This window comes from Terrapene carolina, unplaced genomic scaffold (genome assembly GCF_002925995.2).
Source record: "Terrapene carolina triunguis isolate 2854851 unplaced genomic scaffold, T_m_triunguis-2.0 Scaffold42, whole genome shotgun sequence".
NCBI lineage: Eukaryota > Metazoa > Chordata > Testudines > Emydidae > Terrapene > Terrapene triunguis.
In genome coordinates, this window is record NW_020664393.1 from 62,820,171 (window position 1) to 62,881,349 (window position 61,179).

At 40.8% G+C, this 61,179-nt stretch overlaps 1 protein-coding gene across 1 annotated transcript; it reads right to left on the reverse strand.

Moving 5' to 3' along the window:
- Window positions 1-53,014: 53,014 nt before the first annotated feature.
- On the reverse strand, window positions 53,015-60,670 carry RAD51AP2 (RAD51 associated protein 2). The gene is made up of 4 exons (XM_029911862.1): window positions 58,615-60,670; window positions 56,653-58,092; window positions 54,303-54,404; window positions 53,015-53,133 (listed from the first exon to the last, which is right to left on the reverse strand). Exons 1-4 carry the CDS (start codon window positions 60,668-60,670, stop codon window positions 53,015-53,017), a joined length of 3,717 nt encoding a protein of 1,238 aa, XP_029767722.1.
- Between the last annotated feature and the right edge of the window lie 509 nt (window positions 60,671-61,179).

Here is a 61,179-nt window from a genome sequence, read left to right on the forward strand (position 1 = left end):
CGCCTCGGACACTTTTCCCTGCAAACTAGACAGTCAATCCAGTATCATTGGCCCCCATGCTGGTCACCATTCTGACAAATTCATTTGTTTTTTTCTCCACCATTGCTAACAGCCAAATAACTGCACAAATAGTGTGAACTAAAGTTTCAGGTGAGTCATTCCGTACCTGAAAATAGGTTGAACGTTGACTCTGCCATAGGTTGTATAAAACCACTATGTTAACAGCAGCCAGTCTCAAAAGAAAGTTTGTGGCAAATGTCTGATCTTCCTGATTGAGATAAATGCTGAATCCTTTGACATTTGAAAATGTCCAAAAGCAAATTGTCCACAAGTTTGGCTACACAACAGTGGGACTCTCCGTTTTAAGGCCAAAAAATCCCAAATGCAGATGTCAAAGGAGTAGAATATAAAACAGTTTTCCATTGTCTCCTCTACTTCAGAGTAGGCTTCCCGGGGGCCGCCTATATCTACTATGTGCTTCCCTTGTAGGTTAACTCTGACATACAATTTACCATGAAACACCCACCACCGTATATCCCTGTACTTGAAGAGAAGTCTATTATTTCAAACAGACAATGCCCCACAGAGACAATCTTCTGGACAATTCAGTGCTGCTAAATGGTGTTCTCAAAAAATATTTCTAAAGCACCACTGATATTGCACTCTCCTAAACTGTGAGTCACCATCATGGAATGCCTTTGCCTACATTTGTCAATAGAAAATGCATCTTAAAGCAATTTGTATCTAAGAGGGAACCTGCTGGGCTGTTGCAGGAAAAATACCTTTTTAGGGGCTGCATCCCCTTTTTCCCACCAGTTGCCCTATTTCTTCCCCTGTGACATTTCCCAGTAATAGTGGAAAATAAGTGGCCATCCCCTGGCCCCTGCTACATGAATGCTATGAAAATTAAAAAATAAAAACTGCCCCATCAAGAAAGCTTCAGAGAATACTATCCCCAAACCCCCTTCTTTAACCGGAAGGTAGACTATACTTCCCTTCACTAGGTTACATTTATTGCCCCAGACCATCTGAAAAAAATACCCCTGTCCATCTGACCAACAATTTTCCTGAAGGAAGATATGCATATGTCACATAAATGCAAAGAGATAACAGGAATGTTTTAATTAACATCACCCTTTCTGCCAAAGTCAGGGTCCATCTCCTGAACCCCAGCACCTTAGTTGGGGTTTGGGCTTCTAAGTACATTTATGGATCGGCACCAAAGTTCCTTTATTCCCATAGCTTTTCTAGAAGAATGAGAAAGTTTGCTGAAAGGTGAACCTTCTGATGTACAAAAAAGACCTGAACCAAAAGACTTCAATGGGCTTTAGATCTGGCCCAAGTGCAAATATAGAATTGAGAAATGGGCATGGTAGTGGCCAGTTACTCAGAAGTAAAGCCTTTTTGTTCAGGAAAGGAAAAGGGCATTTAAGGCATCCTCTAGACATAAATATTTCTGTCTGGGGAAAAAAAACAGAAAAGCAGTCTAATTGGAAAAAGGATTTCCAGTGTATATAGCATGACATATTGCCTTCCAATGGCCATATACAATTCATTAATAACCTACAGGCTGCAAGTATGGAATTGTCAATTCGGATATCAAGACAGTGAATACATTTTAAAAACACTCTGTTAAGATAGGTGTCAGGGATCCCAGCTGAGCCCAGACAGAGTTTATTGCCCTCAGCTGATTCAGCTAATGAACCTGGACCCCTGATTGGCTGAAGACTCCAGCAGGTGTATTCTTAAACCCCGCAGCAGCAATGGGTATTGGGCTACTCAAGAGTGTTCCATGCTTGTAGCTGTGTTTCTGGTCCTGTTCCTGTCACACAGCTCTTTCCTTGCTCTGGCCACTACCCCTGCTCCAGCTGATACTGTGGCAGTGACTTGGCTCCTGGCTTCCACTCCTAGCTCCTGCTCTGGTTGATATTCTGGCTGTGACCCTTGGCTCCTGACTCCTGGCTTGCTCCCTGGACTTGGTATCTGGCTTCTGAGCATGGCTCTGACCCTTGGATCCTGTTCTCTGGGTCTTGACTCCAGATCACTCCCTGGCCCTGGTAACTCATCTCCTGGTTTGGGTTCTGTCCACTAGGCCTGGTCACCCTGCTCCAACCTCTAGGCCAGTCTCCCAACCTGACCATTAAGGCAAGACAGCCCACTGCCTGGTCCTTAACAAGGAACCTTCATCAAGACTATATACACCTCTACCCCGATATAACGTGACCTGATATAACACAAATGGATATAACGCGGTAAAGAAGCGCTCCAGGGGATCAAAGCAAGTTTGATATAATGCAGTTTCACCTATAACGCGTTAAGATTTTTTGGCGCCCGAGGACAGCGTTATATCGGGGTAGAGATGTATTGCTTCCTATGCATTTCACAATAATGGCAGATTACATTTGAAGAATACTCTTGGGAGCAGGGCTCAAACAGAAAATCTCTAATAAGGGGAATTCTCCTTCCCTTCAGTCACACCTATGTGTGCATTAAACTAATCACTTTTTTCATATCCTCTGCTTGGCCTCTGGAGGTGGAGGAGATAAAACTTCAGTGGATGCTTGCTGTGGGCCCATAGGAGGGTAGGTGGCAACTGTAGTATTCTTCCTCTTTCTCTAGGACCTGCAGAAACTCCTCCATGGAGGTTCCAGAGGAGCTGTATACACAAGTAGGGAAGGGGTTAGGATAGGGGCTATCTAAATATCACCCTTCCCCACTAATCATACCATTACTACTTTCCTAAAATAATGCTGTTGGAAGCTTCTTCCTTCCCTGACATGGGATTCCCCTGTAGGATGGAGTTACATGGCACTGGCTGTCAGGGAAGTCCCTGGCAATGCAACTGCAGCAAAGCATTGCTGGCACTGGGCTGGGACAGTGATCAAGGGGGCAGAGAACCAGTGCAGAAGCAAAGTCTCAACTAGCCATGGCCTTCACTGATCTCTTGAACGATGCTCAGACAATATGGTGATGAGGCCATATAAGTAGTTTTCAGGAGATCTGATGATTGGGGCTGGGGGCGTGGCAATGAGGGTATGCAAATGATATCCCCAAAGGGCACGATTCCAGGGATTCTCTGTACAGGAGACATTGTGGGATTTCCAGTCCCAAATACTGGTAACTGATGAATGTGACCTTTCATTTATAAAAAGAGAAATTATCCCCTCCCATCCCAAGTCCTGTTTCAGACCACTAGTGAGCGATTTCATGAACATTAGGATACATAGTTTTGCTTATTTTTGTATTTTCTTTAGCTAATTTTTTTTCAACAGAAGCATAGCCTATGACACTAATATTCTTGGGATAACAGAAAACAAGTATTGGAGACACAGCAATAGGCGGTTATGAAAGGGGTATTACCGAGAATCCGGAAAGAAAGGCTGCCAGGTTTTGTTTGGCAGCCACAGTATATATTAGAAAGCACTTGTATAGAATTGGGTAGCAATTTAAGTTCTGCCAAGTGTGTCATTGATCGCTTAAGAATTGTCTTCTGAAAGAGGTAAGCAATGTAATTTTTAAACTTTCTATAAAATGGAAAAGGTTTAAAAGAGTACACTGACAGCTCACCTGGTGAGGGCCACAAAGAATGGCCTACATCAAATGTGTTTTTCCATTTCATCATTAGATTAACAGGAGAAGAGAGCGGGATCAGGAAAACAATCCAAAACAAAATCCTATGTGCTCCTGACCCCATAGTGATGTTTCTGTGGCCAAACTGTTGTCTATGCAGCATTCATTGCAGGATTAGGAACTAAGCTTACACGCTCCTCTGGGTCTCCTAATATGTCTTGTCTTATCTTTGTGTCTTTCTCAGAGTCTGATTCAATTCCTACTTAAATCAATGGGAGTCATTTCTTTTTACTTCAGAGGGCGTTGGATTGGTGCCCTCTATCATAAGCTATTTGGGGCAAGGGCTGTCTTTATATTTGTCTCATATGCCATTCAGCATAATATTGATCTTTAATAGTAATTGCTCAGTAACTCAGTTAATTTAAACTTGATGCAACAACTGGTAAGATAGTCATAGAGTTTAAGGCCAACCACTAGGTCATGTAGTCTAACCTCCTATATTTCACTGGACACCAGCACCCTCACACTCAACCCAACAACTGAAATCACACCAGAGCATTACAGCCCATAGAAGACTAAACTCTTATGTGACCCAGGTAGAGAATAAGAAGTACTGAAGTTCACCAATGCCTGAGGCCCCTGGAATGGCAGGGAATTGATCAGATGAGATCTACCCAGATAATCCCTGCATGCCATGCTGCAGAAGAAGACAAAAATCCCCAATCTGACCTGCAGGAAAATTCCTTCCCAGCCCCACATATGGCACTTAGACCCTGAGCATGTGAGTAAGAACCAGCCAGCTAAGCACAAGATGATACTTTGCAGTTTTCTTTATACGCATCAATGTCTGTTAATAAAAAAACACTATTGGGTTTAAAATGTTGTTGTAAATAGTACTGCGTACTACTCGGAATGTCGGGCTGATGTGCCTCATCATACAAATCTCTTTTTATTATTCTTGCTACTGAATACTAAAATTGTTTCTATGTGGACATTAAAAGGTAAAAAAATACTCAATATACTTTTCTAGAATTTACTGTTCTCACAAATTACCTGATGGCAAAATACAAAATACTGCACACTATCAAAGATAGCCTGTTCTATAATGTTTCCCCATACAAGTATTCCCCAGTGAAATGAAGCTGTGCAGAGTTACCATAGCACAAGATGATGGACACTTGCATGAATCAGCAATAATGTAATGCATGCATGCATATGATCTCTCTGATTAGTGAAAAAAAATAGGATTTGTTCAATGCATAGACTCAAGGAGATGGGATTTGCACCCTCTTGCACCTGTAGGAGCAGTTGCACAAGCAGGGGTATTTATCTTTGACAGAGGGCAGACAGTGTTACTGCTTCATACTCCTGGGAGTCAAAACTAGTGGAGGCTGTCCTGGAGATACGATCAAAAAATTCAGACAATGTCCTTCTTTCTGAATGGCACCCTCTAGCACCAGACGCCTTCCACAGAAGGACTGCTCCCCATGTTGTGTTCTTTGGTGGCTTGTCTCCAGAGTAGATTTTATTCTACAATAGCAGGAATTTATTTTAGGAGAATAAACAAGGATTGTGATGCAGTGGAGCTTGTGTACTGCAACCCCAGCATTCAGGACTAAGAAAATTGCAAAGCACACTCTAGCAGGAATGATTAGTGATCTAGTCACTAATCTGCCTTTTGTGGAAACTCTTATTCTATCTGATATTGTATGGGACTGAATTCAAGATAAAAGTTTATGTATTGTCATTAAAGGGGATGTGCAAAACCATAGGGTTTTAATTGCTGCACCTTAGGGAATCTACATGAATGTATGTGAAGGAACAAATTTCATGACTAGAGAATTAATCATTCTTTCCACTCGGCATTCAAGCATGATCTAGTATGCCCCAACTTTAAATCCCATGCCCGTGTCTGCCATCTTCCTTCTCCTTGACTCCTTCAAGATTTCCTTCAGTCTAGATTCTGGTATCTTTCCTTCACCAAAACGTAACTTACCAACGTCCGAAAGCCTCTTCCTGATTAAGTCAATATCCTCTCTCTGCCTCCCCCTAAACTTCCCCTTTTCGTGGCTTCAGTAACTGTGATTTCTGAATATTCTCCTCTTGGCTTTCCAACTGCTCCTTCTGTTTCACTTCCAGTGGTTCTTCCTCTTTCCCTTTCCATCTGTAGCATTCTTCTTCCTTTCTCAACACCATAATATTTTTTTCCTTAATCACTACTCAGACCATGTCCCTCTCTTGATCAAATCCATCCAGCTAGTGCCCCTTTACTATCTGAATCAAAGTTAAGATTCTTGTCCTTACCTTCCAGGCACTGCACAACATTGTTCTCTGCTACATTTACACTCTCATTATACCTCCTCCTCTCTGCAGATGATGCCAATCTCTCTGCTCCTTTTATATCAGCGTTCCCCTGTTGTTTTCCTACTTTCTTCCATACTATGCCCTGTGCCTAAACCTCTCTAAGACAGTGTGTCAAGCTCCCACCTCTCTTCATTCAAAACCTGTCAAAAAGGTCTTTTGCAAGGCTCACAGACACTAATTCATGTTAATATAATCCCATTACCTGACCCATTCATAAAATTATATGAAAAAGTAAATTAAACCCCATTCTAACATAGCACCACCCTCTGGACCATCTCTGATCTTATCAGCATTTTATATTATAGGCTCCTTGAGTCATGGATCATTTCTGTTTTAGTGCACCTAGCATACTACTGCTGCTCAACACATACAAATAATTAGTATTTGATAATATATCATAGAATCATAGAATATTAGGGTTGGAAGAAACCCCAAGAGGTCATCTAGTCCAATCCCCTACTCAAAGCAGGACCAACACCAACAAAATCATCCCAGCCAGGGTTTTGTCAAGCCGGGCCTTAAAAACCTCTAAGGACGGAAATTCCACCACCTCCCTAAGTAACCCATTCCAGTGCTTCACCACCTTCCTAGTGAAATATTGTTTCCTAATATCCAACCTAGACCTCCCCCACTGCAACTTGAGACCATTGCTTCTTGTTCTTTCATCTGCCACCACTGCGAACAGCCTAGCTCCATCCTCTTTGGAACCCCACTTCAGTTATCTAAAGGCTGCTATCAAATCCCCCCTCGCTCTTCTCTTCTGCAGACTAAATAATCCCAGTTCCCTCAGCCTCTCCTCGTAAGTCATGTGCCCCAACCCCCTAATAATTTTCATTGCCCTCTGCTGGACTCTCTCCAATTTGTCCACATCCCTTCGGTAGTGTGGGGACCAAAACTGGTTACAATACTCCAGGTGTGGCCTCACCAGTGCCAAATAGAGGGGAATAATCCCTTCCCTCAATCTGTTGGCAATGCTCCTACTAATACAGCACAATATGCCATTGCCCTTCTTGGCAACAAGGACACACTGCTGACTCATATCCAGCTTCTCATCCACTGTAATCTCCAGGGCCTTTTCTGCAGAACTGCTGCCTAGCCAGTCGGTCCCCAGCCTGTAGCAGTGCATGGGATTCTTCTGTCCTAAGTGCAGGACTCTGCACTTGTCCTTGTTGAACCTCATCAGATTTCTTTTGGCCCAATCCTCCAATTTGTCTAGGTTACTCTGGACCCTATCCCTACCCGCCAGCATATCTACCTCTCCCCAGTTTAGTGTCATCTGCAATATATGTGCACTGGGAGACTGATCGGTGTTGTGGCTGGCTAATTTCTTGGTATTCACATAGTGGTTAAATCTGTGAGATTTGACTTCACCTATTTTAGCCCTATGGAACTGGGTGAGCAATACCCTCTCGAGTCACTTACAGTGCCTCAATAGGAACTATGCTGACAAGTGCGAGAGAGGCACAACTAAAAGAAATACAAATCAACTAATTGTTAGGACAAATAATGGGAGTAATCTGGTAAAATGTAATGACTGCTGAACTATTTACATAAAAGCTGACGCTGGCATATACCTCTGAAGCTTTACATTAAAAGTCATGTGACCAGTATGGAAGATTGCTGATTCCAAAGACAAACAGTTTTTTATTTCCTGGATCTCTCAGTGGTATAATATTCCTTGCATAATTTATTCTCAGAATAAACTATATTGTTTTTAATTAAAACATTGCAAGATTTTCAATGCAATCTCTATTTAGCAACCAAATCAGCAAAATTATCTCATTCAATACATGAGATGAATTTAGACAACAAAGGCTCCTTTTTGCCATCTGCTACATGCACACAGCTCTCTCAGACTGCATGTGAGTAGTAAATTAGGGTGGGATTTGACCTTTTAGAGCATAAAATAATTAGGAACAAAGAAAAGCCCATCCAGTCCATTCGTAGTTTTTCTTTCTCCATTTCACAGCACCTTTTATCCTCTTTCCACAGCAACAATTATAAATCCAAATTCTGCTTTCCATTGCACAAGTGTACTTGAATTAATTCTGATTTACACCAGTTCAGTGGAGAGCAGAACTTACCTCATACATAGATGTCTCTTGAACTCAGATCAATCTTTGTTTCACTTACTTTCCCCACTAATTTATACCACATGATTAATATCCGTCATCAGACTTCACAAGAGACCTAAAATTAAATTAAACTATCACAATATGTATTACAAAAATGTATTGAAAGGCTCAAATGAATAAAAGGTCCAAGTTCTACTACACTTTGTTTATGTTTGTCTTTCAAGTATCCAAGGAAATTATTTCCCTCAAATATTGCTTACAAAGTAGTAAAGTTTTATGCTTATGATCAATACTGACACATTTCACCTAGGGAGGCTGTGGAATCCCTATCACTGGAGCTTTCTAAGAACAAGTTAGATAAACTCCTGTCAAGGATGATCTAGATATAATTAATCCTGCCTCAGCATGGGGGTATGAACTAGATGACCTCATCATGTCCCTTCCAGCTCTACTTTTCTATGATTCAATTATTTATTAGAAGAAACGTATTTTAAATAGCTTCCCCACATCTCTGATTTGATTATAATTTATTTAGAATTTTAAAGTATTTGGTTATCATGGCCTGATTGTCATATGCAAATTATGTCTGGTTGGAATGTTTAGCATTGGTATAAGGAATAGGTTTTGAGGGGTTTTAAATAAGTTTTGATGCACAAAACACTATCTGTTGTAGGGAGGGAGGGAGGGAGGGAGATCAGAATATTGAATTTAGGCTTAATAACATTCAATGGCTAAAGTTTTAGGCTTAATAAAGTTCAGTGGAAATGTAGTTTTTCTACCATGAAGAAAGGAGTACACTTGAGAACTGTTAATCCTTCACAGTCCACTTTAATGTAATCTCAGAATGAATATGTATATTGATATTTTCCATACCAGACAGTTAAAACAGAACCCAAGTGGCAAGATAACATTCCCTATCATTATAAAATTAAGTTCAACTATTTTAAGTACTCATAGGAAGTTGACTGACTCAGCTAAGAAAAGCTTGCTACCTGGAATACATTTTACTCTAATGCATAGATTTTCATACTTCATTACTACAAGTCTTCCCTCACAAAAGGAAAAACTTCAGCTCTCTCCTGATATCAGCAAGTAGGGAAGCCAATGCTAGTTTCAGTTTTCCCTTCCTAAAAGTCCAAAGGAGTTCCAACTGTTACTCCCCTTATATCACAAGGAGCAGATAGCTTCTTGGATCATGGGCCACTGCTACCCTTAGTGGGTTCTCAGATATGAAGTATTATCCTTCCTGTCCTCTTAATGGCCCCCATCCTAAGCCCTTCAGCTGGTTTTAATGGACTTTAGACCAATCCTTTATCTCCTATTAAGAGTTCTATCCGCCCTTCTTCTTGACGTGAGAGCTTTGCTTTCCAGCAGAGCTAGGAACTTCCTTCAGCACCTTCCCACCCCTATCTCACCTGAATGGAGTATGTCTCAGCTCCTCCGCTATCAAGTCCACTTCTTCAATGGCTGGATTTAGTGCTCTGCTCTCCACTCTGCCAATATGCTTCAAAGAATGTGGAGTGCCAATTGCAAGTGCTGGAGAAGTGGCAATTGAGAATGTGACAGGGTTCCTCGGTGCAATTTGGATTCTGGGACCGCTGAGCCCTGTGCCCCACCAACCTAGAGTATCCCTCTCATAGTGTGATTGTAGCGGGGTGGTTACCCGCTCCAGCCCTGACAGGATAGAAGCCAGCCCTGGGAGAGGGCTAGGGGCTAGGAGAAAAAGCCCAAGCTGATTGGGGAAGGAGCTACACCTGGGCCATGCCCCAATCAGGGCAGCTGGGCCTTCTAAGAAGGCCAGGGCAGCCAGAAGCTGAACAGAGTCTCTCCTCTAGCTGTGGAGGGAGACAGGCCTGGCTGCAGGGAGCTAGAGAAGGTACCTGGAGTGGAGCAGGGCTGGGGGAAGGCCAAGGAAGCTGGGGGAAGGCCAAGGGAGCTGGGGAGCTCTGGCCTGGAAACCCCCAGACTGCGGCCTAGTAGAAGGCCAAACAGGTACTGGGGTTGCAGGGGGCAGCCCAAGGCTAGGCAGAGGCAGCAGGTTAAAACCCAACCTTGCCTGTGATGAGTGGCTTATACTGCAGTCTGCCCCGTGGAGCAGGGGCTAGTTGATGACTGACAGTAGCCTACGACTGAGGTGAGGTGGGGATAGGGGGTGGGTGTTCCCTGGGGAGGGGAGACCCCGAGAGTGAGGGGTTACTGCCAGGGGGCAGCACCCCAGATAACAGGGCACCAGAGTCCAGGGAGGGACGCGGGGACCTATCGGCAGTGGGACACCGGCCTGCAGAGGGCGCTCCAAGGCTGGAAATGAGATAATTCCCAAGACACCAGCAGGAGGCGCCGCAGGGGTGAGTCCCACATCGCTACAGTGATGTTGTTGCTGAGCCACAAACCTCTGGCAGGTGCTGTAATTACACAGAAATCCACAGACAGAGACACACCCAACTGAGTTACATGAATGCTTTCCCAAGCCACTCACGAACCAACAGTAGAGAGGCTCCAGCCAATTCCCCATGGCTCCCAAGTCTTGCACCCCAGAAATGTACCATCTTCCATTGGTCAAAAGCCTGACCAGTTCATTACCCAGTCCACCCCTCCCTCAATATGGAGAGGACATGCACTAACCTCACAACATACTTCAATAACAACATATAGCAAAACTTCATAACTTCCCATACAATCCAACAGGATATTAATGTTCAACAGATCAAGACTTTCAAAATGATACCATACAAGGCATACTTTGTACAAAATATATCATCATTATGTTACAGTGGTGAATATGGGGGTTCCTTCCAGGGTGCTGCTTTGAGGTACAGTATGGAGTGCTACAGACGGTTCCACCATCCCCACTTACCAATATGCTTCAGCTTTGCCATGGAGAGACTCCTTGTAGGTGAAGCAGATATTTAATCTAAACATCCAATAACAAAGGCACCATTTGATGCTAGCTGTAGTAGTGCTTTTGTGATGCAGATATTTGTGTGCTCACTAGGTGACCTTGATGGAAAAGGATTTAGCTCCATGTGTATTCATTGCTGAACTTGCTTTTATGAGTTTTTTAACTGTTTGGCAAATTACACTTGGTTGGAGTCTGAAACATGCTGATTGCTTTTTAATGAAACAGTGAGGTGTGTAGCTTTCATGGTCTCTAAATAAGAAGTGGCCCTTACAGATCATTGACAGGGTAGCCGCAGCAAATCCTTCCCAGACCAGGTGGCCTGTAACTAAAAGAAAGGTGCACCAGTCTTTCTGATTATACTGTTTTTCATATTCAGCTGGTGAGAAGAACTTTCAGAAAGTCTAAAATAATGCTTGGCACTGACATTATTTATCTAGATCTCTAATACCGTCAAAGTACTTCAGAAACTAATTAACCCCCTCCAACAGCTCTGTGAGGTAGATTATTTTCCCCATAGTATGTAGGTTAATTCATCATTCCCATTTATAGATGGGGAAATTGCACACAGCCTGATTCTCCCCTCAAAGCAGCAGAAACCCCATCAAGGTGAATGGAGTAACACTAGCGTAAAATTTGTATAAGAGGAGGATCAAGTCCAATGACATTAGTAACATCCCTGGCAGCCAGTCAATCTATCAATTATAAAATAATTTAATATTGTTATTTGAAAGATATTTCTGGGTCTTTTGCTGATGATGTCCATATTATAAATGCCTTATTTACAGCAATATAAAGGTCTATTGCCAGACATAGTAAATGCATCAATACAATAATTTTACCAAAATAGTTATACAAAATAGTTAGTGAACAAGACTCTTTTCTGATTTTTGAAACCTGTATGCAAGCAGGATATAGCGTGGTTTGAGATCGTCAACTTTAGTACAATGTTGCTGGTTTCACACATGATATCACCTTTCAGAAATTTAGCTCTTGGCAACAGCAGGCACCAAAATGCCCACATTAATGAGAATTTTAATTACAAAATCAATTTGCAGTGAGAAATACTTCTCAACCTATGAAATTACAGAAACCATCACTTAATAAAACGAGGACAGTTTTTTTAAAGTCTTATTTCATGTATGGGCAAAAGAGCTCTTTTAAAAAAAAAACTGTATCTATGGAATGCAAGGATCTGATTCTCCTCACGCTTACTTTCATTCAGTTCTATTGATTTTAATTGAGTTTCTCCTTATTTACACAGGTGAGAGATCAGAATCAGGTCCCATATGCCTTGTGAGTCCCCACTATCCACTCTTAATAACTGCCACTTTATTTTATGCAGTTACAAAACCCACTCTTCACCAGTGACTAGAACACAGGATGTTTCATAATGCAAGCAGATACCTGAATGGAATGGGTGTGGTCCTAACCTCCTGATATTACCACATTCTCTGTTGTTGTGAGTCATCTAGCAGGGAGAGTAAGGGAGTAGAGGGAAGAAAGAGGAGAAATGAAAGTTGAATTTATGACTGTGGCAATGCATTGAGTCTCAGTAAATTTAGATTCGGGCCCTGGCTCTTGGAGACTTTTAGCAAGTCACTTAGCCCCAGATCCTCAAAGGTATATAGACAGCTAACTCCCATTGGTTTCAATGGGAGTTAGGCACCTAAATATCTTTGAGTGTTTGGGCCTTAGCTGCTGATTCATCAAAGCACTTAAGCATGTGCTTACCTAAAGAGGACTACTCGTGTGGTTTGGAACCACTCACATGCACCAAGCTAAGCATGTCCTTAAGTGTTTTTGCTGAATCAGGACCTTAATCTTCTTGTGCCTCCTTCATCTGTAAAATGGGGATAATCTTTCCTATATCAAAAGGATGTTGCGAGGCTAAATTCATGAATGTATGTGAGATGTTCAGCTACTAGAATGACAACTGCTATGGAAAAGCAGATAAATAACATAAATGACTGTCTGTCTTGTTTCTAAGAACATAAGTAACAAGAAAGTAAAAGAAGCAGTGAGAAGCAAAAAGGTATCCTTCAAAAAGTGGAAGTTAATCCTATTGAGGAAAATAGAAAGGAGCATAAACACTGGCAAATGAAATGTAAAAATACAATTAGGAAGACCAAAAAAGAATTTGAAGAACAGCTAGCTAAAGACTCAAAAAGCAATAGCAAAAAAAAAAATTAAGTACATCAGAAGCAGGAAGCCTGCTAAACAACCACTGGGCCACTGAATGATCGAGATGCTAAAGGAGCACTCAGCGATGAGGCCATTGCGGAGAAACGAAATTAATTCTTTGCATCGGTCTTCATGGTTGAGGGGTGAGGGAGATTCCTAAACCTGAGCCATTCTTTTTAGGTGACAAATCTGAGGGACTGTCCCAGATTAGAGGAGGTTTTGGGACAAATTCATAAATTAAACAGTAATAAGTCACCAGGACCAGATGGTATTCACCCAAGAGTTCTGAAGGAACTCAAATGTGAAATTGCAGGACCACTAACTTTAATATGTAACTTATCATTTAAATCAGCTTCTGTAACCAATGACTGGAGGATAGATAATATGACTCCAATTTTTAAAATGGGCTCCAGAGGTGATCCCGGCAATTACTGGCCGTTAAGTCTGACTTCAGTACCGGCAAACTGGTTGAAACTATAGTAAAGAACAAAATTTTCAGACACATAGATGAACATAATTTGTTGGGGAATAGTCAACATGGTTTTTGTAAAGGGAAATCATGCCTCAACAATCTACTACAATTATTTGATGGGGTCAACAAGCATGTGGACAAGGGGGATCCAGTGGATATAGTGTATTGAGATTTTCAGAAAGCCTTTGACAAGATCCCTCACCAAAAGCTCTTAAGCAAAGTAAGCAATCTTGGGATAACAGGGAAGGTTCTCTCATGGATTGGTAACTGGTTAAAAGATAGGAAACAAAGGGTAGGAATAAATGATCAGTTTTCAGAATGGAGAGAGGTAAATAGTGGTGTCCCCCAGGGGTCTGTATTGGTCCCAGTCCTATTCAACATATTCATAAATGATCTGGAAAAAGGGGTAAACAGTGAGGTAGCAAAATTTGCAGATGATACAAAACTACTCAAGGTAGTTAAGACCCAGGTAGACTGCGAAGATCTACAATAGGATCTCTCAAAACTGGGTGACCAGGAAACAAAATGGCAGATGAAATTCAATGTTGATAAATGCAAAGTAATGCACATTGGAAAACATTGGAAAACATAATCCCAACTATACATATAAAATGTTGGGGTCTAAATTAGCTGTTACCACTCAAGAAAGAGATCTCGGAGTCTTTGTGGATAGTTCTCTGAAAACATCCACTCAATGTGCAGTGGTAGTCAAAAAAGCGAACAATGTTGGGAATCAAAGAAAGGGATAGATAATAAGACAGATAATATCATATTGCCGTTATATAAATCCATGGTACACCCACATCTTGAATATTGCATGCAGATGTTGTCGCCCCATCTCAAAAAAGATATATTGGACTTGGAAAAGGTTCAGAAAAGGGCAACAAAAATTATTAGGGGTATGGAACAGCTGCCATATGAGGAGAGATTAATAAGACTGGGACTTTTCAGCTTGGGAAAGAGATGACTAAGGGGGGATATGATAGAAGTCTATAAAATCATGACTGGTGTGGAGAAAGTAAACAAGGAAGTGTTATTTACTCCTTCTCATAACACAAGAACTAGGGGCCACCAAAAGACATTAATAGGCAGCAGGTTTAAAACAAACAAAAGGAAGTATTTTTTCACACAACGCACAGTCAACCTGTGGAACTCCTTGCCAGAGGATGTTGTGAAGGCCGATACTATAACAGGGTTCAAAAAGAACTAGATACATTCATGGAGGATAGGTCCATCAATGGCTATTAGCGAGGATGGGCAGGGATGATATCCCTAGCCTCTGTTTGCCAGAAGCTGGGAATGGGCAACAGAGGATGGATCACTTGATGATTTCCTGTTCTGTTCATTCCCTCTGGGGGACCTGGCATTGGCCACTATCAGAAGACAGGATACTGGGCTAGATGGACCTTTGGTATGACCCAGTATGGCCATTCTTATTTTCTCTGCCAGTGACTTGACCAGTACTGGAAGGATGAACAGACTTGGGTATCCCAAACTTACTGGATGCAAGTACAGTGTTCTGGATGATAAGAGTGAATGTAGATGCTGTGGTGACTGGTTTTGCCATAGGTTGTGGGAAGGTCAGGTCTCCCGTAGAACTCCCAGTTCATGTGCAGGAATATAAAGATTTTCCTGGGACAGTGGGGATCTGTCAGTGATAGTGGAAGACTAAATGGGGAATGGTGGTCAGAAGAAAGGGCCTGATTTTAAGTCTAGTTTTACTTCCAGACTTTTCAATATTTAAGTCTTTTGAACTACAATGTTTGAGTCCATTGTCAGAGCTCTAAGACTCCCAAGCTACTCGACCACCCCCCTACAGCACTTCCCACAGCTCCCATTGGCTGGGAATGGTGAACCACGACCACTGGAAGCTGCGGGCGGCTGTGAAAATGAAAACAAATTGTCTGGCGGCCCGTCCGTGGATTACCCTGACGGGCCGCAGGTTGCCCACTACTGCTCTAGACCAAGCTCTTTTGAGAGATGATGTTCAAAAACACATCAGAATGATTTTTCTAAAGTTAAATCCTCTGATTTTATTCCAAATGTCATACCTTTTGAACACCTTATGTACTTACCCCTCAACATTCCACAAAGCTTTTCTTCTTCCAGAAGATCACACACATGAGATATCAGTTGTATCAGTTGAATTTTGGCCAGATTTATAATGGCAAGGATAAAAACAGGCTTCTAACAGAAATTAATCATAACGGTAAGAACAGAGAGAGTACCATTATAATACCTTCTAGGCAACAGAGTATGTCTAAATCACCAAGACGTAATAAATTGATGAAACTGAATAGACTGGTGCTGAATTTCACTAAGCTCTAGCAGGTGTCCCTTGACACTGAAATGTTTAAAGATAGATTAAAAAACCAGATATGAGTTTAGTACAAGTTCCTTTTCTTTCATTTCTTTGAGATAACTATAATGTAGGACAGACTCAAGAACATAATTGTAGAGTGTGATTTTACTTCTGAATAGCCACACTAAACATTTATTGAAGATGAAAAAAATAGTAACAAGAAGTCATACATACCTGAAGTAGAAGAATATCCTATTGGTGCCTAACACCTGTTAAAGAACAGTTCTTATGTCACAATTGTTTCTGTAATGATGACAAGGCTAGTAATAGCTTATAGCTATTGGCTGTTTTAGTGCTGTCTGTGCAAGTTAAAATTTGCTTAGGCTCTGGGGATAGCTTTAGCTTGTGCGATTACTTTCTGAAAAATATCTGCATTCAAACATCAACGTAAATTACTCTTTTGTGCCAGTTTTTTCACTTTCTTCTATTTTTTTGACTCTGCTTAAACTTGTATCCCCAGTTCATTTGAATTGCAGACAGCCAGTGGAGTATAATGATTTTAACTGAAGGGGTTTTGTTGTTTTTTTTTACTATCCTGTATAAATTATAGAAATATCATCCATATGTATAGTATTTGGCATAACACTTCTTAGTATATGGAATTCAAGAAACGCACACTTATTGTGAACACTAATTTAAGATAATTAGTTTTTCCCCTCATTTTTCTCTCAACCAAATTTATAGCATGTGCTTCAGTTTTCAGTACCATTCTCACCTAGCTTCATGTTAAGCAGGTTCTTAATATATTATAATTCAATAATAGGCTGTGTCTAGTGATGAGAGACTGCATTTTTAATATTTGTGTTGCTATTCAGAATTTTAATATCATCAGCACTTTTGATCAATTGGGTTAGCTTTAGTGATTTCCTTAGTGAATTCTGTGAGATGGCTCATGCCAGCTTATTGTAACCTATTTGTAACTGCTACAGTGGAATATTTTACATGTTCAAAAGGTAATGATACCCAACGATTTTAAAAGGCTAATTAAATTCCTTTACATCGTGGAAATGCTGTATTTTATAGGCTATGTAAAAATTCGATATTTGTTTTACGTTCATTTAACTTGCATCAAAGTAACATACTTTGGCGCTTCATCTGTGCAATAAAATAGAAGTAGATCTTGGAAGGCTTTAGAGTGGTTTGCTTCTGTGTTAGAGAGGATAAGAACAGTTTCATTTGTTCATAAAGCCTGGCATGAGAGACTATTTATCCTTAAACGTATTTGGGTCCTGGGAAAGGTATTGAATCATCTGATCTATTCATATATGAGGCTGAATCTGATCTATCCAGTCTAATGTAATCTTTCTTTTAGATTTAGTAATGTAGATATATAGATTTATTTTAATTTGCATTTCCAGCAGTCCAGACAAAATACATTATTTTCTCTCTCATTTGCCCAGATCTGCAGTAATTGCAAAATCTCTGCTACCCTTACTCAAATAGAATAGTATCTTACTCATGCAAGTAGGGTATGCATATGGACTTCAGACAGATTATTCACATTGACACAGGGGAAAGGGATAGATACCTAGTTCTTAAAATCATTATTTTATTATGTGTATTGCAGTACCACTCAAACTGTTCAATCAGGATTGGAGCCCAATTGTACAAACACCTTATTAATACCTTGCTCTTATATAGAATTTTTCACCTGTAGACCTCAAAGCACAGTACAAAGGAAGGCAGTATCATTATCCTCATTTTACAGATGGGAAAACTGAGGCCCACAGAGATGAAGTGACTTGCATAAGGTCACTCTCAGGCCAGTGGAAAAGCCAGGAACAGAACCTTGATTTCCTGAGTCTTACTCCAGCACACCATCTGTTAGGTCACAGCTCTGGTCTACACTGGGGGGAGGAGGGATTGACCTAAGATACGCAACTTCAGCTACAAGAATAGCATAGCTGAAGTTGACATATTTAGGTCTACTTACTGTGGCGTGCGCACGGAGCTGAGTCGACTGCTGCCGCTCCCCCGTCGACTCCGCTTGTGCCTCTCGTGGCAATGGAGTACCGGAGTCGACGGGGGAGGGCTCAGGGATCGATTTTATCACGTCTACACTAGACGCAATAAATCGATCCCCGACAGATAGATCACTACCCGCCGATCCGGTGAGTAGTGTAGACGTACCCACACTGTTAGAAGGGATGGGCTCTTAGGAAAAGCAGAGGTTATCTGACATTTCCCTGTCCTTTAAATCAGGGAGGGTCCTGTAGCCAGGCTAGCTCCGACTAAAGATAAACAATACAAATTATGCTGTGCTGGTTCACTCTGATTGCTAATAAATAGAAAGCTTAAGTGTCTTGAGTTTATTCCATTTTAGTTTACATGGAACTAGGGGATGCAGCTGTGCCACATTTTGCTGTGGTTCTGTGAGATTTCCAGGTTGGGCCACGTTAATTCTTGGATGGAAGACTATTGAACTAGCCAATACCCAGGTATGGGGTTTGAGGGCATTCTGCTGTTGGAGGTGCTACCTTTTTGATGAGATGTAAAGCTAGGGTTCAGGGAACTTGTAGTCATTAATGATGAAATAGTACATTTTGAAAAGCAAGGATTTTGCTGAAGTGTCCTAGCTAAATACTAATTTGGCACTTGGTAAATTCTGCCTAGCTTAACTCCTGGCTCATAAACTCCTTGATATATTATTCATTTGCTTTTCTAAATGGCTGTATAGTGTTTCTCTGTTTCACCCCACAAATGTCTGCCTTTCAGTGATGCTGAACTGATACATATATAGTTTGTATATCAGTGTAAGTCTGTAAAATTGTTTGGGATCTTATGGGATGATAGGTGATCTAATAATGAGTCAACTAACCAGGCCTCTTTCAAGATAGTTTGCAAATATATTAGCTATAACATGTGCAGAAAATTCCCAAGTACTGTGTCCAATCAACCACTCCCAATTAATATTTGTCTGACTAGATTGAAGTGAATTAATATTAATGAAATTCCAGCAGAAAGGTAATTTAATGACAAACTGAACACAATATTTTGGTAGCTGCCTCCTGGCTCCCAAATAAACTAGTGCTAAATTTTAGACTAGAAACATAAATGTAAATGCAAGAAACTAACATGGGACCTCAATTTGACACATACCTATTTTTAACAGCAAGGCAATGCAGTCCAGTATGTAGAACACATAACTGGAACCTAGGTAACTCAGAGCTCAAATCACAGCTCTACCATTGACTTGAGCTCAGCTGTGGGCAAGTCACAGGCTAAAATTTTTAAAAATGGGTGCCTAAATTAGGCACTAAGTTCCAGATTTGTAAAGATATTTAGGCAGTTAAGGGAATGTGGGTGGGAGTGTGAATATTCAGAGGCATCTAGAAGAACTAGTAAGTAACCTTCATTTCTCCTTTGAGTGGCTCTGCATATTCCCACCTACGGAATAGACTGATAAGCAGTATTGAAAATAACGTGGTGGCAGGGACAGAGTCCTAACTGAACAGAGACTGCAGTTTCACTCTACCAAATCCAGCATCCGCCCTAGAGGCCAAGTCCAAAGCATAATACTTAGTGAAAGTGTGAACAAAACTTTAGGTAGAGCTCTGAAAATCTCCACAGTTGGGACTTAAGGCAAGCAGAAGAGGTTACAATGGCTCAAGTAGAATGTGAACATGTTGTCCCAGGTTTAGGAGACTCTGCCAAGGAATAACACTCAATAATACATTGTTTGTTGTATCTAGAAATTTTCTGGGAAGAAACCAGATATCCCATGTGATTTTTAGCATACAAAACAATATGGATGATTTATGAAAAATTGTAGTTTTGGCTAAATAATAAGCAAGGATCCTCCTGGCATCCAAAGTCTGCAAAGCTGACTCACCCTTATTAGAAAGTGGTTTGGGGGGAAAATGGGAAATTAATGGACTAATTGATATGAAAATCAGAAACTACCTTAGGCAAAAATCTGGGGTCAGGCTGAAGAACCACCTTATCTTTATAAAAAACAGTGAACGGTGGATCAGCCATAAGAGCATTTGGCTCACTCAGCTTTCTGGCAGCTGTTATAGCAACAATAAAAGCTATTTTAATAGACAAAGAATGTAAAGAACACTCAGAAAAAGATTCAAGGATGGCTTCATCAGCATGGCAAGAACCAAACTGGGATCCCAAGGAGGGACAAGATCTCTCAAAGGAGGAAACACATTAGATAAACGCTTCATAAACTTCTTAATGGTATTAGGTGATCTACCATCAACTAGAGTATGATAAGCAGAAATGGCTGCCAAATGAACCCTCACTGATGAATTAGATAAGCCTTCAGACGTTAAAACCATCTGTCATGGGGTAGGTACACCCCAGCATGTGGTGTCAGGTCACGTAGGGTTAAATGGAAGGGCGGAGGTGATTCTGCAGCTGGGTAGGTCCTACGCCAATGACCCTTACTGTAACATGGGGTAGTATTACTTAGTTCATAGAGTCAGTGAGCAGCCCTTCCCATCAGGGCAGCATGACCCAATGGCCAGAGCCAGTGAAGTAGCCCACCTCTGTGAGATTGCCTGGCCAGTTGGCCCATTGCAGGAGTGGGATGCCACTCAGGAGGATGTGGTGCCCGGGTAAGGGGACTTGGGCCCTCCCTGCTGTTTCGAGCCCCAGCCCAGGGCCCTAGTGGTGGGGGTGCTCACCACCGAGTCAGCGGGGATTCTCCCAAAACACACTGACTGGTCCCCCGGTTCACTCACCGGCAAAGAGTTTGAGTCCCCTGGGCTGCTTCTTACCCTTTCCCCCTCATCAAAACTCCCTGGGTCCCCTGGGTCTCTGGGGTCCTCAAATATCCAGGCTCCCACCGGTGCCATCCTTTCTCTGGGCTCATCAGGCAGCCTGGAGTCTCCAGTCAGGAACTCTGTGAGCCATAGTCGTGGTTTGAAGCAAATCCCTCCAGGGCACTTGCAGCTTATGTCATTCCCTATCTGCAGCCTCTCCAGATTGAGCTGCGCTGCTACCTTTTATATGCTGCCTCCAGGCTGAGCGTGCCCAGCAGGGTCGGAGGGGTGGGACTTCTTCAGCCTGCAAAGCAAAGTTAACCCTTTTGGGGCTGGGGCGGGGTAGGTACACCCCGTCACACCATCAAATATTCTAAAACACAGGGTATGGATGTTGAAGCAGGAGAACCACCTTCCCAGTCACAAATCTGGTCCATTTTGACTTATAACACTGTCTGGTTGACTTCTTACTGGCATTAAGCAGCAGATTGCAAAGAGCCAACAAATAAGTCTATTCAAGATTAGACAGAGTCAAAGTACGATCACCCAAGCTGTCAGAGGGAAGGACTATGGTTCTGCATGAGGAATCCTCCTTTCCTTCTGAGATAACAAATCTGGTGATGGAGGAAGATGCATGAAACTCTGCTGGATAGCTGGAGATCGGTACACCATTGCTGGCATGGCCAAGCTCGATTGATGAGAATCATCCTCACCATGTCCTGATGTATCTTCCTTACCACTTTCTGGGACAATGGAAACAGAGTGAAAACATACAGCAGGCCCTGTCACCAGTGCAGTAGAAAAGCAGCTGACAGAGATTGGCTGTCCCTACTGGCCTTGGAGCAGAAGAGAAATCCAAGTTCAAGTCCCTTTCTCTCTCTCCTCCCCTCCCCCCATCAGGCTGAAGGGGAATTGAATCCTCCTACATCCGGAGTGAGTATCTACCCCCTGGGCTATAGTTTCTAAGGGAGACAGCTGTTGTTGCCTCCTCTCTATGCAGGTTCAGGTATGCTCTGAAAATGCATATTGGATTGGGACCCACCTGGGATTATTTTGTCTGAAGACCCCACTGGGGTTTAGGGAAAGGGTACATAGTCATATGGGGTGTCTAGACTTAGGCAGCTGTGTGCATGCTCACTGTCAGAGACTCAGGTGCCTGGTGATTTGTGAGTGACAACTGAGCAGGAGTTTTGAGGATCCTGGTGCCTAAATGTTTGACTTAGGTACCTAAGCCTTTTGTGGATCTGGCCCAAGTCCTTTGAAGATGTAATGTGCTGTGTAAGTAGGCATTATTAACGTTCTATTATTTAAACATTTGTATTCAAGAAAAACTTAGATTTTCCTGTAAAAACCCATCCTGTAAAAACCCATCAGTCATAAAAACAGTGCCAGTAAAGAACTGCCCATAAAAAAACAAGGGAAAGCAGATGATGAAGTCCTAGACAAATATGTGTTATTCTGATTACAATTAGGGCCTGATCCAAAGCTCATTCAAGTCCATGGGAGTTTTTTCCATTGACTTCAATGGGCTTTAGATCAGACCCTTAATGAGAAGCTAAGTGCTTGTATCAGCCAAAATCATGGATGAATAGGAAAATCAGTTGGTTAAGCAAATTAATCAAGAAGCAACATTTAAAGAATTTGTCTGCGTGATTATGGAGATTTTGACAATGTCAAGGAATTTGGTAAATGAACATTTTAATGAGTTGTGTTCCTGTGTTGACACAGCAGTTCTGATTGTCATCTAAAGCTTTCTCTAAATAAAACAATAGTTTTATTTCCTGCCACACATATTAAGTATTGCAAAAAAAAAAAGTACTTGTGCTGGAAATGTGTTGAAATTGCTCATTGTACAGAATTAGTGAAAATACTGGAGCCAGTGACTGTAAGATTACAGAGAAGATAGTGAACTCTCTTGTTTACATCAGTGTTAATTAATCTCATAAGGTGACACACTTTTTCAGGACACTTCTTTGTTTACTCCTGTATCTTCATCTCTCTGTCATATGAGCTTCTGGGTGTCCAGCCACTACTATTTCACCTAAAATGGACAATGCCAATGTGTTTTTTCTTTGTTTTTAAATTAACCAATCTAAAAATAATCTCTTTCTGATAGAGTACCCATAAACAGAATGCTCTGAATTCTTAATTTTTAAAAAATATTAATTTCAAATATTTATAAAAGTTTTTCTGCTCCCCTATTTGTTTATAAGGGTCTTTTCAGTTAGTCAGATTTCCCCTTGGAAATATGGCAGGGGGACCAGTTAAATTGATATACATTAAGTGCTGTCAAATGCACAGCGAAAACAAAATACATAGTGGTTTAGTTATAGTAATCTCAGGTCTTATTTGTAGCAATAAGGAAGATTTTTAAGAGTGATTAATGCATTCAATACTTGCACTACCTTATGTTCTTCCTTGGATATAAAGTTCAAGTGTATACTCTTCATCTTCAAGGAAATGTCACGCCAGTCTATTTACTTGTCTGTTTCTCACCTCAACCTTTTTCTTTAGTTAAGTTTAAAGCAAGTCTCCATCCTAACAGCAATTATAGCACTTTAGGTACATTAATAAAATGAAATTGGATGTGTGATTGTTCTAATGTCTGTTTCTACTTTTTATCTAAAACACAGCTTAGTGTGTAAATCAGGTGACCTGACCATTTCCACTTTTACCATAGAATTAAGTGACAATGGCATTGAAGAGTCTTACCACTCAAACAGTCCCTCTTAAATCATTGGGATTATCTGTGGTGTAAAGTACAATTCAACATGAATAAGGGTATTGGAATCTGGCCCATTGTGATTACCTTTGCTCAAGACCATGTTATCTGATATAGCTATTGTATTTGTACTACAACTTGTATTACTGTAGTACCTAGGAGTCCTAGTGGTGGTCCTGGATCCCAACGTGTTTGGTGCTGAACAAACACAAAATGAAAAGAACACTCCCTGTCCCAAAGAACTGACAATCTAAGTTTAAGACAAGAGACAAGAGATTAATACAGACTGATGGTGGAGTACAAGGAAACCATAAGACAATCTTATTCAACATGACAACCAGTGGTCTCAATACATTAGCTGCCTAATTGTGGTCAGTTATTTTTGTAGGGCTCATAGCAAAGGACAGTTTTAAGGGGAGGGGGGATTTGAAGGAGAACAAAAATGTATTTTTGTAGCAGTTTATGGGGCACCCCTTCCATGTGTGAGTAGCAGCATATATTTGCTTGGTTGTTTAATGATAATGGACACATTATTAACTCTAAATTATTCCAAAAATATTTGTATGTAGTGCCATAGGTGTGCATTGTGCTTTACACAGAGTATAAATTCTGACAAATGCTTTACTATGTAACATGAATATGACAGACAGGATATAGGATGCTTGGATGCTATGGTGGATGCCAGTATAAGAACCTGAATGGATGAATGACTAGATGGGGGAAATTTAGCAATGAAGAAGGAAAAATGTAATGCATAAATACATTTATGGCACAGTACACATCATGTTAGTTCCTGTTGGGAAGTTTCCCCCTAAATGTATGTTTAATTATGTTAATGTTAGTGTTTATGTTTGAATTAAAGTGTTTGCTGTAATGATTAGTATAAAATGAGTTAATTATGGAACAGAAATCAATGAAGTCCATGAGTCAAGATGGTGTCGTGCCATAACAACAACTCGGACTCCATGTCGTTGCTCCTTCTTGTCAGAACTATCGCACTTTTCAACCTAGTGGTAGGAAATGAGCAACGGACTCTTAGGGGACAGTTAGAACCAGTTCAGACCATGAGGTTCACGCCACTGAGCCTATAAAAAGGGCTGTGCACCTGAGCATTCTTGCTGTCCATCAGAGCGGTAGCCAGGTATCACGTTGATTTGCATGGATGTCGAGGATCTCCTCAGTGACTCCGGACCCACACCATTGGCCAAGAAGACATAACTCACGAACTATAACACCTACCTATTATAGGGTGACCAGACAGCAAATGTGAAAAATCGGGATGGGGGTAATAAGAGCCTATATAAGAAAAAGACCTAAAAATCAGGACTGTCCCTATAAAATTAGGACATCTGGTCACCCTATACCTATATCCTGATTCCAGAGACGTCTTTATCTTCAATCCTGGTTCCAGTAGATCTTCACTGATGATCCTATGCTCCTCCTTCCTGTAGCCCAAGTCAGGCTGCAAAGCTTGGTTTGAGGTCCAGGATTTGGATCCCTCGCTCTCAAGCTACAACGAGATACACCACCATCAGCTGTTTTGTCTTACCTGAAGTTATCTCCTCTGACTCAGTACAGTATTGGGGTAGTTTGTGTTTTCCTTTTGTTTAGTCTAAATATAGCCAAGGTTAAGGGTTGTACGTGTCTCCGGGCTTCACGTCCAATTGGGGGCAGCCACACTTGCATTTGTATTGGGTTGTTTATTCTAGTTAACATTCCCCTATCCCTGCTATTGTCAATTTCCTTAATAAATCGTTGTTAACTGTTTTTGAAGCATACACATCTCTCTGTCTCTTTTCTATCAGACACAAGAGGGAGGTGGGTGGACTGACAAACTGCTTCCACAGGTGATCAGATACTATGCCAGCCCGAGTTCCTGACCCTGTTAGCTAGGCTGAACATTAACATTCCTAGCTTACCAATGTGTGTTCATTTTTATTTAATTATAACTTTTTAGAAATCCATGTATTTATCTGCATTGCAGTGCACACAGCAGTGAGCTGTAGTACTTTGCAAGGTGTGCATTTTTTGCCTCCTGACTGTGAGAGGGTGCAGGTTCAGTACTAGAATCCTGGTAAACAGGTGAGCTTTAGCTTCCTTACCTTCTTCCCCTGCACAAACCCTTTAAGTAAAGGATGCTACTAAATCTAAATGCAGAGAACACCTGTGCGAAGACAGGGCTCAATATCCAAATTGGGAGAGAAGGGCCAACACCCTGATGGGGAGGATTTTTGTTATGTTTGTTTCACCTATGGTAAATTATTTTGATTTAAGATGAATAAAGACTTGCTCCTGCTGTAAAATCCTTGGTGATTACTGCTTTATTCTGCTGATTCACTACACCAGTTTATAATGACTTTAGACTCATAGACTTTAAGGTCAGAAGGGACCATTATGATCATCTAGTCTGACCTCCCGCATGATGCAGGCCACAAAAGGTGACCCACCCACTCCTGGAATAATTCTCTCCCTTGACTCAGCTGTTGAAGTCCCCAAATCATGATTTAAAGACTTCAAGTCGCAGAGAATCCTCCAACAAGCGACCCCTGCCCCATGCTGCGGAGGAAGGCGAAAAACCTCCAGGGCCTCTGCCAATCTACCCTGGAGGAAAATTCCTTCCCGACCCCAAATATGGCGATCAGCAGAACCCCGAGCATGCGGGCAAGATTCGGGGAAGAAATTATCCTCAATCATTAATGCTTAGGAACATAAGGTAGAGCTGGTCAAAAATTTTCATCCAAGTCATTTTTCAATGGGAAATAACTTCTCAATTAAATGGAAACTTTTGCCAAAAAAAAAAAAGTCAAAAAATTCAGATTTTCAGTTTGATATAAGTGACAGGTTAGACCCCCTTTTTTGGAATGCCACCTGATGTACTGGGATTTCACTGAGCCTGCCTGCTCCAATAGCCTGGGCTCCCTCTCCCTGTTTTGCTGAATTAGGCTCTCTGGCCTCTGTTAGCACACACACACAGGTAGGGATGCACCAGCTGTAGAATCACAGAGTCTGCAAAGAGCTCTCTATGAGAAGACTCAGCTAGGAAATTATCCAGCACTCAAGCACAGCTCCCCCCTGGAAAGTACACCCAAAATAATATTGTCTTGCACTGTAGAGAAATCTATACAATGTAAGTTCATAAATTCGCCCCCTCCCTCAATGTGGAGGAAGATATGTACAACTTTTTCCCCTCCACCCCATTAGAAATTGCACAAACTGGGTTTAATAATGAACAAAAACAAGTTTATAAAAGGCTGATTTTAAGTGATTATAAGGGATAGCAAACAGAACAAAGCAGATTACCAAGCAAATAAAACAAAACATGCAAACTAAGCTTAAGATCTTAAAAAGAGACTGGTTTCAAGAAATAATTTCTCACCCTAAATGTTGTTTTAGGCAAGTTGCTGAGTTTCTGTAGCTTAGAGTTCCAGTTATTTCTTCTTACAGACTGGATTCACCCCTGCCTTTCCCCTCAGGTTAGTTCCTTTTTTTCTTCAGGTACTTTCAGCAGTCTTTCTTCTTGCATAGGAAATGGAGAAGAGTTCTGTTTTCCTTACTCCCCAACCTTAAGTAGAATTTACATAAGGTGGGAAGCCTTTGTTTCCAGTGGAAAAGTACCAGAAGTGTCCAAGGTGGCACTTTTTACCAGCTGACATTATCACCTGACCTTGCAGTATCAAAACAACCATGAAACCAGATTTATTTGCAATGTCCACAGGAAGGAACTCCCAGGAGTTGGGGAATCCACATCTTCAAAGACTCATTGTCTTTTTCCTAATGGCCCATTATGGCTGATTGCTTATTGTCTGGTGGCCATCTCCAAGAGTAACGACAGTTGTACTTGTTACATAGTCAATATTCCTAACTCCAGATACAGAAATGATACATGTACACAAATCGAATAATCACATTCAGTAAAGTAAAACCTTTCCAATGATACCTTACAAGATCGATCTTGTATAACATACATTTCAGTTATGCCATATCCATATCATAAGCATATTTCCATAAAGAATATGGAGTGTCATGCCACAGTAAGTCCAAAGAATTTTGAAGAAAAATTAATGAAAATGAAGAAAAAAATATTTTCAGCAAAACTTTTTATGGGAAAAATACATTTCCTGAAAAGCTTCAACATAGGACTTGACTCTGTGCTCACATCAGCTGTAAAATGATGCTTCACTAGTATAAGTGAGAAGAGAATCAGGCCCTTAATCTACACTGCTGCAAAAGGATGAAATGAAGGACAACAACAAAGCATATAGAAAACTGAAGACAGAAATTACATCCATCTGTGACTCAGAAATGCTTTATTCTACCAGGCAAGCATGACAGGTCAGATGCAACCACATTCCACTGTGATAAGCTACCAATTAATTTCATTTGCTAAAAAGTGCTGATGATCCAAATGCTGTTATTTTGTTGTTATTAACATGTGGCTTCATATGGATGATTTCAGTGAAGTTACAAATCCATGGACTGGTGAACTACAGAACATTTTTGTACCTTAGCTGCCCTTTAATGCCATGCAAAGAAGAAATCAGATGCAGCAACTAAAATCCCTGTCTTCTGGCCACCCACCTGCAATCATAGTCTTCTGATTGAAAAACCCTAAGAAAACTCTTATATATTTCTTTTTGCTCAGACAGTATTTTTTTGGTGGAAGTGCATATTTTTCAGAATGTTGTGCAATCATACTGAGTGCTATCCTCAGGCAAGAATTAATATTTACTGTTCTCTAGCAGCATCTTCTTTGCTTGATTGTAGTTAAACAATGCCTTCCCCCTTTTTCAAATTGGCTATGTGATTCTTAGAGAGAGGACTTCTTTTATATAACTCATATAGTTTCATTATTCATAGCAACAACCCTGCTGCTGATATGGTGAATCAGATAATGAGCAAGCAGTTAAGAAGGCTTAGGCAACACCATTTAGAATGCTACTGAAAGTGCATTTTGGCATATTTTTCTGGGATGATGTCAGGTATAAACATCAGTGAACAGCAGGGTTCTAAAGAATGTGCTCAAGCTTCAACCTGGAAAAAGTTGATATTCACTTATTAGGGTTGATATTCACTTACAAGGTGCTGAACACTGTCACAGCAATAGAATTACCTGATGTGGCCTACTTCAAGGAGACATTAGCAGATTTAAGGCCTATGAACTGTTACCCTGAAACTTTGGGGGGAAACCTAAAAATCATTTCAACAGAGTCAGCAAAGGAGCCATCCCAATGTATGCTGGAATTTGTTTAACTTTATTCTCAGAAATGAGCTTGAAGTCCATATGTTTCCAAACATTGTGAGTTTACTCAGGATTTCCTTGTTTTCAGCTGAAAAGTTGTTTAGGTTAAAAGAGCTATTGAAAAATTCTGATAGGACTGTGCAACTGGATATATGAGGCACCATAGGCCTCCACAGGTTTCCCTTCATGTTGCTATGTGGAGGCCAACCCCAAGGAATCCTAGACCATATTAAGGAAATCAGGGAGACTCAGTCCACCAAAACCCAGTTATTCTTCAATACATGCACCGCATGAAGAAGCAATTAGATGCTATGGGGATATTTGCCTATAAGAACTTTTCCCAAGCCCAGAAGGCTCTAACTAGGAGATGCAACAAAGAAAAGAGAGAGAGGAAAGGGGACAGTTACTCTCCTGCACTTTTTCTGGAAGCTTCAAGAAATCCCAGGCTCTTAAAAAGCCCTTGCCAAGAAAGCTGACACCAGTAGCTAGGAAGAATTGAAGAGGAACTGAAGCTTCTGCCCCTTTCACCTGGATTGGAATCTGCCAACTATCCCAGAACTGGGGGAAGTGATGCAGAGGGTTACTTCACCATTAATAACTGTTGTTAACACCAGCCATAGAGCTGCTGATAACCAAAACGGGTTTAGTCAAACTCATCATTGCCAGAGAGAAATGGACCAGGTAATGACATCGCTTCCATTCCCACCCAACCAGTGATGCTAACTTTAGTAATCCTCACAGGACCAGTACAAATTCAGCATAGTATTCACTGAAGTAACTGTGGGCACACAGAGAAAAGGCAGTCAGCTGATGTGGAGAGAAAAGATGACATCCAGATTGCTACATATGGTTGAAAGAGAAAATAACACATCCCTGTGGACAAAAATGAAAATGTCAAGCAGGAAGTACATGAAGAAATTTAAGGATAAGAGAAAAGAATTTGAAGAATTTTTTTCCCCATGGTAAATAACTGAATTTAATGAGAGACTTGTAGTTGGGCTAAGGGCATTATGGTCACAGATTTCTAACAACCTAAACTTTGCTTGTCTTTTGAAGAGGAATGCAATCCCATAGACTAGTTTTTCAACTGACTTTGATGTAGGGTGCCCCTACTCCGCATGAACAGGTCAGCACTGTGGAAGGGTTAGTCTTTCTCCCCTTTGAACTTTGATTTATTAGTGGGTGGGAAAGGGCTCTGCCCCAAAGCACTGGCTGACTAGAGAATTGGGATGAAATCTCACTCCTGATTTCCTGCTGCCAGTCTGCCTCTCACTGGAGGAGAAGAATGCTGCCCCAGGATGGGAGCTTACCCCTACACAAGTAGGAACAATGGATTGGTTGTAGGCTACATCATTGCCAGTGGGTCTTATAGGTTGGCACAGGGATGGTACTTGAGAGAAAGTCCATGGGCAGTGAGCACTTGTTGCTGCTGGAGAAAGCAGGCCCAGAGGTAGCCTGAACCCTGGGCTATGGGATTAGCCCAAGGCTGGGTGCACAGACCCAGGAGAGGAAGCCTTTACCAGCATGGTGACCATAGGAGATGGACACCTGATGACTCAGACTAGGATCACCACTCCAAGCCTGAACCAAATTCAATCATCAGTGATTGCTGCAAGGACAGAAAGGTGCCTTCTTTTCTTACTAAGGCTGGGAGGAAGTTTGTATCCTCGGTTGGCTAATATAGCATTGTCCCTTTTTCCAGTACCAGTGTCTCATTCTGACACCAGCATCACCCCTCTGCTGGGTAGTAACAGATGTGAAGGATGGTCTAGGTATGCTTTAGGGGGATTGAGGGGGCTATCTGCAGCTGCCGAGGGGGGAGATGCTGATTAGAAACACACTGAGAAATAGACAAAAACTATAGCAAGCAAGCTGTCTCTGCCAGCCCAGAGATGGTAGTAACTTTTCTGAATCGAACTTACTGAGCTTGCAAAGAAAGATTAAGGGTTGGGTAAGGGAAAATATGCATATAGATCTCTGGTTTTACCCTTTACTCTGCATGCCATGTACCATTGGTTGAACAAATAATGCTTTGGACATGCTGTTTTTCAGTCACTTTAATCAGCTGCTGTCACAGGCTCCTGGAGGAAAAGGACTTTAGGTGCCAAAATCAGTTGGACCTGTCAGGTTAATGCAGCTGGTTAACATGGGGGGCTGCAGCCCAGTGATCTGGTCTAGGAATGGTAACACTGTGGTTCCACCCGAAGATAGATGCAGGGAACCAGGCCTGTCCTCTGAGGAGTTCAGTCATTACTCATGAGAGATTAAAAGGGATCTAAAACACAGCTCACCCTGTAACTTTGACTGGCCTCAAGTGTTCAAAGAGAAGAAGGTAGTTTGGGGTGCCAATAGACTGCTTTCGAAACCACATCCAGCTGCTGCCTTTGTTCAAGGCCAATGTCATTGCTCCCAGGTGCACTGTGAACAGGAGCTTCCTCTCATCACTGAGCAACTGTGGAGTGTTTTTTATGTAGTGTGAGGAAACATCATGGTACAAAACCTGCAGCCATTCACAGTAGCACAGCAGATCTGCAGCACCGTGCCACAGCTCAGGAACAGCAACAGACCTGACTGAGCTGTAGGTGCGAAGTCAGCAACTACAATAGACCACACAAGAATGTCAACAAGAGGCAAGGCAGGGCCAGCTTGGAAAGTAATTGGCAGTCCAGCATCAGCAGCAGGAAGCACAGCAACACCAGCTGGGCAAGCAGTGGGCAACAAAAGTGTCAGCTTGAAGCACAGTACAAGCAGGAGGTGTACTTGCAGCCTAACATGAACATCAGAAACATATCACCAGCAGCAGGAGGCACATTTGAAAGCACATCATCACCAGCAAGAGAGGTACTTGGCAGCTCAGCACCAGCAGCAAGAAACACAGCAATACCAGATGAAGTCACAGTGGGGCAGCTCAGCGTTACCAACTTCAAGCACAGCAACACCAGGAGACGGCACAGTCAGCAGTCAAGCATCAGCATCAGGAAGCCCAGCAGTAAATCCAGGAACCTACGATAGTATATCCCATAATTATTTGCGGGAAGGTTCTCAGACCAGCGGGTTTGACTTAAGTAGTCTCAGCCTCACCAAGATGGCCTTCTTGGCACATTTGAAAAGGTCAAAGACCAAAGTTACAAACAAATTTATAGATACTAGGAACAAAGAGTGTGACAGATTCCTTACCTGCTCTTGGTGCTCCAGGAGGTACCACAAGCCTCCAAAGGACTTGCTTTTCAAGTCACTATAGGGACAACTACCCATCCAAGACCTCATCAAGGAAACCTGGAATAGTGAACCCACACAAGCTAAGATTGTGTTTTAATTTTTCTCTTTATGAGGGAATGGTTTGAGACAGCAAAACATCTTACCTAACAGAATTTGGCTCAAGTCCTGTAGGCTTTGACTTGGCATTACAACAAAGGAGAGAGAAAGAGACAGACAGGTCAGTTTCTATCTCAAGCTTTCTTTGAAGGCTTAGATAAACACATAGCTCTTAACAAGATGGGTGAGGATTACAAGAAATATTGTACTGCAGATGATTAAACGTTATTAATAATATAATTCATGCAGGTGAAACAAAAACGAGAAAAGCAGTTCCACCTTCAATATTAATTAATATTTTACTATACATTAAGATCTACACAATGAGCTCCATTAATGAGTGATTTATAATCCATGTACGTTCTAATTTCATGTTATTTATATGGGGAATACAGGAAATTGCCTGTGCATTTATTAGGGAAAATTATTATTTATGAAGAAAAACTGGTTTGAGGGTAACCTGAGAGTTATTGGTACATATTCATAGAATCATAAAAGTGTAGGACTGGAAGGGATTTCAAGAAGTCATCTAGTCCAGGCCCCTGCACTCAAGGCAGGACTGTGTAATCATAGAATATCAGGATTGGAAGGGACCTCAGGAGGTCATCTAGTCCAACCCCCTGCTCAAAGCAGGACCAATCCCCAGACAGATTTTTTACCCCAGTTCCCTAAATGGCCCCCTCAAGGATTGAACTCACAACCCTGGGTTTAGCAGGCCAATGCTCAAACCACTGAGCTATCCCTCCCCTCAGTAGACCATTCCTGACAGGTGTTTGTCTAACCTGTTCTTAAAAACCTCCAATGGTGGAAATTCCACAATCTCCCTAGGCAATTTGTTCCAGTGTTTACCTAGCCTGACAGGAAATTTTTCCTACTGTCCAATTGTAATGGGTGAGCTCACTGCCTCATGCATGAACATGGTGTTGCTAGGTTCTTCCACTCTAGCACTCCCTATTGTCTGCTGATGTGGCTCTGCAGCAGTCTGTGTCTTCTGAGGCCCAGTCCTCCAGCCAGGTCACATTTCAAGTTCAGTCTCTTTCAGGGGTAACAAACGTCCAACTGAAAATCCCAATGAACTTCCAAACAAAAGGTTCTTCTACTCCAGTTGGGTTACAATGAAGTCCCCTGCTTTTCACCCCTACTCCCAGGTCCTGTAACGTTCTTCTAATCTCCTGAAACTGAGTACTGCCTCCGCAGGTTTTCTCCCTGGGGCTCTTTTCCTCGTGGCAGGTTTCCCACTGCCTCCTTTCCCTTGGCATCCCAGAAGTTTCTCCCAGCCCTGCTTCTTATAGACCTATCTCCGGGCCTAACCAGCTGTCTGTTGTTTCTATCACAGCCTCCTCCCTCCAAGCTGTTCTCTCTCAAGTCTTTTTATGAGGCCCAGGTGTTCACCGTCCTAACACATAACCCCATTAATCCCACCCCTCAAGATGGGAGACAGTTAATTAAAGCACAGAGGGCTATCTCCAACTCCCTTTAAAGGTGCCAGTTACCACATGAAAATATTCATGGGTCAAACTGAAAACTGGGTGGAGAATGAGTTGCTGTGAACTGGGAGACAAGGTAAATTTTAAACTGTTTTTGTTTTGATTTGTTTAATGGAAAAAACATAAAAATGCATGTTTAATAGTTGGAAGATACAAATTAGAATAGCCCCAGGCAATACTAATCTGCACAGTTAACATTTATAGTATGCAGCAGAGTATTCAAGCTGGCGTTGGCCTTGGCAGCACTACAAGGGTAGAATTTTCACAAGGATGAACATGTCTTAGAGAGTGTCTTCAGTTTTCCTGAGCACAGTTATGATGTCTTTAAATATTAGGTATGCTTAATTCTCCTACCCTATTCTTTGAAACATGCAATTATGTTCAATACAAAGAATGACCTATTCATTGCTAAAACCAAAGTTATTTTATGAACTCTCATAGCATACAGGAACAATAATACAGAAAAAATCATAATCCAAACCCTTGTCGTCTTTCATGTAGACAACTGTTCACTAGAGGAACACTTCTGAAAAGATATAAGAATGATTTTGATGGTTTTTACTCCAAGCTTGAAAGGCTTTTTCACAGACAGAGGGCTGATGGATATTTTTTTCTAACAATTAAGACAGGGCCAAAATAGGAGCATGAGTCTGCATTCAGGTAACTGCACTCACAAATATATATTTACTCAAGTACAACAAGGAATTATGTGCATCATCCTGGTGCTCTCTTTACAGCAATTTCAAGGTCCTCTTTATCTTGATCTTCAAGTCCTTCAAGACTCTCATGTATGGGTTGGGAAATATGGATAACTTATGCTCATCAGGAGAAAAGGTTAAACAGTTTCCATCTCTGCTGTTTACGCCACGTACTCAACACCAAATGGCAAGATAAAGTTACGAACGCAGAGGTTGTTCAAAAGGCAAATTTACCAAGTGTGACAGCCCTGCTCAAGCAAAGATGACTGCACTGGTTGGGCCATCTGAGTAGTTTGGAAGATGGACACATACCAAAGAATATGCTACACAGGGAGCTATCAGAGGGAACAAGAACAACAAGACGTCCCAAGTTTTTCTATAAAGACACAAGCAAGCGAGATATGAAGGAATTTGGAATTGATCCTGACCAATGGGAAATCTTGGCAAGTGATCGTAAAAAGTGATGCCATTGTCTCCATCAAGGTATCAAATTCCATGACAGAAGCTGGCTCCTACAGCTTGAAGAGAAAAGAGCCCGTAGGAAGCAAACAGCTCCCAACCAAGATACATACATTTGCAATAACTGCCGAAGATCATGCAAATCTTGGATTGGACTATTCAGTCACATGAGACATTGCAAACCATCTACATCATAGGCTGCAATTTCCACTGTCTCTTGTAGATTAAAGGATGCCAACAATGTTTTCACCATCAATTTTCGGGCTCTTTGTAATGAGCACTGCATCCCAGGATTCCCCCCAGAAGTCTAGCTCACATCCTTGTATCAGGGTCAGCCACGGGAGCTTGCTCCAGTCCTGTACCTTCCAGGTATTCCCCCGGCTTCCTCCTAGCCCTGCAGGAGCCTTCCTGTCCCCCCCCCCCCCCAGGTCTCTCTACTACCATGAGAATAGATTGATTTCACTGGGAGTCAGGAGCCTAAATGCTTTTGAGGATCGGGACCTAAATGACTTAGAAGAGTAAGTCTCACTGATTTTCAGGAAACTCTCCAACAGCATCTCTCTAAACTATCCATGGGATAGGAGGGGTGAATTTCCATGGGACTTAGGCTCCTAAGTTACTTAGGTGCTTTTTGAAACTTTTACACATGGATTAGGTTTTACGCTCAGTTAAATAGATTCTAGCTATACCAATGAATTTAGATTGACCGCATACTAGAAGCACTGCAACAAGTTCTAGATTTCTTACAAATGAATACTATATATCCAAAGCATTCATCATCAGGATATAAAAATAAGAGTTGGTTGTAAGATGAATAGTTCAGTTCTATATCTGAATTTTGAACACATCAAAGTTAGGAGATGTTCAGATCTGAAATTTTGGTTTAGCATAACCTCTAGTGAAAATAGCTCCTCTTCAATCTGATGCACTCCTGCCACCATTATTTTGGCCTACAATATTATTACTGGGAGCTAGCAAATAGCTCGACACTTAATTTTTAAAAAATCTATTGACATCTTTACTAAATTCTCTGCTAAACAGCTAACACATTTCTGAGATTCATAATATATATATTTCAAATGCACATGTGCAGTATAACAAAACCTATGTAAAAGAAAATAATTCACTACAATACATATATACTAAACACTGTAGCCATAAACTATAACTATATTTACTGAAATATACGATTATCAATATATTATACTAGAGGTTCCAAACACTCAGTGATAACCTTGCTCTCTGGATACATTTTAAAACATGTTGTTTTCATATTTATACTAAAGCATCTACGTTCCAGTTTCTTCAGTAAATAAATCACATTGAGGCAGTGGCAGAAAGTATGGTAATAGAAGCAAATACATCCCTTTTAGGAAGTGTGCAGGCATTAAACAGTCAGTTCTGCTGACATATTTCTCAATTTTCAGGTATCATCATTGGCTAGAAAAATTTTTGGATGGTTCAGGTCAGCTAAAAAACAGTGTCAGCTGCTAACAAAATAGGATATAAAATTCTTTTCCAACTATCACCACCCAGAATCTTATGTTCTCACATAGAGACTGATCCAAAGCCCGCTGATGTCAACGGAAATCTCTCCTCTTATTTAGTGGGCTTGAATCAGGTCTATATTGAACAAGAATTACTCTTAAGCATAGTCTCACTAGAAGGTTTGCCGATATAGTTATACCGATATAGGTATAGCAGCAAACCCTTCTAGTTTAGATGCAGCTTGTACCAACAAAAGATTGCTATTGCCAGTACAGTTTATACCAGTTCCCCATGTGAGATAATCTATACTGGCAAACAGCACTATTATACAGCTATAATTGTGCGTACCCTAGGGCTTTTGCCTGTATAGAAATGCCATAAAAATTACATCCCTAATTGACAGTACTGTACCTGCAAAGGTTTCTAGTGTAAATGGGCGCTTAATATCAAACAGGTAATCTATATCCTATGACACGATTAGCTGTTTTTTCTGCTAGCATTATAAAGCCATGATGCATTAAATTAACTTGTAAAATTAATTATAAGCTTTTATATGCTACATTTCAGTTTTACAATATTATTGTATAACATACACAACTGCTAACCTTTCATCTATTGCTAGTATCCAGAATTGTACAATACCTTTGCCAATTAGAATGTTCTTGACAGATGTTGAAACTAGAGTGTTGATCTAACTATTTTCACACCCCACCACTCAGGACAGAAACATTTTTGAATAAAATATCTTTCACTTTTCATAGGTATTTTTTAGGCAGAACATGGATGCAGTCTACTGGTGACACTGCAGAGGCAGCAAAGAAACAGAAATATCCAAGTTGTTTGGCTGGGAAGCTCTACCAGGTAAATGTCATTCATGCCTCTTCCCCCAAGGATACATGAGGAAAAACAGAGGGGAAGTTACAATCTGCTGATTCACTGATTTGAGGTTGGGGAAGAAGTTCTGAGGTGACAGAAGCTCATTTTGAATGAGGGGTCGGGGAGGACAGAGGTCCAGAGTGAAACCTAAACATACTAAGCACCTAAACATGATAAGAATGGGGAGTAGGGAGAGTCAGAGGGAGCAGGAGGAAGTCAAGGTGTCAGAGAAAGTCAGGATGGGCACGCTGCATGGAGAATGGGGAAGTCAAATTGTCAGAGATAGGAACAGGAGTCACAGTGGCTGCTCTGCATGAGGAGTGGGGGAAATTGGGGACAGAAGGATGTTGTGATAATCGGGCCTACATATATACCCTAATTGAGAGCTCAACAGTGAGAAATGAATGAAAATCTGTAAAGTGTCAACCAATAACAACAAATGTTGATGGGAAAGGGTACAAAGAGCAGACAGACTGAATTAGTCCAAACAAAAAAGCCCACTGATATAAATCAAGGACTGTGTGTGTTAACATCATGTCTGGTAAACAAGAAAAGTTTGAGACTAGTGTGAGGGGATAACCAGGGTGAAGCCTGACACTGTGGGACCACTGTGCCCCCTTAAATCTTCAGCCTGGGCTGTCTCTCACAATGCTTTGCTAGTGACAAGCAGCAAACCGCTCCAGACACTGTTATCACTCAGCACAACTGCATGTGGAGCCCCACACCAGCTAGATTGCATGAATGCTCCCAGAGCCATTCACGAATCAGAGAGAAAGGCACCAGCCAAATCCCCCCAGCTCCCAGCCTTGCACCCTAGGAATATATCATCTTGCATTTCTCAAGACCCTTTCTTGAGCAATGCAAGTTTATTAATTGGTTCACCATTTCATCAATGGAAAGTGAATATACACCAGCCTTTGTAAACCTGAGCAGATTTACCAAGCACTTCAAGCAAACTCACTGGTAAAGATAAACAGTAAAACAAGTTTATTGATTACAAAAGATAGATTTTAAATGATTATAGGTGATAAGCAAAAAGTCAGAGTGGTTACCAAAAGAAAAGAATATATAAACATGCAGTCTAAACTCTCAACCCTATTAGACTGGGCAACATCTAGATTAACCAGTTTTTCTCTCCCCACTGGATATTGCAGTTCATAGTACCCATGTTTCAACCTTGAAATCTGGGCCAGTCTCCTCTGTTGGAGTCTTCAGTCTTCTGAGTGTCCTTGTTGTTTGCAGCATAGGTGGGGGCAGGAAAAAGGCCAAGCATGGGGCCCTTGTGTTCTGATTTATACCCTTAGTCCATGTGCTTGACGAACACAAGTCCAGGCATGTCTGGTGGGCATTGCTGAGTCACAAGGTGAAGCGATACCCTGGTGTGTCTCCTGTGAGTGAGTCATTGAATTGTAACTCTTCTGCTGGACAATGGCTGGTGATGTCTGTTCAACACCCACCCAGGCGTTGGTTACCTCTTCCCTTGTCATTGTCTCTGAAGAGCTAATATCTGGGCACTTCCCAAACCCATAGCATATTATAGTGAAAACCATACAACACAATTCTGATAATTTTATATGCATTAATGACACACATATTTTGATGGAACAATGGCTTTCAGCAGATCATAACCTTTCCCATGATACCTCACATGGCATGCTTTATATGCAATATCACAATTATATGTAAATGTGGAATATGGAGGTTATAGGGCACTCCCCCAAGGTATAGAATGTCACAACTAGAAAGCAGTGACCCAAACTTAATGTGGAAATTAGGCCTAATTTGTGAACAAAATAATGAAAGGATGGACTATTCCATCCAACACTTCCTTGTGGGGCCCTCAAAAAAGAGATTTTTGGAAGATGAAGAGAAGGGGGACAAAGGCTGACTGAAAGAAGGGGAAGGAGCAAGCTCCACCATTCTGGCTGCCGCCCCCACCATCTCCTGGGACTAGGGTTGCCAACTTTCTACTCGCACAAAACCGAACATCCTTGCCCCACCCCCTACGCCGAGGCTCTGCACCTGCCCCGCCCCTTCTCTGAGGCCCCACCCCCCTCTCACTTCATCCCCACTCCCTCTGTCGCTTGCTCTTCCCCACCCTCACTCACTTGCTTATTTTCACTGGGCTGGCTCAGGGGATTGGGGTGTGGGAGGGGGTGAGGGATCCAGCTGTGGGTCGGGCTCTGGGGTAGGGCCACAAATGAGGAGTTCAGGGTGCAGGAGGGGGCTCCAGGCTGAGGCAGTGGGTTGGGATGCAGTAGGGGGTGAGGATTCTGGCTGGGGGTGTGGGCTCTGGGTGGGGCTGGGGATGAGGGGTTTGGGAAGGAGGAGGGGGCTACAGGCTGGGGGTACAGGCTCTGGGGTTGGGGCACGAGGGGGCTCCAGGCTGGGGATGAGGGGTTCAGAGTGCAGGAGGGGGCTCCGGGCTGGGGCAGGGAGTTGGATGCCCCTACACCTAGGAGCTGGAGGGGGGGCATGCCGCTGCTTCCGGGAGCCACGCAGAGCCATGGCAGGCAGGGAGCTTGCCTTAGCCCCGTTGCACTGCCGACCGGACTTTTACCAGCCCGGTCAGCAGTGCTCACCAGAGCCACCAGGGTCCCTTTTCAACCAGGTATTCCAGTCGAAAACCAGATGCCTGGTAACCCTAGCTGGGACACTGGGATCCACTGGAACATGATTTGGCCTTTGTCACCCTGAACCCAAGAAATGACCTGAGAAAGAGGGACTCAGATGACATTGCAACCTCCACTGATTCCAGCTGAATCCTAAACACCACCTAAGATGTGAGACTCTCTCTTTCACACTCTCTCTCTCTCTCTCCCTCTCTGTGTCCTTTTCCTTCCCTGCCTTATTTCTTTTATTTTCTATTTCTCTCCTTTTGCCTTTTATTTAATAAAGAGTCTGGCTTAGCAAGTCAAGACCGTATATTTTGCAAGACTGCTGTGAGCATATGATCAGAGACAGGGCCGGCTCTAGGCACCAGCAAAACAAGCTGGTGCTTGGGGCGGCACATTTTTAGGGGCGGCATGGCCGGCGCCAGAATGCCGCCCCGCCACCCCTAAAAATGTGCCCCGGCCGCCCTAGCTCACCTCCGCTGCTGCTGCCGCTCGCGCGCCACGGTGCGCGAAACAGCTGATTCGCATGCCACTACTCGCCCTCCCTCCCAGGCTCTCAAACCTGGGAGGGAGGGGGAGATCCCGAGCGGCCGTGGCGCTCAAAACAGCTGATTCGCGCGCCGCTGCTCCCCCTCCCTCCCAGGCTTGAGAACCTGGGAGGGAGGGGGAGACTCCGAGTGGCTGCGGTGCACGCGCCGCTTCTCCCCCTCGCTCCCTCCCTCCTAGGCTTGAGAGCCTGGGGGGAGGAGGCAGGGCTGGGGATTTGGGGAAGGGGCGGAGTTGAGGCGGGGCCGGGGGTGGGGTAATTAAAAAACGGGGGGGAGGCGGCCAAAATTGTTTTAGCTTGGGGCGGCAAAAATCCTAGAGCCGGCCCTGATCAGAGAGGTAGCTAAAAGCAATGCCCTAAACAGTCTGGTGCTGGTACAAATTTGCCAGGTCTCAGAGTGGCTGATAAGAATGTGTACTGGGCCTGTGTTTTCAGCAATGGGATTGCAAGTCAACATCAGAGACAAGTTGCATTTTCTATCTTTGCTATTCTTTTCTTTCTCCCTTTGTGTGTGTTTGTTTTGTTTTGTCTTTTAGGAAATGGGATTGAACTTCAACAACACAAACAATCACAACTGGAACTGGATGAGCTGAAACTAAATAGCTTCTTCTCTCTTCCCCAAAAGAACAGTTATTGCCATCTTTAATACCATGTAAGAGACTGTTAAACAAGGAGGGGTTCTTTCTAAAGACTCTCTTCAGCTAAAGGGAAGAAAGGGAAAAAAGAATGTTTTTGTTAAAATGAAAGCCTCACTTAATACTTTATATTTGAAATGCTTAAACTGTGTTTCTGTCTTTTATGTATCTTTAATAAAAGGTTTTAAAGGATTTGTAATACAGTGTTTGCCATGGTACTAAACAGTCTTAGGTATTTGTACACCAAACCCCAATTCTTGTTTAAAATTATTTAATGTTGGACAGTTTCAAGGTCATGTTAACACCTCTGACTCTTTGGGACCCATTATTCCATCAAAATTAATTCAACAGGGGAAAGTCGGGGTGTTCAGGGACGTTGAGATGGGTGCTCTGCATGGGGAGTATGGGAAGTCAGAGGAACATGGCGAGTCAGGGTATCAGAGATAGGAAGAGGAGTCAGGATGGGTGCTCTGCATCATAGGCGCTGACTTACTCAGATCCGGGGGGGTACTTGACCCCCCACTCCGCCCTAGGCCCTGTCCCCATTCACCCCTTCCTTCAAGCCCCCACCCTGTCTCTTTCAACTCCCACCCTGACCCTGACCCTTCTCCCGCCTCTTCCTGCCCCCACTTCTCCCCCTCCCCCCAGCACCTCCTGCATGCCATGGAACAAATGGAAGCAAATGGGCTATATTTGCATTTTTATCCAAAGGCTGGAGTAAGCTTTTCATATCAGAATATCAGACACATAGTAATATTATAAAGAGAGTTTATTATATATTTTTATTTTATACTGCTCATTAGATTAACAGCTCTGGAGAATGAAGTCTTCTATTCACAGAACAGACAAAGTATGGACAACAGCAGTACAAGTTTCCCCTGGTAGGATATCAACGCTCTCACCTGAACCTGGAGCGACAACTTCCCTTCAGTATAGAACTTTAAAACGGGCATTTCTGTAACTTATGAATGCTTAACTTTACTGTATTTATGTTCCTCTGACATAATTTTTGTCTGGGATTATCATTCTGACATTTTAAGTCCCTTATAATATAGATAGTTACCTAGCTCTTGACAATTTTTTTACATTTAATAATAATAATAATAATTAATAAATACCTATCTGTCATCTAGCACTTTTCATCAGTAGCTCTCAAAGCACTTTACTAAGGTGGCAACTAAGATTATCAGCTGAAGATTTTACCCATGAGATAATATTCTGGCCCCGACTTCACTTGCTTTTAGTTAGCATAACCAGCTACCTGGGGATTCTCAGGGTGTAGGTGGATGGGGAATCTCAAAGTGAGATAGGGCCAGTATAGTGTCTTCTATGCCAATGCTCCTCTTGATTTCCAGAAAGGGTGTGTGTGGCCAGAGAGCTGCTGGGGAAGAAATAATGGGGAAACATAGCATCATTCTACTCTTTCCCTTATACAAATGCCTACATATTTAATCTCAGGCCAAGTCTACACTATAAACTTTCATCAGCATAACTATGACATTCAGAGGTGTGAAAAATCCACACTCCTGAGCGACGCAGTTATACCAACCTAACCCCCAGTGTAGACAGGGCTTCTCCCATCAACAAAGCTACCGCCTCTCACGGAGGTGGATTAACTATGCCAGCAGGAGAAGCTCTCCTGTCAGCATAGTTGCATCTTCACTAAAGGTCTAGAGCACCACAGCTGCAGCGTTTTAAGTGTAAATCTGCTCTCACCAAGCATTGGTCTTATTAGTAGAAGAGAGAAGAAAACCAGACTGGGTCCAGATTTTTCAAAGGGGTACTGTATCCATCTGTTTCGGAGCAAACTATGCTAATAGTAATGTAGACACACCTATTTGAGGAGCCTCTGAATCCTTTCAGAGGTGTCCTGATTAGACAGATCTCTACATAGTATCTGCTTGCTTTGAAAGACTGCAAGTCCCAGGATGCACTGCTGGCTGCCCTTTGGGCCTGGACTGAGCTTCCTGGGTCATAGAATAGTGCAGGGGATTGACGGCCTCAATTTTGTGGTCAGGGAAGTGGAACAGAGAACTGCTGCTCCCCTTTGGGTCTGGCCCAAGAGACCCTGTGACAGAGTCCTGGTGTTGAGTTGCCAGGGTTGAAGACACATAACCATAACCAGGGTTAAGACTACACTCCAGCTGACAGCTTGTTAGTGCTATGCCCTAGTTTGTGGATTCCTCCACAGCTAGGCATTGAGAGCAGAAGCTGGAGACTGTCCGCTGTGCAGCAGATCTGAATTTGGCTTACAGCCAATTTTAGGAAAAAGTGAATTACCTCTGGGTTATTGCTCTCTAACGTAACAACTGTTATTGCCAGCTAGTACTGTTAACATAAGATGGTCACAATACAAAATTGCCTCACTCCTTCTTGCTTCACCTGGACTGCCTTTGCCAGACTTACAAAGTGCTGGCCTGAACTCCTGCTCACCGAGCAAACCAGCGCAAGGACCATAAACTTAAGGGAGAGTGCACATTCGGGGATGTGGTAGATCAGTGTATAATGCCAAGGGTGTTGGTTAGGTTTATGTTGCAACTTGCTGTGGAAAGCTGCAGCCATTAGTTGAGCCATTTCAGTGCCACCTACTGATCTGCTATAGACATAACAACTTAATCTATTGTGTTAGGATAACTTTTTAAGTAAAATTGCATTGGTTTTATTGTGGGTATTTATTGCCTCTAAAAGAGCCATTATTTATATTTTTGTTCCTGGAGGCAACCAGGGTATACGCACAGATGTATGCAGTGCCTGTCCAAATGGAGGCACTGCCAACTATAGGTATTCATAGGAGTAAAAGCACTATTGCAGAGGAGTGACTAGTGGATTCCCACCTAATTCCCCATATCATCTTGTAGCGAAAGGTTCTTGCTTTAGCTGTTTTGAATTGTCTTACAGTTCCTTAAATAAAGGATTACCAAAAAAAAAAAAAAAAAAAAAAAAAAAACCAACAACCTTGGAAGGGGGTTTAAATTCAGAGAAATTATAATTTGTGTAATTGGGGATAAAAAAGAGTGGTGATAGTATCAGGGCCCTTTGGAATGCCTAAAACAGTAATTAGTTTTAAAATTAAAGCTTTAATTAAATAGAAATTAATAATAGTTTAAATTAGAAAATCCAGTAATGGCAGATATAAGGTAGTGTAATGGAAAGTTCCATTTCCTGTGGAAGATTCCATCTCTAAGGAAGATAGGGGTCCATTACCTATGATGTAATAATTACATTCCCTGTGATGCAATGGCAAATTCCACTTCTAGTAAGGAACTTTGATTGACAGCTCCTGGGGTCACCCACAGGTCAGCTGAAAAACTCCCATAGGAATACATAGGAGCCCATAGGGATGTATAGGGATGATGCAATCAGGAAACAATATTGCATCATTTCCTGTGGGGAATGACTCAGCAAAATCTCATAGAGATACATTGTAGCCCATAGGAATATATGCAATTTCCTGTCACATGTAGGTAGGTACACATGACTGGGAGGGGCTAGGGACGGAGCCAGCAGAAGGCTATAAGGGTGACAGCTGACCCCTGTAGTGGGATAGGGACCTTGGAAGAGAGAAGAACCTGCAAGACATCTACCTGGGAAGAAGAGGATTGTTAGGCAGATTTTGGGTGGAGTTTTGTTAGGCTTTGGGAGGGGGTTGCCTTGAGGTTTCAGAAAGTCTCTACCTAAGCATCAGCAGCAACCATAGAATTCCAAGGTTGCCCATACAACAGCTGTTCCAGCTACCCAGACAGTAGGAGGCTACTGCAGCAGCAGCCAAGCAGGGCTTCCCAGAGAGGGGGGCAAGTGGGGCAATTTGCCCCAGGCCCCGGGCCCCGCAGGGGTCCCCGTGAGAATATAATATTCTATAGTATTGCAACTTTTTTTTATGGAAGGGCCCCCCGAAATTGCTTTGCCCCAGGCCCCCTGAATCCTCTGGGCAGCCCTGCAGCCAAGCAGGCCTCCATAGCCATCACCAGAGAACAGTGCTTTTACCTCAGAAACAGCAAACAGTGGCAAGTGTCAACAAAGCAGCAGCCACCGACAGCGGGCAACAATGGACAGCGCTCCCTACATCTGACAGTGCAGAAGGGCCTACATAGACGATCAGAGGGAATTGCTGTGTCTGTGTAAATCCAATTCTCTTTTATTTACTATCCAATAGCGTATGGGTTTCATTTTAAATAAAGCTGGCTGGCTGTGGTCTGAATGAGATCTTCCCCTACCCATTTAATAACCGCCTGGCCTGTGCTTACTGGATGTTTAGTATTAAGTATTTAGTATTGTATGTTTAATTGTTATATTGTTATATTGGTATATGCTATAGAGTTAACTAAGATTGTTATTGTATTAGTGTTTTTCATTTGTTGCGCCGCTTCATTCTCTTCTTAACTGTAACCACTATTCTATCTATTTCTATTCTTTTATTGTAACCACTCACTTCTAAATAAAATATTATTTTTGTTTTTGAAGATTTATTGCTTGCTTGTCTATTCTTGATTGGAGGACTGTATCTGTGTCCTTTCAAGGGTCAGTAAGGCTAGTTTGCTTCCCTGGCAATTCCTTTAGGGCAGACCACAACCTTGGTTATCAGTTTAGATAAATTAAGAATTAAGGTTTTAAATTAAAAGCAGTGTCTTTAGGCGACATCAGTGGTATAGTATAATTGGATTCAAATCTTCCAGTAACAATCTGGGATCCCCAGGATCTCCATTATCATTAATGAGGTAAGGCACCCAGGCAACAGGTGAGAGTTGCCTACTCCCAAGTAACCCAGGAGGGAAAGGAGGGTTATAGTAATATTATTCAAATCCAAATAAAGGAGATCTTTATTGTCAAGGTCTTGTAATTCCAAACTAGCCTACCATCAGATATTTTGTCTACACAGCAAGTATTTTACCTAATCTAATTTGCCTTTATCTAATATTAGTATTCCCTCAACAACTGAAGACACATTTCTAGTTCTAATTCCTAAGTAAATTATACACCTTTTTTCATAAAATCAGAAGGAAGCTAATAGGCTTATCAGAGTTCTTTGTGAGAGGTTAAAACTACAATGTCCTAAAAATTCAGGAAAGATGGTAAAATAACCATTTTAATGCTAATTTTTATACCTAATTGCAGGGTGATCTCTACTCAGTTATTTTTGTGAATAACTTTGTTATTAAGTTTTAGGCTCATGGCACTGCTTTGGAAATGTTATCCACTCTTAGGACCCACTTTTTTGAAGTTAATGGTAGAATTTCCATTGACTTCAGTCAGAATAGGATTAGGCAACTCCTTGCTGATAGGTAGAGTAAATATTTTTCCACCTACATACTTCTTATCAATATCTAGTGTGTCTGGTACATTTAACTATCTACTTACAAAGAGGGAAGACATTTAATACAGGAAGAAGTGAAATGAAATTTCATTCAGATTTTAAATGAAGTCTTTTCATCTGCTCAGAAGCCTCTATGTTTTATTGGATCATTATATTACTTTACAATTCTGTCATGCAGCTGTTTGTTTCTGTTAGAAATACAGTATCTCATCCATGCAGATCAGAAGATGGATGTCAAAATAAACAGTAAAAAACGTGTGGAAAACTTGGGAGCTCATGTAACAAAGAAAGAATTGTAATAGCAAGATGTAACACAGTATTATGGTGGAGCAATTGCAACACCATAGTTAAGGTTGCATTTTATATTGCAACTAAAGTAGGAGATCATTCTGGGTTTTTTTGTTTTTTTTTTATAGGTATAACACACTGTATCTGACCCAAAATTTCAGCATGTAATCTTTGGATAAAACTGGAATTTTCTGATGTGGATGAAGAAAATCAGTTAATTAGTTTCCAAGTTCTAATCAAGTAAAAGTTGACCAAAATAGTTCACTTTCTGAGTCTCATGGTTTTTTCAGTCCCTACAACTTAGAAACTCCAAACTGTAGAAAGTGTGTATAAAAAAAAAAAAAAAAAAAAAAAAGGTGTATTGTGAGAATTTTGCGAATAGGAACTGGGAGGCTGGGTTTGAGAAGGAGGTGTTGAGACTGAGGAGGTGCTGAGGAGATACTGGCTTTCAGAGCCTGGGCTGGTTGGGCAAGGAGATTTGTACAAAAAAACTAAATTTGACAGTACCGGTAGTTTCACCCAGTTTGAGATCAAAAGGGGAGGCATTTATTAGATGAATGCTGTTTGGAAACACTGAACAACTGAACATTACATGAGGTATTATAAATCATGCTTTTACTTTTACTGTACCATTTGCTCTCTATCTCAAGTTAATGCACATAGTATTAAATATACTTAAATCCCATTTAATTTGCATTGTTCCAATAATTAATTATGTTTCCTAACTTTATGCATCACTATTGTTTTTCAGCAATGCAATTATCAGTATTCAGCACAAGGACATTTTACAAATTGCATTTTCATGCTCCACTAGAGGATCAATTCAAGGTGTCTTACATATCACCCAGAGACTAATTTGTTTGAATTTGTAACCAAAGCACAGCAGCAAAATTAATAAATAAATTGGAAATATGTTAGTAGATACCCTGGTTTTTCATTAGGTACATTTGGAATTACCGTACAAAATAATTATTGGGTCCAAATTTTATATATGCATTAATAGTTTTCTGTAGATCTTGAAACATCTGCAATACACTGTCACTTCCAATTTCCATTTCCCTTTTTTAACCACAGCAGCTTTGGAAAAGTTATGTAAGATGCTATACTTGCATCAAACCTAAGCATGATGTATCCTTTCCTTTTTTTATTATTAACATCACTGTTATCATAACCTGTAATTGCTCATACTTATACAATTGTTTCAAGGCCCAAACCTATTTTTTACTCAACAAAACTCTCAATTTGTAGGGTTTTTTCTTTATGTAATGGTAATAAAGTTGAAGTAGCTAATCCTGCCTGTAGCATGGGCATAAGTACAGGCAATGGTAGTTTTGTCATTTGTTTCAGGATGGACCGGAGTAGACCCAGATTTCCTCCCCGCCAAACACAGCCCCCAATTAATATAGCAGTACTACTATTTCCAGTTCTCTTTTTATATGTGTGTGTGTGTGCCTAAAAGATAAAAAGGACTTGGAGGAGGGAAAAAGGAGGTCTAAAGTATTGTAGGGAATAAGAGGATTGGAGAGTTTCCCTGGGGAGGAAGACTACCTTGAAGAATTTCTGACGGAAGGAAAGAATTAATAGGAGTCTTTAGAGAATATAAGAGTGAATTAGGTTCACATTTTGAAAAAGAAGTAAAAGTCCAGTGTCTAACCAAGTAATGTGTAACTTGTTCTCTATTTCTCATATTCTTCTATTCATCAGATCATTTTCAAATCAGCCAGGTAAATCACAGACTGCAGACTATTATAATACAGAGTGGGAATTAGGAAAGGGAGATCAACTATGAAGAAACAAATGTTACTTACTGTAACTGAAAATGCTTTGAGATGTGTGGTCCCTATCTGTATTCCACACGTAGTATGCATGCACGACATGCACCTGAGTCCAGAAATTCTTACAAGCAATGTCTATTGGCCTGCATATGTGCAGCAGGTCTCCTCATACTCCCAACTGAGGGTATAAAAGATGGTGTGGGCCAACTCCTCTCCAGTTCTTTTTACTGTGAATTCAACAGGATCCAAAACAGAGGGAATGGAGGGCGGGTAGTGGAATACAGATAGGGACCACACATCTCAAAGAACTTCCAATTACAATAAGTAACCTCCACTTTTTCTTCAAGTGCTTGTCACTATGTCTATTCCCTGTGTGGGTGACTGACAAGCAGTGCTCAGACTGGAGTTGGGTGTGAGGAAGCCAACAGTAAGGATGTTTGCAGTAATGCAGATCCCACTGCTGCATCCGCAACAGAAGCAAGAACTAATATGTAGTGTATAGCAAATGTGTGGATGGAGCTCCAGGTGGCTGCTTTGCAAATATCTTATATCTGGACCTCCTACAGGAAAGCTGTAGAGGCAGCCTGTGCTCTCGTGGATTGAGCTGTGACACCTCCAGTGGAGGGATGTGTGCTAACCTGTAGCATTCTAGGATGCATCCCGAAACTCACTTACAGATACTTTAAGTGGACATAGTTTGACCATGCAATCTTTCTGATATGGCAATAAAATCTTTGGTGACTTTCTGATTGGTTTGGTTTTTTGCAGGTCAAATGCCAGGGCACACCGGACATCGAGGGAGTGAAGTCTCTTCTCTTTGATGGAAGCATAGGGTTTCAGAAAAAAGACTGCAAGTGGACATTTTGGTTCATATCGAATTCGGAAACAGCTTTGAGAAGAAATGTAAGATGTAGGCGAAGGGAAACCTTCTCCTTGTGAAAAATCATATATGGAGGGTCTGCCATGATGGCTCTCAGCTTGCTGACCCTCTTGGCTGAAGTAATAGCCACTAAAAATGCAACTTTCATGGACAGGTGGGGCATGGAACATATCGCCATGGGTTCAAAGGGAAGGATTCGGAACTGGAAATGTTCCTGGCCCGCCATAAGCTGAAGGAACCTCCTGTGGGAGGGCTGAATTGTTGCCCTAGATTTGAGGGATGTGTGTATGATTAAGCTAATTACAACGATATTATGTGCATTCACCATGAATTAATGAAATAGAACACCATATAGTTAAGGGTTAATTTGAAAACAGTCTTTTAGAGGCAAGGTCAAAACTAGCTGAAGTTTCTGCTAATCAGAATGGGAGGAGGGAAGAGAAAAGTAAATAATTGAGACTGAAAGAAGATAAGTGGATGAAAAACTTTGAGCCTAGGTGCCTCTGATATTAGAAGTTTATTGAAAGTTAGAAAAAGTGATGATCCAGTAGGGATCATTATGACCTATGTGTTTTGCAGAAGTTAATTATAAAAAGCCTAGATAATACAGTGTACTATGGAGCACTCCTCTGGAGCTATCCTTGGAGAGGCGTTTTTCCTGACACTTTTACTCCCTGGCAGGGAGGCATTTGACCAGCGCTGATCCACCATTGATTACTCAATATCCTCTCAGAATTTAGGTAAATATCTGGGATGTTCTAAACCTATTTCTTATTTCTGTGTGTGCTTAAATCTAATAAACTGCAGTTTTAGACAAGAGCATATTTACTTGCATTAAGCTTTGATCAGATGGAATTACTGTGTTCCCATTGATTTATTCCTGACACCACCTGGAGTGAAACAGTTAAGTTACCACTGCTGGGGGTTCTGAAAACCCCGGGTAACAGAATGTCTATATGGAAGTCACATCCTTCATGTCCACAGACACAAACCACATCTCCTCCTGAAGGGAGAGGATTATTGATGCCAACGTAATCATCCTTAATTTTGACTTTTGAATAAAGATGTTGAATTGCCAAAGGTCTCCACCCTCCATCTTTTTGGGAGGACTAGGAAATATGGAGAGTAGAACCCCCCACACACACCCTGGATACTGAGGTTGGATGCATTCTATTGCCCCTCGGTGTAAGAGGGATTCTGCTTCCTGTTGAAGAATCACCTGAAGAGAGACCAGGAAGGGGGCTTGTTAGGGGGAGAAGGAGAGGAACTATATGGCTTATCCCTGATGGATAATCTCCAAAATGTCTGTCATGATTAACCACTGGTTGTGGGCGAAGAGGGTGAGACAGCCTTTAACAGGTGGCTGGGAATGGGTAGACATTGTGGTGGTAGAGGGGACTTAAAAACAAGGCCTCTGAACCCTCTGGCATTTTGTTGGAGGCTCGGCTGGGCACTGCTAATAGAATGCATGAGGAGGCGATGGCCTTGGTTTATAGGTTTGTCTCTGGGGTTTCGTCCTGGGAGCTGGAATGTAGATCCCCAGCGAGTACAGGGTCGATCTCAAGTCCTTTAACAAGTGTAGAGATTCGTCCATTTTCTCATTAAAGAAATTCATTTTCTCATTAAAGAAATCAAATTTATCAGAATTTTCTCATTAAAGAAATTCACTTTATTGTCAAAGGAAAGGTCCTGAATGGTGTTCTGGACCTCCCTGGGAAATCCCAATGATTGTAACCAAGAATCCTTCCTCATGACTATACCAGTGGCCAGACTTCTGGATGCCATATCTGTTGCATCAACTGTGGCCTGAAGGACTGTTTTCACTACTAACTTGCCCTCCTCTATGAAGGACTGAAACTGAGCTCTGATGTCTGTGGGGAGCTTGTCCTTAAAGTTTGCTCACCTGGAATAGTTGTTAAAGTAATATTTTGCTAACAGGACCTAATAGTTAGCGATGCAAAATTCCAGGCTCACAGAGCAGAAGACCTTTATCCCCAGGAACTTGAGACTCATCGGGCCCTTGTCCATCAGAGTGGTCCTTTGATATTGTGAGCTAGCTCTTTCCATAGCTGCCTGTACCACCAAGTTTGGGGCAGGATGGGAGAACAACAATTCAGTTCCCTTGGCAGGGATAAAATAGTGTCTCTCAGCAGTCTTAGGTGTGGGGGCACAGGATGCTGTGGTGTGCCAGACCAATCTATCCAATTCTAGGATGGACTCATTAACCAGAAGGGATACTTTACTCAGTCCTTGAGGTTGCAAGGTATCCAGGAGCCGGTATTGTGGGTTCTGGACTTCCTCCACTGGTATCTGGAGGTCATTGGCAACTCTTTGTATTAGGAGGGGCACTGCTCATCTGAGGGGGCCAATGGATAGGGAAGTCACCATGACCCAGATTGGATAGTGGCCTCATAAACTTCTTCATTCAGTGTTTCCCAAGGCAAAGCTCACAAGCTTCTCAAGTTCTTGGTGGAAACGAGTGACAAATACTGCACTTTGCAGAGATATGCATATCACCCAGACAGTAGATGCAGCACTGGTGTTCATTGCTGATGGAGAAGGAGTCAGGGCAAGAGACATAATTCTTGAATTGCAGGATTCTGGACATAGTCCCAAACAATGGGGAAGGAATCCCCAGCTGGGGAAAAAACAAACTACACTAACTATGCTATAAACTCTAACTATACTAATAGTCTAAGAAGAATAAAACTAGTTACAAATCTATTTAAAGGTTTTACAAAATAGCTGAAGGAAGAGAGGACACACGATTCTGACACAGGCCATGTGGCGGTAAGACGCAACTGGAGAGGCATTGGCCTGCACTGTCTGTCATACCCTTGGTCAGGAACACAAGGATATGGACCAATGGACACTGTTTGAAAGAACTTCTGGACTCGGGCGCATGGCACGCATATGTACCACATGTGAAATACACACAGGGACCAGCATTTCTTCTTCAAGTGCTGCTTTCATGCAAATGTCATTATTAATAAAGAGCTAGAAAACTGAACTAACTATAATATACAATATATGAAGATTACTTCTGAGTTATTTTTTCAAAATTTCCAAGAGCTGATATGAGCAGTTCTTGACATCATGTTGAAGTAATTTTTTCAACATATAACTAGAACCCAGTTTGAAATAAAATACAAAAACAAATAAATGATTTTAAAATAAATATTGAAGACTTACTTCCTCACATGGTTTTGTATCCATTTTCTATTATAATATAAGTATGGCGCTACCCTGCTTTTAGATATGTTATCAGAAACAACATGAAAGCCAAAATTCACCATAAGGGAATAGATCTACAAAAATATTACAAGTATAAAAGAGTTGAATATGATACATAAGCAGAATGTATGGGAAAATGTGACATTTTCTTCTTACACTTCTAATTTTTATATAGTTCTATTCCCTTGTTATTTATTATTGAGGACATCAGCATTAAAATATCTTATTCTTAGTTTATCTGCTCCTTCTGCTTAATTCTTACCTTAAATCATAATCCTCTCTTTGTGAACATCATAATTGGTAGCTGTGGGAAAATGCTTATGATGTAACAGATCATGACAAATAATGATAATTAGATGTTTGCTTGTAATAACTATCGATTGATCAGATCATTTTAAGTGGGTTCTAAACATCATGTAAATCATGCAGACTATCTTAATATTTTGTTGCATAAAACACAAATATTTAAATTGTATATTGTTAATATTTTATGAAAAATGAGGCTTATTACACACATCAGATTTCTATTAATGTTACATAAACTTTAATAGTGTCTTATTTTCTATCAACATTTTTACTAATAAATATTCATCATAAAAACTCTTTAATTTCAAATATTCACAAGAGTAACCCTGAATAAATCACCAAACAGTAACGCAATATTAATATGGTAAAACCCAAAAATAGTAAACATAAACTATCTATATTAATGATTTACAAAACAGTTCAACAATTATCAGAAAAAGTGATTTATGATACTAAAGTCTAATTATCTGTTCTGCTTCAATGTTGGTAAAAGAATCCATGAAATTATTTCAGATATGGGTGAAGCTTTTTGGGTTTAGCTTTTCTTGACAGCCCAATCCTGATAGGGCCACTGCATGTTTTAAGAGGCTGCAGTCTTATAATTTCATGTGACAAATAGTTTCCTAAATATATAAACAAAAGAGAGAGAAATCAATGTTGAAAGCAAAAACATATTTTCATATCATGTACATATAAATTACATTCCTTTAGGACACAGAAATCAACCATGGGTACTATACTGTACACTCGACAGTTAATACTATGGAGATGGATACTATAAAAAATACATAGAAAGATAGAATATGAAGGATATATAGTTTTGTCTGTACCCATAATAAAGACCAAATTATTACATTATACTTCAAACAATCAGAACACAAGTCACTATATTATAAATATGGTCAGGAAAACGTCTTGTTAAGGAGAGCCATTGAGCAGTAGTCTACACCTTTTGGGATTTGACAATACAAGTGAATCAACTAGACAAAACCCCATCTCAAAACCAGATAATAATTAGACCTGAACAAGTGGTGAAGCGGGTTACTCCTCTTGAACTAAAATTTGTGTTAAATATTAATTATATGGAAAAAGAGGGAAGGATGGGAGTGTGCGTGTGTACTGATTGTTTAAAATATAGCTGGAAGCCAGGTCAGAGGAAGTTGGGGAAGATTCTAGACAGCTCTACAGTAAAACAAGGAGAGACAAAGTCGCTTAGGGAGAGTACTGTTTAACTTATTCTAATAAAGTTGCATGGCACATGACAAAATTGTTTACTATATGGAGCCATCCTGCTTGCTCCAAGACTCCCCTGCTGGCTGTTGCTGCCTGCAATTACCAGTTTCAGGGCACAAAGTGGGACAGAGATCATCATTCACTTGTTGATTTCCTAGCAGAGGGGGTTGATGCTGAAGACAATAGCCATGCCTTCCCTCCCACTCCCTGCCCTGAAGTATATCACTGTAGAGTTTCCATGGAAGGACTTCCACAATACTGGAAGCAAAGGGCAAATACAGTTGAGAAAGTGCTCCTTCCTCTTTCTGCATCCCACGCCACTCAACATCCTTGGGGCTTTTGTCCTCTACCTATAGAATAGGAGGGAATGATTTGCCCACCTGTTCTAAACTCAAAGATAAAGTATGAATGACAGGATACCCCCATGCTAATCAACAATTAAAAAGATACGTAATTGCTGTGCTAGAGAAAATGGAAAAAAATAAATAACATACATTTTTGTAATATTTTAATAACACTGGAATGTTTTGCATAATTAGAATAAAAACTTTATTCTTACCTCTTTCTTTCTGAAAACCGTCACGTCTTTCCTTCATAAATGTGTGAGACAAAAAAACAGGGTCCCATGGGAATCGATTTTTACAACCTGAATCAACATAGTCTTAAAACAAAAGCATAAATATCACATTTAACTTTTAAACTGCTATACATAGATAATTAAAAGTTGCAATTTGTACTGCTTGTAAATGTTATGAGTAAAAATGTCACATATATGCATGACATATAATTTAAAAGGTCTGCTTACATAGCATATAAAGCTCTGCATATGCATCATTCATTGTCTGTAGTTCTTGTCTCTCATTCTTTTTCAATAAGACACTTATACAAAAAGACAATTTTACGGCTCATTCTCCTTAATTCTTACCCCTACTTATTATTACACAAAAAGCCATATTAAAAGAACATTATTAAGATTGCAAAGTCAAGCACTCAAAAGTTAAGAAATGCCAGAATTAAGGTTGCCTGTGCAACCTTAATTCATCTCCCTTGCGCAAATATATTATGACACGGTCTTTAATTACATAATCGCATACTATTTTTCCATAGATCCCTGATTCATTCAGAGCACAGGATAGATGATGCTCAAGTAATGAGGATCTATTCAGTATTTTGTTTTATCCTTATTGTTCAATGTGTATCCCTAGGCATTATTTACTGCACACTATTCAAACCCTGCTATGCAGAATTATTAATTTCCTCCTGGACGTTTCTATGGCACTCATCACTATTGTCATTGAGTGCTTCAGAAACATTTATTAATGTATCTTCATAAACTCTCTGGGAGGTGAGGAGCTATTATTATGCCATTGTACAGATAGGGAGCTGAGGCGTAAAAAGATTAAAGTCAAAAGTATGCACTAATTTGGGGTGCCCAATTTGAGATGCCTAGGACCTGATTTTTCAGAGTACTTAGCATTCTATAGCACTTTCTATTGGGAGTTATGCTTTGAATATAACTTCAGTTGCAGCTGTGAGTGCTCAACAGTTCTGCAAATCAGTCTCCAGGATCTCAAATTGGGTACCCAAAAAATGTGGAACACGCAGTTAGTGATCACCTCTGAAAAGTTTGGTTTAAGTGATTTTTTTAGCATCACATAGGAATTCTGTGGCAGAGGAAAGGATAGGATGCTACCCTAGAGAATTGCATGAATTATAGGAAGCAAGTACTGAAGCCTGTGCACTGTACTAGTGACAGTAGCTCAGTACTTATTTCCTATATTTCATAGAACCACTAGGCAGGCTCCTGATTGATCAACTGCTGTCTCAATGCAGCCAGAGCCTGGCAATTCTGTAGATTCCCTTAGAGCTCCCACTCCCATTTTGGACCTTACCTTAATAAAAAAAAATCACAATAAAGCCTCAAACCTTGTAAGGTATGTAAATATGTAACAGTGACCATCATCACAAGCAATATTCATAAAAAGATGTCTGCTCCCATACAATAATTATATTCTAGTGAATATTTTTAAAACTGAAAATGTACTTCTCCTTTACAAAATTAGTTTTGCACTATATACAGAAAGTTATTTCCTTTGTGTTTCTGTAACCCACACACCTCCTGGGTGTGGTGCTCTGTCCCCTCTCTGCTACAGCTTTAGCTAAGGGTCATGTGGCTTGTAAGCTCATGCAGTAGAGGCTTATGTACTAAGCTCCAAAGGCCCCAGGTTCAATCCCACCTGCTAACGACCGGGGTCTGTCAGTGTTACAAGCAGGGGCTCATCTGGGATTTCTGGAGCTCGGGAGGTGCTTCCTCAGCTAGGGAAAGTATGTAACCCACACACCTCCTGGGAGTTATGCCCTGTCCCATCTAGTGGCACCGAGACCACTTAGAGATTAATGAGTCTGCTACAGCCTTAGCTAAGGGGCATGTGACTTTTAGCTCATGCAGTAGAGGCTCATGCATAAACTCCAGAAGCCCCAGGTTCGATCCCACCCGTCGATGGCCGGGGTCTGTAGGTGTTACGTTTCTACTAGAGCGCTGTCTCATAGGATGTGTGCACTGACACATTGCCACTCCTGAAATTCACAAGCTGCAGGAGCTTTGCAGTTGCTCTGCATTTGGGGAAGGATTCTGTCCCACAAATACTTGCACAAACCCAATGGGAAAAGACAATTTTCAATACTTGGGCTTTACATGGGGGACAAAAAAATTGTTCATAAGCTAGAATCCTGCCCTGCTACTGTATGGATAAGAGCTCCTCATTAGTACTAAGGCACCACGTCTCAATAGAACACGCATGTCCTCAGTAGAACACCCTTGGAGCAGAGCACAAAATTTGATTACAAGTATTTATTTAAGTGTTTATTAACATATTAGATAATATTTTTAAATAATTATGTTTGCTTACCTTCTTCAGAAAGTGAATAGAGCAATTTTTCATCAGACACACTTGAAGAACAGAACTCATGAGGTACTTTTTGCTTTACATTTCTATTTAATATTTTTCCTTTAAATGAACTTTGGTTATTCTTAGTTATATTTTGCCCTGCTGTAGTACCATAGATTGGAAAGGAAATGCATACTTTTGTTTGAGAAACACTTTTTAAATTTTCATCTATCCCTTCAGAATTATTCAATTCTTGAGGATTCTCTTGTGGAGTGTTTCTTTCTACTTTGGAGAGCTTATTTTCATGTTCCTTACTAATTTCATGAAACATACAAAGCTCTTCCAACACTAAATCAAATTTGCTCTTCATTTCAAATTCAAATATGTTTTTACTTTGTGAAGGTAAATGCTGATCTGTCATATCTTCAAAACATCCATTGTCCATTGTGGATAAATGTGGTATTAATTTGTTTCCTGATGCAACACATATTGCAGATTCATCTTTTGAATATGACAAAATTAAATTAGTTGATCTACTTCCATGCAGTATAGTCTGATGCTGATTTTTGTTAGTTATATAATGTTGCCCAGAACTTATTTCTCCCACCTCTTGTAAATCTTCAAGATTTTGTTTTATAGTCATTGGCTTTGAATTGAGTGTGCAAAAATTTCTATCTATCTGAATGTCTTCATCTAGAGAAAAAGTCATTGTTTCTTCTCTCTGAACCTTAAAATACATTTTATTATTAGATACTTCAGAACTTCTCACAATTTGGTATTGTAAAATGCTGTTCATTTCTTCACACAGTTTTTCTGTGTCATCACTCAAGGAACTCCTGCAATGTCCCTCTTCAGTTTTTAGTACTACATCTTTATCTGTAAAAGGGCCACAAGAGAATGGTGAAGTGGAACACTGGCCATTGTCTAAGAAACAGTGAAATATGTTTCCATAATTGAAACCAGTATTTAGAAAGTGTACATATTTTCTTTCATTTTCTAAATGTTGACTATTTCTACTGTCTAGTAGTAACTCAGAGTTACAATTTACTATGGATGTTGTTGACAATTCAGGTAGAATACAAACATCTGATTTAGCAGGGACATTGTGAATATTTTTTATACTTGCAACTGTGCTTTCTTCAATGTATTTTTCATTATTAGGATTAATTTGCCTTACAAGTGGAATCTGGTCCATTTCCTCAGAATCAGTACTGAGAGGAATTTTTTCATATGTGTCAAAAACAGAAAAAAAGGGTACTTTTGGAAGACTGCTACAGCAATTTTTTTGCAATTCTCTACAATTGCCATACTCTTTTTTGTCAGAGTTTTCTTTGTTAGCAGTTCTCAAATATTTTGGAATAAGATTTGTGGCTTCATGTGCAAAGTTCACACTATTTGCGATTCTCCTGCTTCTGTGTTTTTTATTTTCACTTAAAACAGAATGCAAAGTTTTCAACTTTTCTTTAGGAAAAGCAATATTATGTATTTTTCTTTGTTTCTTCTTCTTCTGCTTTATTGTAGCTACCAGTATTTGAAAATTTGAACATTTATTATTTAACTTTTCAAATTTCATTTTTGAAATTGAAGGCAAATAATTCAGAAGTCCAAGGTTTGTTTCTGTCAATATTTTTTTGGTACTGCACCAATTTATCTTCCATAAGAAAGAACTATCAAAATTGTCCATTGGTAAAAGCAGTCCATTAGCAACTAAAAGTTGCCTTTTACTATCTTTTTCTTCACTGTCAAACATTGAAATGATACTATGCATTCCTGTACTACCTCTGGATAAGAGGCAGTATTGTTTGGCACATCTCCCTTCAGATGACACTCTTTGTTGGTTATGAAACAGTGCTCTTTTGTGTAGAAAAGAAGCTTCCTTGAGTTCAGCTACAGTGCTAGAATAATGAATTTTCTGATATTTATGATGTAATTGAAAACCAACATTTTTTACTAATTTAGGATTTATAATTTCTTTACACATACCTCGATAAGTTATGTATTTTTGCTGAGATTCTGTGTTTCCTTTCAAACTATTATTTATGTGTGAGTTTCTCTTAACTTGTTTTCTGCAATAGAAAGGATTTTTCTCCACTGGTATACATTTTTCTTCAGCTGGATGTAAACAATTTATATTATAGGGGAAAAAAGCAAGGTTTGATTTTATTGTGTTCACATTTTGCTGTTCTGAAACAGTAACTTGCAAATAAATATGTGTACTATTAATACTGGTTATTAGCTCTGGAATGCTGTATTGTTCTATTGACTTTAACTTTTCATACAAATGAAACCAGCCTATGCTACTGTCATTCTCTTGATATTTAAGCACATCTTTATTTAAAGATCCAGGTCTTGTCTTCAGACCTCCTAATAACATATCATGAAAGAAGATTTTTAGTTTAGTCAGCTTCTTCTGCTTCAATATATTGTCAATGTCTCTTGTATCTGGCAAATCCTGTGTAGTACTATAGGGGCAATTGCCTTTGGTGACAACACTTTTAGATAAGTATCTTTTGATGTCAAGTATTTTTGTTGTAGAAAGTTTTAATTCTGATTCATGTAAATTCCTGTTACAGTTAGCACAATGCATGTCATAATTTATGTTTAAATCTCTGTTCCTTAGTACTTCTGATATCAATGGAACAGTTGTTTCTTGTATATTAAATGTCACATCCTCATAACTGACTTTTCCCCATGTTCTTTTCAAAATATTGGTAGAGTTGATACATTCATCACTTTGAGGTGTTCGAGAACCAAAGTATGTGTGAACACTTAGGTATATGTTTGGTTCCTGGTCTTCATCACCTTCTGCATTTCCTAGCTCTTTCTCCTTGACAATCCTTTTAGCAAACATTTGATTACACTTGACACTATTGATGTTGTTCCTTAAATTAGTCTCAGTTATTTTTTCTCCTTCTTCTGCTAAAGCCAAAGTCTTTTGCTTACTAACAGATGGGTGGTTACTTTCATTAAATTCAGAACAAACACTAGCAGCATTCACAATATTTTTATCATTTTGAAACTTTTGTTTCCTTATCATAGATATGTTTTGGGAACAGTAAATCTTTTCAGATTGCATCACATATGTTTGATGTTTAAAATTCTTCTGTTCTATCTCCTTCAAATTAGTTGATAACATGTTACTATTTAATGTATTTGAAGCAGTAGAACATTTGCTTATGTTCCCTTTCATAAAAAAATTTGTTTGGGGGATTTTGAATGTTTGTATATTTTTAAACAATTTTAATGTAGGAAATGTATGTGATGAAGCATTTTTTTCTTTATTACCTAGTTGTTCAACAGATTCACTCTCATTACCATAATGATCTTTATTTTCTTCAGTGGGCAATTTTTTTAAACTGTTGTTTCTGTCCTTATTCTTTATTTCAGAAAATGTAGAATTAATGCCACATAAAAATGGAACATCTAAAAGCTGGTGTTCTTTCCACTTGTTATCAGTACCAATTTTCTGACTTGATGTTTTTACCTGAAACAAATCTGTGTTTAAAGATGAAAGTGAAGCATTTAATTTAAGCTCATTATCATTGTCTGTTTTATTACTTTCTGCTATATTGTTGCTGTTTTTGTTTACATTCCACATATGGTATAATCCTGCTTCAGAAGAATGTCCATTTACATTCAATAAAGAGTCATCTCTTATAATATTATGCTCTTCATTTTCAATATTCCATTTTTTAGTGAACAGTTTATTTTCTAATAGCCTGCATTGCAATTTTTCATTAATCCAAGGTTTAAAATCTATAAACTCACACATGTTAGTTTTTCTTTCTTTACCACTGATTTCCTTTTCTAATCTCCAAGCATTTTGACTGAAATGAAGTGATCCTTCTGATAAATATATAGGTTTATTTGATGACTTCCTACATTCATCCACAAGGTACGTTCTTTGTTCTAACTGCTGTTGCTCCTCTTTCTCTACACTTGTATGATTATTTTCTATTTTAATTCGTTTTGGATATGGGTACCCATCAGCTTCATTTGATGACATGGATAAAAATGTCTGGTAACACAAGCCTTTCATCCTCAGAAATATCTGGTATTTGCTTGATATAGCAGTCCTGAAATGTAAAGAAATATGCAATGATTAAAAATTAAACAATTTCCAGGGTCACTTGAGGATTATGTGTCTACAGGGCTTGACCTCAGCACACCAGTGGAAGTATGGCTTAAAGTGTGCCTTATGGAGTGTGCCAGGCCCCCTGATTCGAAGACCATGGGGAAACCATAGAGTGGCAGATTTCCTACTTTAATGGCCATGGGGAAAGCTACAAGGTCACTGGCTTGTCAAGGAATGGAATAGTCCCCCATGGCTCTGAGGTAGGAGGGTATTTACCCTGTGCAGGCAGGAGCCACTAAGTCCTGTCCCTCCGTACAGTGAGGTAATAGTTCCCCTCAGTGAAGCCTGCCTTTCTCTCTCCTCTAAGTGCAGCAGCTCTCCCCACTCCCTGAGGCAGCTTCCCCCTCACAGAGGCTGTCTGCCTCTCTCTCCCCTCTCTGAGGCAGTTCCCCTTGTCACTGAGGCTGCCTGCC

Excerpts from the sequence above, each read along its gene's own strand:
- RAD51AP2 (XM_029911862.1), bottom strand. The coding sequence starts at position 60,670 with ATGAAAGGCTTGTGTTACCAGACATTTTTATCCATGTCATCAAATGAA. Across the intron at positions 58,093-58,614 it reads AAAATACATAACTTATCGAG|AAAAGTTGAAAACTTTGCAT; the intron begins GTATGTGTAAAG and ends CTTTTCCTAAAG. Across the intron at positions 53,134-54,302 it reads CGGTTTTCAGAAAGAAAGAG|GAAACTATTTGTCACATGAA; the intron begins GTAAGAATAAAG and ends TTATATATTTAG.